This window comes from Magnolia sinica, chromosome 13 (assembly GCF_029962835.1).
Source record: "Magnolia sinica isolate HGM2019 chromosome 13, MsV1, whole genome shotgun sequence".
Taxonomy (NCBI): Eukaryota; Viridiplantae; Streptophyta; class Magnoliopsida; order Magnoliales; family Magnoliaceae; genus Magnolia; species Magnolia sinica.
The window spans coordinates 12,042,603-12,093,260 of NC_080585.1; the positions used below are offsets into that span (position 1 = coordinate 12,042,603).

Below are 50,658 nucleotides of genomic sequence, written 5' to 3' on the forward strand. Positions count from 1 at the left end.
CCTCGACCTCCAACTTAGGAAGTGTAGCAATAACAGAGTCACTTCTAATCATTAGATAGTTATGAACGAAAAAAGAATACACACAATGCAAACATTACAAGCCAACCATTTCTTGTCCCATGGTTCAAAATTGAATGTCAGTAACATCTTAAATGAACCACACCTTAAGAAACAGTGGTGACTTACACTTTTAACTTGCACGTGGCTTGCAAACACATTACACGCGTGCCATATATCATGAAACATCCATCAGGCATGGATAATATACAGATGTATGCATGACACTTAGGAAGTATAGCAGTAACAGAGTCACTTCTAATCAATAAACAGCTAAGAAATACTAAAATACAATGAATCATTCTGAGCCAACCATTTCTTAAATGGATGCAGAATGAAAGACATGGAGTTGAGCAATCACTATTTGCAAGGGCTAATGTAGATAACTAATTGAACACGAATTATATTTGACAAGAGACCTGATCCACCAGGTCCTGTTATGTCCTCGATTATCTTCTTTTTTCTTCATTTCCTTTCTTTTATCTTTTTATCTTTTTTTTTAAATCTTTTTTTTTTTTTTTGTCCTGGGAAATTAACACTTTTTAGAATTAGTTATTTAGGAAGAGCAACAACTAATAGGTATGTAAAAGCACGATGAGAAGACTAATACAAATCATTTTAAAGATTAGAATTCCTGGAAAGATTGAATAACGGTTATTTATAATGTTATTATTAATTCCAATTGCTTAAAAAATATATATATTTTCTTTTGTATTGTTTTCGCCAATCATTAGTGGTCACAATCGATATGCTCATTTGGATGCCTGTAAATGGTTTAAGTGGTCATTTGCAGCCTATCCTGTTTGGTTGTAAGCTATAAATGATTTACAGGTAAAGGACTCTCTAGGTTTGGATGGCCTTTAAATTGTTTGAAGTCTTGTAAATGGAGAGTCAATCTTTCCATTTATAGCCGTTAGGTTGTAAATGGAGAACCTGAAAATCAAATGGGGCTTAAAACCTGTATACGACATTTTTCAGCATCCAAAAACAAAATGTAAACCATATACTTGTAAATCATAACCCCATTTATAGGCATCCAAACGATCCCTAATCAAGATTTTTCTCTTCCCATCATTTAATGATGAATTTAAGAACTTCTCTACAACAATTTCATCAGTAGCCAGAATTTAAAAATAAAAAATCAAAATCAAAAGTCATAGAGAATAAAACAGAGACAGAGAAATTGAGGGAAACAGAGTGCTTGCTTGCTTGCCTACCTGCAGTTATCTACGAAAAGGCAGGAGAATGTGCTTCTGATTTTCAATTCAAGGTCAAAACTGAAAGTCATTGAAATCTTAAAAGGACCACACCATAAGAAACAGTGGTAACTTACTGATTTAACAGACATATGAGGACCAAAAACAATTCAGTATGTAATGTATGTTTTGCCCACCTTAGTCATGGATATAATATATACTTTACACAACAATTAGGAAGTGTAGCGGTAATAGAGTCACTCCTAAAAAAATGAAAACTGTACAAAAGTAAAAAATGACAATAAGAAACATTCCAAACTAGCATTATGATGGCTAGACCCATTTCACAAAAAAGGCATCACAGCTCACATAGCCAAGGACATGAGCATGAAGGAGATGAACTAATCTTTGTATGTTTGGAAACAATCTCTGACCTGCTAAATATATGTGAGAAGTGACATTTCATTATAACATGGAAACAGACATACTTTACAGCAGAATACATCACCAATACCTCATGGATAAAAAATGTACATCAAGAAACCGTAGCCTGTTGCTTTGCCTAAAATGAGGGCAATGTCATTGCTGGCATGAGTTTCTTGTAACATTCATGAAGGCAAAACCATTCCAAGCCAACTAGTTCCCGTCTTAAGAAGAGTGAAAGACATGGAGTTGGGAATGAACCATTTTGATTGGGCTAATATACAGAACATACCGTAACCTATTGCTTTGCCCTAAATGAGGGTAATGCCATTACTGGCATGGGCAAAATGTAGCATTCGTGAAGGCAATGTCATTCCAAGCCAACCATTACATGTCCCAGGATGAATGAAGGACATGTAGCTAGAAATGTACCCTTTATAGGGGTGACTTACTGATGTAAACTACATATGGGCCACAAATACATCACCGATAGCATAAGGAAACGTAACCACTCCAAATACATCACCAATAGCATAAGAAACAGTGGTAAATTACTGATGTAAACTACATATGGGCCATAAGTACATCACCAATAGCATAAGGAAACGTAACAACTCCAAATACAATACTAATAGCATAAGAAATGTGTGGTGAATTACTAATGTAAACTACATATGGGCCACAAATACATTACCAATAGCATAAGGAAACGTAACCACTCCAAATACATCACTGATAGCAAAAAAAACAGTGGTAAATCACTAGGGTAAACTACATATGTGCCACAAGAAAACAAAATTGAAATAGGAAAAGCAGTACGCAATATATGTTCTTCCTCATCGAGACCGCCCACTAATATCTCAAACTCCCAACACATAGGAACTGTAACAGTAACTGAGACACATCCATGGTCTGAAAAGGAAAAATCCACCTAAAAAAACATCCATTCGACATTGAAATCAAAGGAACAACGCATCACAGCATGCAGGAAACCATCTTAGGTACCATGTACGGTCCATAGCCCCCACACAAAAAAAAAAAAAAAAAAAGTTATTCAACATTGAAATCAAAGGAACAACGCATCACAGCATGCAGGAAACCAACTCAAGTACCATGCACAATCCGTTGATAGTAAAACCCCAAAAATCCCCCTTAAAAAATTCATTCGACATTCAAATCACAAGGCCTACGAATCAGAACATGCAGGGCCCCATCTCAGGTACCATGCATAGTCCATATACAACAAACCCCCAAAAATCCCCCAATAAAAAACTTCATGCGACATTGTAATGAAAGAAACAAGGAATCACTACATGTAGGAAGAAAAACCTCCAATTTCTATCATAAATCCGTAATCGGACCAACATGCTGGAAGCAAAACCCCCATTAGGAAAGCATCAATAGTGAAATCAAACTACGAAATCGAATCGAAGAAATCAACAGATCAATACAATGATGCTTCAATTTAGACGGAGAGGGAGGCGTACCTCGACTGAAATGGGTCTAAATCAAACGTTCTGCTCACCTAAAATCGATGTCATAGGGACAAAGACGACCACCATCTCACAAATTAACAGGTATTTGTAGACATACCTGTTCGCGCCAAGAATTTTACTCCCGTCCTCCTGAAAATAACCATCCCGTTGTTCTGTACGACTGGATGGGAGAAATGTCATGGGATGGGCTCGAGGATGGCAGCGAGGGATGGCAGCGTATCCAAGAGGGATTTCGCAATCTCTCAACTCAAAGACTACTTCACTCGAAATATCATCCCGTGGGATACATGCATGCCCAAATAGATGAGCGGACTGAGTGGATGGGATATTACGATCCCATCCCTCCTAATCCTGCTCAATCCGCCTGGCCAAAGCGGCCCTAAGTTTTTAACTGTCAATCACCACTATTTCTTATACTATGGTCCATATGGGATTTGTTTTTGGATCATGTCCAAAAGTAAGCTTTCAGTCCGATTGGATGCAATGGATGTAGTCACATACATCACAGTGAGCCCCATAGTCAGGGGTCCCACCCACCTCGGTGGATGCAGGGTCTCACCTAATCCGCTCCCGGTGCAAATTGGGTCAACTTAAAATTATTATTTAAAAAAAAACACTCACACCTTGATCCATTATGCAATACATTTATTTCACATCCAACTATTTTTTTAAACAAAAAAAAAACAACAACAGATTTTATTATTTATTTTTTTATTTTTTTTTTTTTTGTTAGCCTGTTAGTACACCCCACTGTCAGTTCACACTTCACTGTTAGCCACCCCCACTAGGGATCGATACCAAGACCTCAGTGTTCCAAATTGGGTCAACTTCAATCCAATTGTAACTTTTAAGTTGGGCTGCGCTCAGGCCGAAAATCCTCAGCCAAATCCATACTGGGTTGGGACCTTTGGTTAACCTGAACCAAACCTTTCATGTATTACATTACATTACATTACATATGAATTATGACTCAAACCTTTCATGTATTACATTACATTACATATGAATTATGACTAAAACACAACATAAAAATCACCACCTTACCGTAAAATAGGCTATATACTTGGAAATATGCATGCTATGGACTCTATGCTATATAGGGTTTATGATTAGAACCATTCATGCGTGGAATCATGACTCATGGCTGGAACTAACTTGATAAGTGGTCTAATATCTTTTACAATAGGTTTGTTTATTTCTTTTTTTAAATTTATATATGGGTGGTTGGTGTTTGTATATATTACTTTAGATGGTTAGATATTTTATCTAACCCATCCCAAATGGAATTGAATTGGAGTTGGGAGGATTTTGTACCTTGGGTTGGGGAACTCAGCTTGGGTCTTAAGGTTGGTTTGAGACCTCAAAGCCAATTCCTACTGAAGTTGGGTTGGGTTTGGGCTGACCTTAAACCCAACTTAACCAAGGATACAAATTAATCCCATCATTCTGTGCCCCCACCAGGTGATCCAGCCGTTCATTTGGCAGCAGGCCAGATGGTGGAGGCTAGTGTTGATAAAACCCCACTGATTGGAGATCCTCATTGTTCATGCACTGAAAACTGGACCAGCATTTCTAACTCTTTACCTTGTCCAGCAAAGGTCCTCCCCACAATGGGACATTGTAGACAATCAGCCCTACAAGATGCAAAAACAAACAACCTTCTTTTGATTGACCCAACAAAATTTCAAGTGCGACACGCTTCCGCCTGACTCATGCCATTTATCTGATGAGTCCCATGGCTGGATGTGCACGTGGGGTACACTTCGTAGGCATCGGTAGTAAAGAATACATCTTATTCTCATTCTTGTTAAACATGCATTTTGGACCCCTTTCTCGAATTCCCTCTACAATGCCGTTTCACACTATCGATGAATTTTGCTTATGCAAATCAATATTATATATGTTACAACACCCTGCAAGCTTCCACAGGTGTCTCGATCTTTCGACTCCATTAACACTATAGCATGACAAGGCTCCTTGAGACATGCATACAGCTGGAATGGCCCGCTGATTTGATAATGGACCCTATTTGGTGTTGAGGGGGCCTGCACGGCGTAACTGTGTTGAAGTAAGCTGAGCATTGGCCATTGTAGAACTTACGCCATTACTGTAAGCATTGGCATGAACCTCAAACGCATCCTTGATCAGTCATAGCTTGAGCCAGATTTAGGAAGGCACAGATATTGGCCCCATGTGTCAAAGCCCTGCAAACAAAGGCAGAAAGGAAAAGAAAATAACAGATCTTTCAGGTGTGATGCCCACATTTGAATACCTGATATGTGAAAGAATCCAAATTTACTGATACAGCCCCCGGCTAAGGATATTCTACAAAAAGGAGAGAATCCTCTCCAGGTCATGCAAGCAAGATCTGACCCGTTCATATGGTGGGCCCCACTGCATTCATGCCAGACCCGCAAGATCAGGTAGGGCCATTGATCACACATATGGATGGTCAAAATAAAATGACCAGCAGTCCTAGTTGAACATGTTATTTGGCCCACGTGTTGAGCGACAGCGTAATTCTTGGTCCATGACACATTCACAGTGGAGCCAGCCTAATGAACAGCCTGCATCCCACACACGTGCCATGCACAAATGTGTGCCTTGAAGTTGAGGCATATTTTGACATCCTCAGCCACTTTACGGAGCAAATGCCGGAAGTACATATATGCGTTTATCAGGAGCATGGTACAAATTGCATACTCGGGGTTCTCTTTTAGAAACCCATATTCACTTGCTGCCTTGATGGATTTTTGAAATGTCTGCTTCATTGTTTCCTGCAAGGTGAAAGGAAAAGGGAAAAGGAAAAGAGACAAGTTTTAAATGATTTGGTATAGACTATGTAAAGGCCATTTCTAAAGGAAATCAGAAGTTCAAATGCAGTTAAATCTGCACTTTTGATGAATCAGAAGTGTGGTAGAAATATTTCCAACCGAGTTATTATAAAGTCCTGCTTATCGGAAAATGCATGGAATCCTGTAGTGATTCCCTACAAGTGCAACCATGATTCGGTGATGAAATAATTCTTCTTAGGGCCCCCCCACTGTATGGGGTATGTACTGAAAACCTTCCATATTCAAATATTCTAGCCCTTTGATCAATGGCTTACAAATAGATGGTTACAGAGGAAGTACAGCAACGGTCCATATTTATTGGAACATAGTCCAAAGATGAAGGATTAGGATCTTTAAAGCATAGAAGTTTTTGGCAATCCTTCATCCAAGGTGGGGCCCATCAGATCAATGGTTTGCACCAAACTACAGTGCCAAATGTACAGAATCCATGCATCGGCAAACTATAAGCTCATAGTTCCTATTTCCTATCAATTAGGTGCATGGCAAAGGGCAAGCAGATAACTCAAGCTTACCTGTAGTTTAGTTTCAAAGTCCTCGGGAGACCAATGCATCAAATTGTACTCATGATTTAGTTCTAGTTCTCCAACTGCAACCTGCAATCCAATTGGTCACTCTTTTTTCTCTTTTTCTTTTTCGAATGGTGATCAAAATTTTATAAAAAGCATGAAGAAAAACATAAGCAGGAAAATACATTCGTTACAATTTTGGAATGTGAGTAACAAAATCCAGTGATTTACACCCGTCGGGTTTCATGGACCATATTCTTGTAGGGACATCCACTTATGAAGGTAAACAACATATACACCTGTGTTTTTTTTTTTTTTTCCATACATGCACACTTCTGTTCACTTTCTATGTTAGAATTGTACCAAAAGTGTATCTTAATACCAAAATATTTGTGTGTGTGTGTGTGGGGGGGGGAGAGATGGATATATACCAATAAGAGGGTAAATATCAGCCCCTTTATGAATAAGCACTAGATTCATATGGTATTTTTTTTATAGTAAATATCAGTTTTCAGTGCACCACATATAACTGCAGCTCGGCTTTGGGACTTAACGTGGGTATCGCTTTAATGCGAGGTTTCAATGCAATTTGCTTTGTTGAGGGGCTCTTCATTTTCTTGTTTCTTTGAAACATTCAGTACAGCCGCATTATTATGGAGGACAACAAACGTGATGAATTGGTCATCATGGACCATCATAGCACCGCCATCATGACATTGACGAAGGGATGAGAATGGCCAAGCATCACCTGCCATCATAAAACCGGTCTCAGTTGGCATGCATCTTCCCATCTCCCTAAACAATATAGGCAGCAATTGACTTTCATGTTCTATATGAAGTCCTCTAGGAGGCATTCCAAAAAGACTGTCATGCTTGTTGGCGGTTGGAAGAAAGGAGTGAGATATGGTGCAGAAGGTTTGAAAGAACCACCTTGATAACCTCTACTCAACCTACAAGAAGAAAGAGATGTACCTTCCACAGAATCAGATTCCTTTGGAACCTCTCAGCCACCGGTACCCACAGAGAATTATAGTGTGCAAGTAAAATGGGGAAGGCATTCTGCTGGTAGGTTTTACTGATAAAACTTTCCTATATCGGAAGGCATTGTGTTTGACTGTGTAGGTAAAATTTGACTTTAAACTAAGCTATTTGACAACTCATGAAGAGTCAGGTTCTTCCAGATGCTTTCATAAATGAAAAGGCTTACAGCTAGATAGAACTACCACAATCATCTTGGAATTCTGCAAAGATCCCAACGCAATATAGATTTCCTGGCATTGCTCAGCAAACAGGTGAAACATGACAATTCATCACAAAACCATTATTACCTTGAGTGTTTGAAGCTACGATTTACTTTGTCATTGCCTAGCCTTAATCAGTGCATATCGCGACACATGCAAAAAAATTGTATTTAATCTGAATGCCATTTTTTTTCCATATTCTGAAAAGACATCATGTGTATGTGTTTTATAATTAAAATCGTACATGTGTCAGAGCAAGCTAATGGTTATTCATACCCCTCCGGCGCTGGCAGCCTTTGCTGGAGCAATCAGAACTTTAGCCTTCCTCAGAACATCAATCGCTTGCGGCGTACAGGGCATATTTGAACCTGGCACCCAGACAAGTATGTATTATTGGCAGAAAAGACAACTTAAAACACACGCACACACTTCATCAAATCAGGACTTCTACCTTCAATCAATATACGACAGCCTGAACTAACCAAGGCGAGGGCATCGGATTGATCGATCTCATTCTGTGATGCACAAGGAAATGCAATATCACACCGTTCATTCCAAGGTTTCGCATCCTCAAAATACTTGGCTCGAGCATAAGACTTCACATAGTCTCTGTCAAATGCCGATAATATGGATCAGCTAAAGCTTGTGAAGTCGTGATTCTTAAGGATGGCAAAGTAGGCAAAAAAGAGATGTACTACTGGTTGGAATGCGTAATCGCACCTCAAACTTCTCTGTTGAACCTTGATGTCCCTCAGAAGTGTTAATTTTGCATAGTCGAATCCATCTTCATCCAGTAAATAGCCCTTGGAATCTGCTCAAGTACAAAATTAAGTATGATATGAACATGTCTTTTATGGAAATTATATGTGCAATGGCTTGCATGCGATCTATATGTACCTGCCTGCACTTATATGGTGAGTATGTCTAAAAGGCATTAATATACTTATTGTGATGATCGGTAAATCATGAAGTACCCACACAAAACATCTTCTTCTTCTTTTTCTTTTTGAATGAATGGATTATTTGATTAAGGGCCTGTTTGGATTCATGGAAAGCATAGGAAAGGAAATAGTGTTCCGTGGGAAAGGAAACATTGCTTTCCTTGTTTTTCAGTAAGATTTTTCTAGAAATTATGGATCTATTTTCAAATTTATTGTTTGGCAAAAAAAAAAAATCTTGAGAAAAAATTCTAGCAGTCACTAGCATATGTGCCAGATTACAATATGTGACACGTGGGATGCTTAAAGATGGATAGTGGCACATATGGCATACATGGCATATGAGGGCACTTGAAGCTGAATTATGACACACATGGTACATACGAGGTGCTTGAAGCTAAACAGTGGCACATATGGCATACATGGCATATGAGGGCACTTGAAGCTGAATTATGACACACGTGGTACATATGAGGTGCTTGAAGCTGAACAGTGGCACAAGGCACGCATTGGCACATTTGACATGTGAGCACTTGAAGCTAGATGGCATCACTTGTGTATATTGGCACTATTGGCACATGGTGCACATTTGGAGTGATTGAGGATGGACAATGGCACATATGGCATATTGGCACATGTGGAGCGCAAGAGAATATGAATGGTGGCACATTAGCATGTGGACCACAAGAAAGGATGGATGGTGTTAAATGTGGCAAATTAGCATGTGTAGGATGCTTTAAACGTGGGACGCAAGAGAAGATGTGATGCAGACACAAGCACATTCAAGGTGTACCAACGAAGAAAGCGTCAACCACAAGTGTCATCCTTGTGGATAGGCGACTATTGAGGAGCTGAAGACCTTTCACATGTGATTGGACATATAGAAGACCCCACTCAGGGAAGACACATATGAAGGAAGATTGGAGAAAGAAGACTGAGCGCCAAAACTTTCCCGTACTTATGTTATTTGCGCGTTTTTGACTTAGTTAGGGTCTTTTAGTAATTTTATGTCTTTATTTGCTTATCCTAGGGGTATTTTAGTAATTTTATGTCTTTATTTGCTTATTTAAGTGGGTTAAAGCCCTAAATTCGAATTTTAACTATTGATTAATGAAAAGCAAACCTTTGGTTGCCTCCTTCCTCTCTTCTCTCTAACGGTGCTTCTTCTCTTCCCTTGATCTTCTTCTCCTAATTTCTTCTTGTGCCCCTCCAACTTCTTCAAGGTAATAATTTTCTTCCTTCTATTTTCCAGTTTTGGCTAATCCTTCTTCGATCAAAATCTTGAGAACCGATCTAAACCCTAAACCCCCAAATTCTCAAATCCCTAATCCGAGAAACTTCTTTGTTCTTCGGACTAGTGATCTTCGTTGATCGATTGGGTGTGACCATGCAAGATCGGGAGATCTCATCCCTCGCCGGATCCAACCCAAGTAGTAATTGAATTCCATAATTCATGGTTGTGGTGATGGCCCGCTCCATTGCATGTTTCCTTTATGATTTTCTCAGTTATGATGATTACTGTTAGAATTTTAGATCATTTATTCCTTTTATTTCCGCTGTTTAATTGTGTCCACGAGCATGCATCATAATTAGGGCTGTCCTGCGTCAAATTTGGCATCAAAGCCTAAGCTTGCATGGTTTTTGTCTAGATCGAGTTATCAAATTAGGGTTTTGATTTTTAGGTTTAACTTAGGAAAGTTTCAAGTTTAGAAAATTTTCAATTTTAGAAACTTTCCAATTTTAGAAAGTTCCTAATCTGGAAAAATTTCCAGATTTGAGTTGTTTCCTGTTTCAACTTAATTGTGTCAGTTCATAGTAGTTTTGCATTCATCACATTCATCTTGAGAGTCATAACACCTAGTAGTCTAGTTAGGTAGAGTTTGGTTCAAGTCTTCATTGTATGCCCACGAGAAGAGGTAGAGGTTTCGAACTTCAACCTACCATGAATAACGAGCAGTTATCTGAGCAACTTGTTCAATTGATACAAAAGATAACCGCCCTAGAAGCGGGTCAAAGGCGTGAATTTGCCCGCCTTGAGAACCAAATTACCACTACCATGACTAAGGTGGAGCAACTAGAGGCATCCTAAAAGGAAAACCCCGCTATAGGGGAAGATGCGCACTCCCAAGTGGAAGGAATCATTGAAGAACGCGCTGCCACACGTGGTGGTAGTGAGGATAGAGATCGTGGTAACGGTCGTGGTGTGGTGCGAGAGGCACAAGCCACATGTGGTCATCAAGACCGCTATGATCCAGATGAGCGTGCGATGAAGAGTGTGAGAGTTGAGGCCCCGAGTTTTGATGGACGCTTAGATCCCAAGGCGTTCCTTGACTGGGTTGCTGACATGGACCACTACTTTGAGTGGTATGGCATGTCGGAAAACCGTCAAATGCAGTTTGCTAAGATGAAGCTTGTGGGTCAAGCCAAGCTCTTCTGGACCAACACCGAGCCTAGGATAGAGAGAGTTGGTAGAGCCCCTATCACACATTGCTATGAGATGAAAGAGAAGTTGAAGGAGAAGTACCTTTCTCTCTCATACCGTCAGAAGCTCTTTAACCAATGGCAATCCTTATGCCAAGGGTCAATGCCTGTCGCTGACTACATCGCTAAATTTGAAGAGTATGTGATGCGATGTGATATCCGAGAAGACCCTCTAGTAACGCTCTCGCGTTTCAAGACGGGCCTTTGGGCGGATCTTCAGCGCGAGCTTATTACTCGGCCCTTAACGGACTTAGATGAAGCATATCAAGTTGTGCAGGAGTTAGAACAATATCTGAAGGCTCCTGTCGTTCGTCGTTTTGAGTTCCGAGACTCCAGTGCTAGATCTAGTTCCCAAGGAACTAGACCTAATATTGGTAGTCAACCTAGGGCACAGGCGATCATTCCGCCTAGGCCTAGGGAGGACAAGGGCAAAGGGATTCTTGGTGCCGGTCCTAGTAACATGAGCCAAGTGAGGTGCTATGAGTGTGGCAACTTTGGTCACATGTCTAATCAGTGTCCTACGAAGAGCCGTGAGAGAGCCTTAGTTATAGGCGAGTCCCACGAGGGTGGAGATAACCAGGGTGATTATGAAGTTGAAAAGTATCACCCTGAAGGAGGACTTACTGATGAAGAAGAAGTGGATGGAGAAGCAACGCTTGCAGTAGTCAGGCGTGTGTTAGCTCAGTCTAGAAGTAGTGCTGACTGGCGTCGAAGCACTATCTTCTACACTATTGCCAAGTGTGGTGAAAAGAATTGTAAGGTGATAGTGGACAATGGAAGTTGTCAGAATGTGATTTCCACTAGCACTTTAGATCTCTTAAAACTGAAATCCACACCTCATCCAGACCCGTATAAAGTTTCTTGGGTTGACAAGACATCCTTACCTGTCACCCAACAATGTCTAGTCCCCATCGAGTTTGGGTCATACAAAGAGTCCCTGTGGTGTGATGTTTTACCTATGGATGTGGGACATGTTATCCTAGGTAGACCGTGGCTATTCGATAATGATGTCACGATCTTTGGCCGTTCGAATGCGTGTACTTTTATGTATAATGGTAAAAAGATCAAACTTAATCCCATGCCACCTGAGAATACACTAGGGAAGAAGAAGGATGAGAAGGCAAGTGAGCCTAGAGAAATGGGGAAATCCAAACCTAAGTCTTTACATATAATCAGCGCAAGAGAGTTTGAAAAAGAGGCTAAGGAGGATTCTATGGTGTATGCCCTTGTGGCTAGAGAAATTACACCTGAGGTTCCATAAGAGTTACCCTGTGAGGTAACCTCGGTCCTGAAGGAATACAGTGATGTATTTTCTGAAGACTTACCGAATGAGTTGCAACCTATGAGGGACATACAGCATGCCATTGATCTTGTCCCAGGGTCTACTCTACCGAACCTTCCTCATTACAGGATGAACCCTGCAACGCATGCAGAGTTGAAGAAGCAAGTTGATGAGCTTCTGCAAAAGGGTTTCATCCAAGAGAGTATGAGCCCGTGTGCTGTGCCTGCATTGTTGACGCCAAAGAAAGACGGCACGTGACGCATGTGTGTGGACAGCCGTGCCATAAACAAAATTACTGTCAATTATAGGTTCCCTATACCTAGACTTGATGATATGCTTGACATGATGGCCAAGTCCACTATATTCTTTAAGATAGACCTCAAGAGTGGATATCACCAAATCCGTATACGCCCAGGAGATGAGTGGAAGGCGGCGTTTAAGACGAAAGATGGGCTGTATGAGTGGTTGGTCATGCCTTTCAGCTTGACTAACGCACCCAGTACTTTCATGCGGGTGATGACACAAACTTTGAGGCCGTTCATGGAAAAATTCCTAGTGGTGTACTTTGACAATATTCTTATTTATAATACCACTAAGGAATCACACCTTGAACATTTAAAGAAGGTCTGTAGTGTCCTTAGGAAGGAAAAGTTGTACGCTAATCTTAAGAAATGTGCATTCATGTCTAGCCAAGTTGTGTTCTTAGGATTTATAGTGCCATCTGAAGGGATGCGCGCAGACCCTGAAAAAGTTAGGGCCATAGTTGAGTGGCCAGAACCAAGGAACATTCATGAGGTGCGAAGTTTTCACGGCCTAACAACTTTTTATCGTCGGTTCATTAGGGGTTTTAGCACGATCATGGCTCCCATTACCGAGTGCATGAAAAAGGGAGAGTTCGTGTGGTCCAAAGCCGCCGTCAAGGCTTTTAAAGAAATTAAGGGCAAGATGGTGGAAGCTCCTGTCATGCGTCTACCTGACTTTTCTAAAGTCTTTGTAGTAGCGTGCGATGCGTCTGGTGTCGGTATAGGTGGAATGTTGAGTCAAGAAGGACACCCAGTGGCCTATTTCGGTGAGAAACTGAATGAGGCAAAATAAAAATATTCCACTTACGACAAAGAATTTTATGCGGTAGTGCAATCCCTGAGACATTGGCGACACTACCTCCTGCCGCAAGAATTCGTTTTGTTTTCTGACCATGAGGCTTTGAGATATTTGCATTCTCAGAAGAAACTCAACCCAAGGCATGCCAAGTGGTTAGGGTTTCTTCAGGAATATTCGTTTGTTTTGAAACACAATGCCGGGGTTGAAAACAAACCAGCGGATGCCCTTGGTAGGAGAGTGGCGTTGCTCAACTCCTTGAGTGTAGAGGTAGTCAGATTTGAGCAACTGAAAGATGAATACCCCATATGTCTTGATTTTGGGGGTACTTACGCGTCGCTCTCTAGTGACCAGCATATTATGGGTGAATATGTTCTTAAAGATGGCTTTCTTTTCAAGAGAGACAGACTTTGTATTCCCCGTATGTCCCTTCGTGAATTCCTCATCTGGGAGCTTCATTCAGGAGGGATAGCTGGCCATTTTGGTCGTGATAAGATCATTGCCCTCGTGGAAGATCGTTTCTATTGGCCAAGCCTCAAGCGAGGCATAGCCAAAGTTTTAGGGCAGTGTCGAACATGTCAGCTGGCAAAGCAAAGAAAGCAAAATACCGGGCTGTACACGCCATTGCCAGTGCCACATGCTCCGTGGCAGGACATTAGTATGGACTCCGTGCTCGGGCTTCCCAAGACTATAAAAAAGCACGATTCCGTTTTTGTCATTGTGGACCGTTTTTCTAAAATGGCGCATTTCCTCCCATGTTCGAAGACGTCAGATGCGTCTCATGTTGCTCGTCTTTTTTTTGATGGTGTGGTGCATTTCCATGGGTTACCTAAAACCATAGTGTCTGATCGTGATGTTCGATTTACTAGCTATTTTTGGAAGACACTGTGGCACATTATGGGAACTCGTTTGCAATTTTCTACTGCTTACCACCCACAAACAGATGGTCAAACTGAAGTGGTAAACCGTAGCCTTGGAAATCTTTTACGTTGTCTAGTGGGTGAACATGTTAAGACTTGGGACCTAATTTTACCAACTGCTGAACTTTCTTATAATGGGTCAATTAATAGATCTACAGGGTTGAGTCCTTTTGAAATTGTAAGTGGTTATAAACCTAGAATGCCCATAGATCTCTTACCTATGTCTGTTACCCAAAGGTCTTCTGAGTCGGCCGATGCATTCGCACGCCATATTCATGATTTGCATACACATATTAGACAGTGGTTAAATAAGAGCAATAATGATTATAAAGTTTCAACTGATTCTCATCGTAGAGTGCAAGAATTTCAAGAAGGAGACTGTAATGGTGCGAATAAGGCCAGAGTGATTCTCTCAAGGATCTGCAAAGAAATTACAAGCGCGTAGTGCTGGACCATTCAAAATATTACAAAAGGTTGGGTCCAACGCATATCGAGTTGACCTTCCACCTGAAATGAGCACTAATCCAACTTTTAATGTGGAAGATCTAGTCCGTGCCTATACTCTCATTGTTGATACATCGTCCCTTTCATGGCCTTTTTCTGAGTTTGCTACCCAACCCCTTCCACCCCCTCTTCCACCCATTACCCATAAAGAAGCAATTGAGAAAATCTTGGATGACGAGATAGTATCCACGAGAGATGGGGGTTTCCAAAGGTATCTTGTCAAGTGGAAGAACAAACCATCGTCTGAATCTACGTGGCTGTCGGGCGACGCATTGCAGGATATTGATCCAGATCTACTCGAGCGCTACAAAAGTTTCAACTCGTCGGAGTCGAGTTTTTCTCACCCGAGGGGAATTGATACGGACACAAGCACATTCAAGGTGTACCAACGAAGAAAGCGCCAACCACAAATGCCGTCCTTGTGGATAGGTGACTATTGAGGAGCTGAAGACCTTTCACATGTGATTGGACATATAGAAGACCCCACCCATGTGAAGGAAGATTAGAGAAAGAAGACTGAGCGCCCAAACTTTCCCGTACTTATGTTATTTGCGCATTTTTGACTTAGGGTCTTTTAGTAATTTTATGTCTTTATTTGCTTATCCTAGGGGTATTTTAGTAATTTTATGTCTTTATTTGCTTATTTAAGTGGGCTAAAGCCCTAAACTCGAATTTTAACTATTGATTAATGAAAAGCAAACCTTCGGTTGCCTCCTTCCTCTCTTCTCTCTAATGGTGTTTCTTCTCTTCCCTTGATCTTCTTCTCCTAATTTCTTCTTGTGCCCCTCCAACTTCTTCAAGGTAATAATTTTCTTCCTTCTATCTTCCAGTTTTGGCTAATCCTTCTTCGATCAAAATCTTGACAACCGATCTAAACCCTAAACCCCCAAATTCTCAAATCCCTAATCTGAGAAACTTCTTTGTTCTTCGAACTAATGATCTTCGTTGATCGATTGGGTGTGACCATGCAAGATCGGGAGGTCTCATCCCTCGCCGGATCCAACCAAAGTAGTAATTGAATTCCATAATCCATAATTGTGGTGATGGCCCGCTCCATTGCATGTTTCCTTTACGATTTTCTCAGTTATGATGATTACTGTTAGAATTTTAGATCATTTATGTGTCCATGAGCATGCATCATAATTAGGGTTGTCCTGCGTCAAGATGGATGGTAACACATGGCACATTGGCACATGGGGCGTAGTGGCATGTGTAGGGCATAACCAAAGATGGACAATGGCTCATTCGGTGCATTGACACACATGTCACATGTGAGGTGATCAAAGATGGATGGTGGCACATTTGGGCTTAACCCATTAGAAATCCCCACTATGGAAAAATGCCTTTCTTAGGGGTGGAGGTGAGAAAATAAGCTCGTTTATGTTCTAACAAAGAAACTAGGAAATGATTTTTCCTACAAATTCCCACAAAGAAAGGCTTGGCAAACAATGGAAAGTTAGTCTTGTAGGAAATAATGTCTCCTTTCTTTTCCTTTTTCTTTCCTTGAATCCAAACAGGCCCTAAGAAGAAAAACAGAGAAAACGAAGGAAACGAATACAACCTAGCTAAACGGGCACTGGCGAAAACAGCCTAACAATGCCAGAAACATAGCCCTGAACCCCAACTGCAATCACTGAAACTAGGGAACTGAAACAACCGAGCTTCCTCTGCAAACGCTGCCCTGGCACATGGGAGAAGGATATAGGCAATTTCACAGATGTCTAGCACTTCCTCAATGAGACTAGCCGGAGAGTAGGGGAACCGACCTTTCCTCATCCAGGAAGTTGTGTTCTTCAAAACACCTTCCACAATAATGTACAACCAGTGTTCGAGTTGTCCGTATCGCTACGAGTTTCGCTGGCCGAAGATAAAGATGTAATATCATTATTGCCGATACTATCGCCGATAATCGGAAATGCAAGGAAAAAGGGGGAAACATGGAGAAAATGTTGGAATTTTTCAGTGAAACTTCAGGACATGCCTAAATACACATATTTACATATTCAGGAATGAAAAAATTGCAAAAAGAATACATTAAATAATAAGTTTCCATTTAATGAGGGTCAAAAGGCATGCGTTTTCATAAGAAATCACTCAAATAGTAACTAAAATGAGTTTATATAATAGAAATGCAAGCTTACAACAATTAGGACATGCAAAAGTAAATGAATTAAAAAAAATTACACAATTCTGGCCATATTTCATCCCCACATAGAGCGACCAAGTAGCTCGTAATCATTGTCCGGATCCCGTGGCAGTTGAGAGTAATACTGTTGCCCATCATGTTGGCAGTACTGTTCCCAGGTCATCATCTGCTCGTACAATTGAGGAACTCTCTTATGTACCTCTGATAGTCATCCTCCCCAAACTGTACGAGTACGCCTAGACGTGGGTATTGCGTGACATACATCAACGACATTTGCTAAGTAGGGTACTGAGGGAACAGATCAAGTCCAACCCCGACTCCTTGATAGTATTGTTGTCAGTCATACGGGTACCTCGAATATCCTCCTGTTAAAGGGTCATGACTCGAAGAACTATCTTCCAGTTGCCTGTACCCATGGGTAGATGAAGGTGACTGAATGCCAGAGTAGTCATGGTCATACCCGTGATATCCCCCATGAGCATAAGGTGAGACAGAGGTGGAGCTCCCCTGATATGAACTTATGTCCATAGATGACAAGCTGCGTGTGAGACCATCAGTCGCAATGCGTCTGACTTTCTTCTTTGAACGATGCTCGAACATATATGTGGGCTCTGATGCTCTCACCCTAGATGGTGGACGAGATCCATGGTCCTCATCCTAAGTGGCATGGTCAAAGCTCTGCTCCTCAGTGAACTGGCCAACGAATCGTTAGCTCTGAGCCATCGTGTACCCCCCCACCACTGCCACCCCCACCCCCACTCGTACCACCTATACTAGTGTCGCTGCCTCCGTCCCCTCCCTCATCGTCATCGTCATCGTCCCCAGGACTAGTGTCGAGTGGGGGTTGTCTCATCATCATCATCACTCACTACGACTTGATGATGGGGAGAGGGCCATGAAGATGCTTCATCACCCTCATTGGAACGTGCCGAACTCCTCACCAAAGGATCAAAGAAGTCTGTATCTGCCTTCTGTTGGATTACTACCTGATTGATATCGATACCCAGAGACGCTGCTCCCTCGGCTACCCGTGAAGCAGGGCCTCCCTCCGCATCATCTAAATTAGCTGATTTGACCCACTCATAAAGTGGGTCCTCATCATCATCAGTTATCTGTGCCATGGTACCTATAGACAACAGGTCCAGCGGGTCCAGATTTTCCTCCATGTCTCGGTCTACCCGCAACTGCCTCTCTTAACTTCATATTGTAGTGGCATTAAACAAGCTTCTGCAACTTCTCATATGACAGCCTGTTCCTCTTGCTGGTTTGTATGAGTGACCATGTGCTCCACTCCAATTCCTCTCACACGGTGAAAAGGATACAGTCTGTGCGAGAACACGGACTGCCAATAACTGCAGTGCGGGCATGTCAACTCCGTACATCACCCACCACTCACCTATATATCCATGAGGAGTTGTTTTAATTTGAAGTTTAAACGGAAAATGTAATTACCTAATTATGTTACCATACTCACACGGCATCATCGTTTCAGTCGATGCTTTTGCTAGTGTGGATTGGAACGTACCCCTCGCATCCCTAAACTGCAACAACTGTAAACACGGATTCACAGGTCATTATTTTTAATCACCCATATTTCTAGATGCTATAATGAAGAAATTTTATTGCATTACCTAGTTACCGAAATCTGCTTGCGCTATCGATTTTGGGAACAATCGTTCGAACACCTCGTGGACGGCCATCATCAAATCACTATTCTCATAGAGCCGACGTTTATAATGAAATTTGGGATTTAAGTAGTATGCTGAAACCCAAATATTAGTTACTCGGATATATTAACATGCAAACAGAAGTGATGCTTAAAGTGCAAGTGCATGTGATAAAAAAAGATAGGTAAACGTAACAAACTTACCAGCTTCGTGGAGTGGATGCTCGAGAGTCCCGGTCCATCGATGATCGATGATATTAATCACCCACTGATACGAACTGGGGATTGCAGTCATTATCCCCTCTCATAATTCTCATAAGCTCATACATTGACCCCATCGAAGGCCACATCTCATTATCTACGGCTCGTAGGACCTTGTAGATCGGATGCAGGAAGGAAACGACGTTGTGAACTTTATCCCAGAAGGAATTGGAGAGCACTATCTTCGAAACATTCTTTGCACCCTCAGTCTTCCTCTGATTCCACTCGAAGTATCTCTCGGATCTGAACAAATTTTTGAGACCCACGCGGTGCCTGTATAAGCTGTTGAGTGCAATGAAGTTCGTGGCGAACCATGTCGCACCTAGTCTAACGATGTCCCCTCCACAACACTCACGCATTGCAGCCAATAACCATGAGTGATTGTATATAAAGTTTGTCACTCTTCTCGTATCCTGGATGGTCCTCCTGACAAAATCCCTCTGGCCTATCTCCTCGAGCATTAAATTAATGCAGTGTATCGCATACAGGGTCCAATAAAGAGTATACTTCCTCATCAATTTCTTCCCGACCTTAATGAACGCACTGCCACTGTTCGTCACAACTTGGACAACATTCTGGGACCCAACATCTCTAATCACTCCTTTTAGGAGATCATATATGTATTCGTGATCTTTTATTTTGGCTGATGCATCAATGGATTTGAGGAAAACGAGCTGCCCTCTACAGTATACCATGAAATTGATAATGGACAATTTCGTGGGTCCCGTCTACCCATCACACATGATTGTCACCCCGTATTGTTTCCAGTTCGGCTTGAGTTCACGTACCCAAGCTTGCATCTCCTCGTGCTCCCGATCGAGGTAGACACCAAGAATCTCCTGTGGCGTGGGAGGCTTCACGCCAGGCCCGACACGTTGCACCTCCTCAATCATATTTTTAAAGTGAGGACTGGTTGCTGCATTTGCTGGTACATGGCTCGAGATGAACCACCTAGATATAGCGCCCCCACTTTCTCCCTGAGTCCCTTGCTCCACATATTTTTTAATCTTTTTTTATTAACGCATACGATGGGTGCATCTGGGACACGAGCGCTTTGTGTGCGTTGTAGGCCATGCCCGCTACCTCCCTCAAATCGTCTGCTGCTCCCACCAACCTCATGTTGGGACGTCCCAAACGATGGCCTACTCTCATCAAATCGGCTTTTTTGCTCTCCCTCCCACTTTGAAGCCTGAGACTCATGAATCGCTTGTCTAAAATCTCTCCTTTCTCGAGCCGTAACACATTCATCGGGATACGCGATCCCCTCATCGTTGTCGTCATCTTGCTCGTCGATAACACTTAGGCCCCGTCCAGTGCCTCGTAGCTCTTCCCTCAGATCCCTCTCCCAATCCTTCTGCTGCAGCTTGTATGACTTTGCTTCAGTCAACACTCTTCCATCTCCTCTCTCACTGACCTTGTTACACTTGGGCAATCTTTCACATTCTTGTATCCCCCTGCCAAATGTTCCTTTAGCCTAGACACTCCACCACTCCATATCACTGAGTTACTCAGTACGCAATAGGCTTCCTTTGCTGCACCGGGATGCTACACGTGGTGCTATGTGGACCCCAATATGATGTATGTGTCTCATCCATGCCGTCTAATCCATTTTTCCAGATAATTTTTGGTATCAACTCAAAACTGAGTTAAATCAAAATCTCAAGTGGGCCACACACTGTTGATTGAACTCTCACCGTTAAAAACTTCTTGGGGCTACAAAAGTTTTGGATCAAGCTGATATTTGGCTTGATATTTGTTTTTTGACTTCATCTAGGACTGTATGACTTAATCTACAAGTTAGATGTCAAATAAACATTACAGTGGGCCCTAGCCCCGAGGAGGTTTTTAATGGTAGAAATTCAATCACTACTGTTTTCCCATGGTGTGGTCCACCTGAGATTTTGATCAACCTATTTTATTAGATTTAATATTAAAATGATGTGTAAAAATGGATGGACGGTATGGATTAAAGACATGGATCATAATGGGCCCACAAAGCATCGGTCAACGTCACTAGCTAAACTGCGTCCCTGCGTACGCATTGAGATGGGCTGGTAGGAAGGGAAGCGGATTGGCTAGTGTACCACACACTAGCTATATAGCTGTTGTAGGTACATGTCGTGCGAAGAAGAGCACTGACACTCCTCGAGCTACGAGTTGTATGAACGGTTCAAAGTAGATCAGAGTTACATGGGCCCTACAGTGATGTATTTATTATACCTATACCGTTCATCTATTTTTATAGATCATTTTAAAGCATTATCCAAAAAAATGAATCATATCCAAAGATCATCTGGACCACACCACAAATAGCAGCGAAGATAATGATTTTCACCGTTAAACAATTCGTAGGGCCCGCCATAATGTTTATTTTCCATCCAATCTGTTCATAAGGTCACAAAGGCCAGAATGAAGAGGAAAAACAAATTTCATATTGATCCAAAACTTTTGTGACCCCAAAAAGGGTTTCAATGGTAGACGTTCAATCTCCCACTGCTTTTTTTTATTTTAGTGTGGTCTACTTGATAGTTAGATCTATCTTATTTTTCGTCTCAAGCCTTAAGACGAGCATGCCAAATGGGTAGACGGTTTGGATATAACCCATACCTCATGATCGGACCCACAGAACTTGCTGATGTCAATACACCAACTATATAGCTGGTGTGAGGTACACCAGCCAATCCAGTTCCGGTAGGAAGCGGATTGCGTACTGAGTTACTCAATACCCTTAGCGCACTAAGTAAACATTGTGGGGTCCACCGTTATTTATTTATTTCATCCACTCCGTTATTCTATTTTAACACATAATTTTATGGCTTTACCACAAAACGGAAGAACATAAAAAACTCAAGTGGACCACACCATAGGAAACAGTGTGATTGAACCTCTAACATTGAAAAATTCGTGGAGCCACAGAAGCTTTTCATCAAACTGATATTCGTGTTTTCGCTTCATCGAGGTCCGTTCGACCTTATGAACAGGTTGGATGACAAATAAACATTACAGTGGGCCCTAGGAGGTTTTAAATGGTGGACATTTAATCACTACTGTTTTCCCGTGGTGTGGTCCACCTGAGTTTTAGATCTACCTCATTTTTTGGATTAAGCTCTAAAATGATATTTAAAAATGAATGGACGGTATGGATACAACAGATGCATCATGGTGGGGCCCACGGAGCACCGACCTGCACCGTCAAAGCCAAACCCCCCTTAAAATTGAAATCCGATCCCCAATTTTTGTATAAACCTCGAAAATCCTCTCCTTCCCACCAAAATCTCCGGATTTTCAACCCGAAAATCCCTCTCCCTCATCCCAAATTTTTAAAAAAAAAAAAAAAAAACCTCTATTTTCCAACAAGATCTCAAGATTTTCATAGCCCGCAAGCCGATTCTATTCTGGAGAAGTTGCCAGAGGATTTTTTGACAGAAAAACCGATTTTTTTGGGGTTGAATCTTACCGGAAAGGTTGTCGATCTACACTCAACAGCCATGAAGCTCTTGAAATTCGCGTCTTCAAACAGATCCTGGCGAAAAACAGGTATCTTCTTGTGTTTTTTGTTTTTGATTTCGACAATTTTATCACCGAAAACATCTCCCTTTTATCGATAAAGGTGGGTTGTTGGCTATAGTTCCCACTCGTGGTTGGTGGGAACAGTGAAATATCGGCAATATTTCGAAAATATCGACAAACCGATATTATCGGCGACATTATCGACGATATCTGGCAGCGATTCGAACAAAAGGGTTTTCGGTATCGTTGAGCCAACGATACCGATATTATCGGCAACAATTCAACATTGTCGCCGATAATTTAAACACAATGTACAACTCCTCTAACCTACTCACGAGTCCCACTAGAAAAAAACCTATTTCAAACTCTCTTAGATCCCTTCTAATTTCTAAAACCAAATTAATCAAAACAACTTAGTAGGAAACCTACCCAACTACAACTCCAATTCTTTACCCCTTTGCAACTCTTCTTCCTAATTAGCAACACAGAGTTCTGATGCATGCCAAAAATCAATCTCCAGATACAGGCCCAAAATATAACCATATCCTTATCCTGCTCTAAACCTAAAACCTACCTGGAATCTCCTACAAAACTCAAACATGGATATCCAAGCATCCGAGAATAATACCTAACACCAACAGAACTCAAAAATGATCTGAACAGTAGATTTCATGGTCCAGCAGATAACATCCTTGGGTAAATTGTTTAGGTATTGACATGCATCCTTTCTGTTACACGGACCATCCCAGGAATATTAACAGAGAGCAAACAACAACAAAAGAAAAAAATTTATATGTTCGTACCTCCCAAAAACAGAATCGAAAGCACACAAGAAAGAAAAACCAAGGTTTGCCCAATTCATTAAAAGCAACGGTTCCAAACTTCAAGGCAACAGATAATAGTGAAAGATACACATCAAACTGCAGGATCTCAGAAGTTAATGATACCGGATGGCACCTATTCCATCAATCAATAAATGAAGAATGCTTCGTCCGAAACATCTTAATTTGGCATGGTTTCTTTTCATGTATCTAGAACATTCACCCAAGCACTCGAAAGGATACCTGAGATTGTGACAGGAACAGCACCATAGGAATGAAGCTTCTCTAGTACATGCATTGCTATTTTTCCAGCACCACTAACTACACACCTGCAGATAAAAAGAAAAAAGAAAAAAATAATAAAAATTATTTGAAATAAATTAGGATTACAACCTCTTCACAAATATCCAAGCTCAATCATGAAATGCCAGCACTTCATTAATTCAAATACTAGCAAGCGTACAAATTATTCAAGCCAGTGAATCTGAGTTTGATGACCAGAGACTAGAGGAACCATGTCCCAAGCATGGTTTGTTGTCCTTCAGATAAAATCAGATTACTTCAATAGTGTAAGCCATGTCCAAAGCATGCTTTTTCTATTCGGGCTATTATGTGATTAAAAAATTTGCAAAACACTTGGAGTCAATGAGTAGAAGAAATAGAAGGCAAGGAATCAGTAAAAATGAAAACATCATCATCATCTAGCCTTATCCCACCCAATTGGCGTCGCCTAGTAAATATGAAAACAGTAAAAAAATTTCTAATCTAATAACTTTTGTTAGGGTGTGTTTGGTTGCACCAAATTTCATGAAATTATATCATCATCTAAGCCTTATCCCAATTAATTGGGGTCAACACCAAATTTCATAAAATATCATGAAATTTTGCCCCAACTTATACTGATTGATCATGAAATGTCATGCAATTTCATAATATTTGATGCAACCAAGTGCACCCTTAACAATAAATAAAAATATAATAAAACAGTGATAGCCTTGTGTTTTTAAGCTAGCATAACCATGTAGTACTACATCTATCTCATTTTGCATAAGCTCTTGAGATTAAGTTGGAAACCTTAATCCTTTGATTTCCCTATTTGTTTCTCCAAGTATAAGATGAGCAAAGAAAACCTGCAGAAAAGGCACATGCATTCGTGAGATTGCAAGTCACATTTAAAGAAGAAAACGTTGGTCTAGAAACTATTGATGCTGAGGCATAAACAGAAACACGGCAAGTGAACAATGGCAGTGAATCTTTCACATGTGAAAAACATTAGCAGGCATCAGAATTCAAGGGAAGTACCAGTCCATAGCCAGTGGCTTCAGTCCGGAGACTAGAACCAGACCAAAAGATCTTAGGTCCTGTAAAACTGCCCTGCATAAGTAAAGCATACCGATGAAATTCTAAAGACAAGATGGCAATACTCACTCTATATGAAAAGTAAAGCAGGCCTACATAAGCAAATGCTAATACTAAACAACGTTGTATACTGGAGGCATTTCATAGTACCATTATTGTGAAAACCCATCTAATGCAGGGGCATTTTCACACCGGGCTCGAGTGGGGTGGCCTGTGGGATGCAGGGGCACACTCGGGGTGGGTGGCCCACAAAACCCATGGATTTGGGGGTCGTGTGAGGCGGAACCCATGGATTTGGGGCCCACGAGGAGGGTTCGGCTGAGGACCTAACCCATGGATTTGGGGCCTAGCTATGAGATAAAGGGATTAATTCACCATGCTCTATCAGTTCGAGCTTTTAGAGCAAGTGGTTAATTGTCCTGCATCACCATCATCATTACAAGATGACAATATCCATTATGCATGAGCATTTGTATTTTCTTCAATAAAGAAGTTCAAAGGAACCAGCAGCAAAGCAACAACACTAGCCCTCAACAAAATACATTCATACTTCTTGACAAAGCCAAGAGAACCCGCATGATTTATGTTTAACACTTGCCTTTTTTAAATATGCAGATCAAAGCATGAATAATTGCCTCAAAGAAAAATATGAGGCAATGTCGGAAAAGGTATTCTAAGAAACACTATCAGCACATCTTATTGTAAAACACAAGATGCAAACTTGGATGGATGAGGAAGTTTTCATGGGTAGATTCACAGTTCTGGCTCTGTATCATTTTCTTGTTGATTCTAGTAATGATGGTAAAACAAATTCTATAACTGGCTCATATCCAGTTTGGAATGCAAAAAATTGACCATGAGGCACTATTTGAACAGCACCGTCTTCCACTTTCAAATAGTCTTTTGCTTGGAAAGTAGGAAACCCCCATTCCAAAGCCTAATCAATGGAGGAAATCTGTCAATCAGATCTGAAATGATGAGCTAATTAAGCTCACAGCTGAATTTTACACAATCGCCGTTGCACTTACTGGCCCTTGCGCTCAATGCAAATATAGTAACTTCCCACCGCTTAACCAACAAGGGGATAGATCGGGATGGTTTCTTTGCCTTCACCAAAGCCCCTTTGCTTTCTGTCCGCTTCTGTCTTTTTAGTGAATTGTGTGAAGACAAATCTAAAGGGGAGTAAAGGTCTTCATTTTGTATATGTTATAATAGCTGGACAACATAACTACACTTCCCTTGGTAGCTTACTGTATATTGATTTTTGCAAATATATTGATAACATAAAATAGCAGAAATACAAGTTCTCCAACGAGATTATGCATTGATTCAGATTGTTTCTACCAGCTATTGTGTTATAAATACCTGAAAATGACCAGCAAGTCGCCTGTATTGTCCAAAAAGGTAGCCCATTTCCCTAGGACCAACACCCATGTCTTCTGCTGGAAGATCCTACAAGGGAAATTACATTAACATGACATTGTAGAGTCAGATGCATATTCTACAGGTTTGTCATCTAAAATACAGAGCAGAAATGCCAAAGACAAATGAGCATCAGCGACCTTTTTTATGTTACCTGATCAGGACCTAGATAACGATACAGCTCATCCATAAAGCTTTGGCAAAACCGCATTATCTGACAACATGAATGACGGATGTAATTATGAATCCAGTTGGGAATCCTAGGCAAGGTTTAAATCCTGGAAATCTTACTACAGAATGTAGTAGACCAATCCCACCAAAAAAAAAAAAAAAAACATCAAAGGAAGCAGCAAATACCTCATTCTCACTTTTGCCTTTGGGATCAAAATCACTTCCTCCCCCGGCACCGCCTAGTTTGTACGGTGATAAAGCATTTTTTAGAGTCTACAAAATGAGCAAGATGGAGCATAGGAAAGTGATTATAAGAGTGAAGTCAGATGTCACCTTGGTATACGTCATCCTAGAGAAGAACCAGTTCCCAGATAAATGCTGCCTGCTGTCACACAACTGCAGCCATCTAACACAACCGCCCAACAGATGCCAACACAGCTCATATGCAAGTTTTGGAATCTGGCGTGTCAACCAAGTGGTCCCACAGTTACTATGCCATGGCCCAAAAAAATGGGCCACCCCACTCACATTGTGGCCCATGCTTTTAAGACAGTTCATTTATTCCGAACATGGCTGGCCTAATGAGCTGACCAGACTCATTTTTGGGCCAGGGCACATTCCCTTAACGAACAGCCCAGATATCACATGTGTGTGCCATGTTGGCAAGCGTGGAGCAACTGGGGCACCTGGAAATGTGCAACTATAAGTAGAATTCCTCCATGAGAAGGAAATACAACAACCGCCAAGAGCGAAGGAGTGCAAAAGGTTAATTGCTGAATTTTCCTTCATGAAAGTCAAGATTTCTCTAGATTGAACGGTTTGCCTGACGCAACAAAAAAATAAAGAGCATGCCAAGCATAAACTGGGCCAAGAGAACAAGGAAGACATGAAATGGAAGGGGACAAATTAATGCAGGACAATTAACCACTTGCTCTAAAAGCTCGAACTGTTAGAGCATGGCGAATTAATCCTTTTATCTCATAGCTCAGGCCCCACATCTCATGGGTTAGGACCTCGGCCGAACCCCCCTCGTGGGCCCCAAATCACATGGGTACTGCCTCACACGGGCCGCCCACCCTGAGTGTGTCTCCGCATCCCACGGGCTACCCCACTCGAGCCTGATGTGAAATGCGCATTAATCACCCCCAGTGAGAAGTCTCAAACACGAGACCTCCCCCGTGGGCCCCACCCACCCTGAGTGTGCCCCTGCATCCCACAGGCGACCTCACTCAAGCCTGGTGTGAAAATGCCCCTGCATTACCAATGATGATCAATTTGAACATTTTCTGATTTTTAATACACTAAAAGTCAAATAATCAAATAATGGAGATTAACATGTCTCACACGCATGCTAGGTTAGAACATGCAGCTACATGAAGAGGTGTGTATGGAGAGGCATATGAGCCTTAGCAAAACTCTACATGTGAAAAGGGTGAAATTCATGAGCAGCAAATAAGAGTTTCAACACGAGGTCATGGGTTTGAGTACCCATTGTGGTGAAATCCCACTATGGTGTGAGTGTGTGGGGGGATGTGAGTGCATGTTAAAAATAATAATAATAATAAGCATATACAATACCTGCTCGAAGCCAAGAAACTTGGCAATGCTTAAGTTCATGGCTGGATGAAAACGAAGGCTGCCCCTACATGGACCTAACACCTGACTGAATTGTACACGGAAACCTCGATTCACATGCGTCTCTCCCTTATCATCAACCCACGGCACTCGGAAGATAATCATCCGTTCAGGTTCTAGCAAGCGCTCCAAAATGTGGATGTACCTGATATATAAAAGCTACCTGTTTTAACCTTTAACCTCCAATATATGAAGGCCTGCTTCATATGTGACAACATATAAGAACCCCGCTAAAAGGAAAAAAGGTGATGTCAAGTGGGCAGCCGATTGTCAAACTTTTGCCAAGCAAACATAAGAATCAAGAATCGGTTCCAAATCTTGATATTTGGCAAAACAGGTCCATAAAGCCGACCCCAAATAGCTGGAACAACTACGATGACGATGATGAATCCTGCTAAAGATACTTGCAGGAGTGGGATTTCTTCATGCGAGATCTGGTCCATACATCAGGTGGGCACAACAGTAAATCCCAGAAATCAAGTTGGTCCACTCATCAGGTGGGTACACCTGCACATCAAATGTGGGCCACTAGTGAGTTCTTGCTTACCGTCCATCTGTTCATACCAACGTGGCCCACTAGATAATCAGACCCAGCATGATTTTTTGGGCAACAGCACAGGCATGGCAAGGCCCACCTGATAAACGGCCCAGACCTTGTATGCCATGGTATCAAGTGCAGGGAGAGTACGATTCTAATCCTACTCTGGCTAGTAGCTGTCACATTTCTCCAAAATTAATAAAAACGCGGTGCCTAGAGAAAAGAGAGGTCCAATATAATTATTGATAAATATCCAATATAACGCACTTCAAGGAAATAACTCACTGATGATTCTTCGCTAACACCGGCTCTAAGGAATGAACCACTTCTTGCATGCATTGTATAAACTCAAGCTCATGAGGATCCCTTCTTAACAGAGCTTCGACAATTGATCCAGCAGTCTTAGACATAAGAGCTTTGAAGTTCCAATTTCAGAAAACATGTCACATTAAGAACAAAAAAAGAACTTTAGTAACAAAATGGCAGATGCTAAACTCAAAAATAGTGCTTGATTTTGATACAACCATTACAGTTCACAATACTTGCATCCAAATTCTAAAATGAAGGAGAACAAAATCGTGAGACGTAAATCTACATAATCTGATAGCACCCCATCAATATAGAGAAAAGGAGCAGCTTGAAAGTTCACAACTCAATAGTCAAAACTAAAGCCACTAAAAAAGACTACATTTGATTTATATTTGTAGCATATCCAGCAGGAGGTAACGATCTATTGACAAACTACACTTGACACACAAACCTCATACGAAAATTATATAAAGTTAAGACTTTTGGCTTTTCAAATTGAGGGCATCCAGTTTAATCAAGAGGAAATGACAATTAACAAATAATAATGATGTTTCTGAAATTTGTATGAAGTTAATACTTTTGGCTCCGCCTTCAAATTGAGGGCATCCAGTTTAATCAAGAGAAAATGACAAACAATAATAATGTTTCCTGGAATTCATAATTGCAAGTTGGAGAGTCTAACCTTCCGGTGTATTACATGTCGCTATTTAAATGCCCAAAATAGGTGATTAATAGATTGGAAAAGCCAAGGAAAGACTTTTATGGCATGGGGCAGAAGACAAACACAAATTTCATCTAATGAAGTGGAAGAAAGTATGCAAGCCATGGGGTCAAAGGGAACGGGTCTTGGAAGTCTGGAGATTATGAATTTGGCCTTATTAGCTAAATGGGTGTGGAGATTTGGGAATGAGGTGGGTTCATTGTGGAGGGAGGTGATAGGAAGGAAATATGGGGTAGATTTTAGAGGAAGGTGGACTAGAGCGTCTTCTTTATATAGGGCATCAAACCTCTGGAGAATGGTGGCATCGTTCGAAAGAAAAGTATGGGAAGGGGTGGGGTTCTGTACTTCTATTTGGGAGATGGGAAGGGCATAAGTTTTTCGAAGGATATTTGAGTGGGGAATCAAAAGCTAATGGATAGATTTCCGTGTTTAGTGGGTATTGCGCTGGATAGAGGAATGCTCGTCAATAAATGTTTCTCGATTCATGGGGAGAACGTTACTTGGGCTCCGCCGTGTAGGAGGCATTTGGATGATGAAGAGTTTGTCGAGCTCTCTAGTTTGCTCCAAATGTTATCGAAAGTCCTTCCGTCTTCCTCAAAAAAGGATTCATTGAAATGGATGCATGACAAGTCTGGAAGATTCATAGTCAAGTCATTTTATAAGTTCTTGAGTGGTGGCATCTTCACAAAAGAGATAAGTCTGACAATGCATATATGGCATTATGGCGCTCCTCCAAAGGTGTTGGCGTTTGCATGGCTAGCAAGCTACAAGAAGGTTCTAACATTGGATAATCTTCAAAAAAGAAAGATGGTTCTCCCAAATGTGCTATCAAAATGTGGGATCAATGGATCAACTTTTCCTTCATTGCTCTTTTGCAAGTAAGGTGTTAGGGGTTTTTCAATCTCTTTGGAGTTGATTGGGTGATCCCAAGCTCAATCGATAGCTTCTTCAATGCGAGGCACGGTGGGGGTAAAGGAAAGGTAGGGATATGTATGGCGCAAGCCATTGCTTGCGGGTATTTGGTGCATATGGTTAGAAAGAAACGATCGTTGTTTCGGAAATTAGCGAAGGAAGGTTCTAGCAATCTTTCAAAAAGCAAAATCTCTAATCAAGGAGTGGGTGTATGCTTCAAAGTTAGTCGAGCAGTTCCCTAAGAGTTTGGTTGAGTTGCAATTTTCTTTTAGAATTGTATTTTCTTTTTTGTTGCTGTTTAGGGTCAAATATTGCATATTAGACCCCAGTTATCACATGGTTTTACATACATGATAATGTTTAACACCCTATTTTAATCATGTTTGTGTTGCAAGGTAAATTTAGGAGCTTGGATTGAAAAAGGATGCTAAAAGCATGAATTTGATGCTCAAGAATCACCAAGGCAAGGGACGGATCCTAGGAGACCGAGATCGAAGAATTTACACGCCAAAGATCCGAGAAAATCAAGTAATTAATGATAAAGAGGCCTGAAAATCGTCCCGAATGCAAGATTACAGGGTTCCCACCATCCATTTGGCTCGAAACTTTATATTTTGCCTGAGGATCATAAATTAACCATACACGTCGAAATTCAACTATTGGATCTTTGTGGAAGTGGCCCAACAGACAGATCAGCCCATAAATCACTGATTTGGGGCCCACCTGATATCTGGATATGCTTCAATTTTGGTCTCAACCCCTCAAATTAGATGACAAAACGGATGGAAGGAGCGGATTTCGCATGAACATCACATTGGACCCCATGTACACTGGTGAGTGTGCATAGATGGTGCACACCCGCACCGTACCGAATCAGAGATCCAGTCAAAGGGTCATTGACCCGATCCTTATCCCGTTTACGCATAGGCAGCGAACGACAGTCCACTAGGACGCGTAGTGAGCCACCACCATTGTCCCGATGGACGATCGGGACCGTCCATTCGATCCGAGGAGGCACCGACCGTACCCATGGTGGCCTTTTGGTCCCATGCACGTGTACACACGCAGATCGTTGTCAAACGCAGGATGAACGGCGGGGTGATTTGATTCAGTGGGCTGCACCAAAACTCGACCAAAACCACCCCTTTCCGACCGAAATCTCGCCAGGAATCCAATGGACTCCAAAAACAACATTGTGGGGCCCACCGAGCATCTCAACGCAAGAACTTTCGCATGTAATGCACATCCGGGAAAAAGGGACTTCCAGGCAGTTGTACGACCATGATCGCAATCGGATCGACGATCCGAACCGTCCAAAAGCTTGGAAAGGGGGTCTTTACCCCAACCATGGAGCCAAATCAAATCATGGAACGATCTTCTGGCCGAAAATTCCATCCAAATGCAAATTGTTTTGCGTTTTCCTGCAAACACGGTTTGCTGCGTAAAAGCTCCCTCCACTGACTCCAGCAGCCATCGCCTCACATGGTTATAAAAGAGAGAGAGGCAGAGACGTGGAAACGCATCCTGGGACGTGAGCAAGGAGGAGAGAAGAGAGAGAGAGAGAGAGAGAGAGAGAGAGCGTGGCCAGCTGGGAGTTTCTTCCTTCTGCTTCGGTTTTTCTTTCCTTTTTATGTCATTTTTCTGAGATTTAGAACATCATGTCTATGATGAACTAAACCTCTTAGCTAGGGCTAAGAGGTGAAGCTTGTAGCGTGATGGGATGTTTTCTACGGCTTTGATTCATATTCATTGAACTCTCTTTGATTATGGTTTGATTAGATGGAATATTCATAGTTTTTAATGGTTGGTTGTGACTTAAATTACAATGGATTTGCGATAGCTTTGAGTATATTTTGTGCATGTATAGAGGTTGTGAGCGTAGGACTCCTGTTGTTCACCATTGTCTCATGGACATGGTTGGATGATGGAACCCTTCCTAACGTTCATAACTCTCTTAGATTGGTTGTGGATTGGTTAAATTCTGTTGTTTGCTTTGTCTCATGGGTATGGTTTTGTGATGGAATCAATTCTAGTTCTCATACCTATCTTCTATTGAAAACTAGATCAAAGGAAGTTCAGATTTGGATTTTAATGAATTATCTTCCAATTGGATGAAGATGGGACTCTGATTCCAGTTGTGTTCTTAAATCAAGCATAGATCTCCTTAATCTCTTCAAGTGGATCCTTGGAAACCCTAGTTTCCCACCTTTGAATTTTACAAGTTTTAGTTTGATAATTCACAATTATTCTCTTAAATTTTCCTGATTTAGATTACATCTTCTTCTAGTTCTAGTTCTGGTTACTTTCAGATTACGTACAAGGTTCAGTCCCTGTGGATTCGACCTTGGTCTTACCAAGATTATTACTACATCACAACCCTATACTTGGGGTGGTGAACAGATGCAGCCTTTTTAATAAAATCATCATCATTAAATTATTATTATTTTTTAAAAGACTAAACCTCAGTATGAACAGCAAATAATTACAATTTCATTATTTCCATTTTTTTTTCAAAGATGAAGTACTCTTATTAGGGCCAAAGGCCAACAGAAAAAACAAAAACAAAACTACAAACAAAACAGAAAACAAAGAAAAACCAAACTATACATTAGACCCCAATGGAGCAACCCCGGAGAATAGAACTGAGGTTGCCCAATCCGCTATATACAAACCCCTCCACCAGCGTGCCATGATCTAAATAGGCAATCACTCGAACTTAGCATCACCCAGAAGATGCTTAAACTCGGTATGTACCAAACCAAAACAGTCTGGAAAATGAGCAATGAATGAAGAGCATATCGATGAATTCCTTATCGCTCATGCAAAGGAGGCCCACATTAGGAAAAACCATCAATCTTTTCTGGAGATTGTCAGTTGTGAGGATCCTATTCCTCCTAGCTAGCCAAGTAAAAGTTGTGATTTTTGGAGGAGCCCCATACATTCAAACAAACGAGTGTGATAGTGATCCGTCCCTAGCTCAGGCCAAGAAAGATGAAAGTATAGTGAGCAAGCCGAAAATCTTCCAAAACTTCCAAGGTGCCAAACTAGAGAATCTTCTGCTCTCAGAGAAAGCGAAATCCCCTGCAAACGAGAAAGTAGGCATAGCAAGTCATTGAATTCAATGTCATTTAAATCCCTCCGACAACAGGGGACCCAAACATCCTAGAGTCTAAAGAGGGGAAACAACTAGCAACAAAAATATTTGCCAGAGGATAGAGACTAGCCAACGTCGAGAAAACCAATCTCAGCGATGAGTCACCACACCAAATATTGTCCCAAAATCTCACCCTAGTTCCTTCCCCCACATAAAAGTTATAGCCTTCGAACACCTTAGGGGCCATTGGCGCCACAACCTTCCACAAAAAGGAGGTTCAATAAAGGGATGATTCTTTTATCCACCAGCCTATGGGGGAAGAGCCATACTTAGCCGCAACAACTTTCCTCCACAAACTAGAGACGCCAAACCTAAAATGTTAAACCCACTTTCCCAACAAGGCCATATTGACAACCTAAAAGCTCTCCCACACACCCCCCCCCCCCCCCCCCCGCGGGTTGGCAAACCTCTTTCCAATTAAAGAGATCAAATTTTCCTTTAGAAACACCTCCCTAGAAGAGAAAATTTCTCCTCAGCTAATCAATCTACTCGATGATTGCCTTAGGGCACCGAAATAAAGACATAAAATAGAGGAGGTGGGAAAGAGATAACTTGATCAAGGTATGCTCACCCTCGAGGGAGAGCAGCTTGCTCTTCTAAGGGCTAAGCTTTCTCTCCAGTCTCTCCACCACCTTATCCCAAAGGTGAGAATCTGGTTTACCCAGACATAAAGGGAGGTCAAGATAAGAAGAAGGCAAGGACCCTACTCGACACCAGAAATTCTCAACAAGGCGAGAGACCTCCTCCACAAGAACATTACTTGAAATTCACTCTTGGAAAGATTAATTACTTAAACCCGAAACAACGTCAAACCATTTGATCGAAGTCTTCAGATTGGACACCATCGAGTCATAGTGTCATCTGCAAACTGGAGATGACTAATCAAATGGGGGAAACTTTGGACTTTGAAACACCTAAAACAACCCATTGCCCCCTAGATAACATTTTGTTAAGGGCTTTTGCTACAATCACAAAGAAGAAATGAGATAAAGGGTCCCCCTACTTAAGGCCCCAGGAAGATTTAGAAAACCAAAAGGGAATTTGTTAATAAGAACTAAGAAAGTAGCTGATGACACACACAACAAATCCAATGCCTCCGTTTATCCCCTAAACCCATCCACTCCATCAAATGATCTAGAAAGGACTAACTAACATGATTATACGCTTTTCCGAGCTCCAATCTACAAATCACTCCCTGATTACCCATTTTATGGCAAGAATCCACACATTCATGGGCAATTATAGTGCTATCGATGATCAGCCTTTCGGAGATAAAAGCACTCTAGAACAATGAAATGAGTTTGGGGAGCATGGTTCTAATCCGTTGACTAAGAACTTCAACAATAATTTTGTACAGACCACCGAGGAAACAAATGGGCCTAAAATTCCTCAAGCAATCCAGACCTACGAACTTAGGAATGAGGGCTAGAAAGGTACAACCTGACTCTTTTGGAAGATAGGCCGGTTCAAAAAAAAAAAATCCTCCAGAATATTCCATTTAATTAATTCCCAAAAAGACTGGGAGAAAGCCAACGGGAAACCATTAGACCCCAGGGCTTTGTCCCTTCATAAATCCCACATAGCCTCCTCCAATTCTTCTAAACAAATGGGCACCTCCAAATTGAGGGCCTCCTCCAAAAAAAAGAGAATTGAAATCTAGATTATCAAGAAAAGGTCTTTCCCAACCCTCATCCGAAAGCAAACCTAACTAAAACTGAATAACAATGCCACAAATAGAACCTTTGTCGAAATATTATTACCGTTAACCATGAGAGAGGAGATGCAATTAGCCAGGGCCTGGGCACCGGCAATCCCATTGAAAATTTTGGAATTTTTATCTCCCTCTTTTAGCCAGATAGCCCACGACCTCTGACGCCATTTAATTTTCTACTCTAATACCCTAGAGCACTAATCAGAAGACAACTTATCTTTGAGAGCTTTATCTTCAGTAGATAGCAGATTGTTTTCCTCCTTGATATCCATATCCTAGATCTCGTTAAGCAAAGAATCCATCTCATGCTGCCTTTTGGTAAAGACCTCCCACTTCCAAGAAGATAATTTTGCCATCAATAGCTTCAACCTTTTTAGTAAGGAAAAGCCCACACAACCCACAACATCAAAGGAGGACCACCACTCAACAAAAGATCTCGAAATCCCTCAGCTTCAAACCAAGCCAACTCAAACCTGAAGAGTTTAGGGCCCCAATTAATCTCCTCAACTTCGAACAAAATAGGACAATGATCAGACACAGGCTTAGGGAGACTCCTTTGGTGAGACAATAGATACTTCTGAACCCACTTCGGAAAAACCCAAAACCTATTAAGGAGGGACATAGCAAGAATAGCCTAGCCATTTGACCAAGAGAACTTAACACCCCCATCAGGGGATGTCCACCAGCTCATGCTTTAAAACTCAATCAGAGAAACCATGTGTGCTGCTAGACACCCTTATACCATGCGACTTCTCATGAAGAAAACAAACGACATTCAAGTCGCCCCTAATACACCAAGGGAGATGCCATTTGTTGAAAACCAACAACAGCACCTCCCAAAAAGAAAGACGGAGGCCGGTAAGGACCGTAAACACCCAGGAACGGCCATTTAAACCCAGGAAGATACCTTCCAGAAGACAACATTGACTGAGAAAAGACCGATCCAACTATCCTCCTTACACCAGAGGGCTGGATTCCACATTAATAAAATACCACCCACCGACCCAATGGAATCAAGGGCCTCCAAAGCCACCATATCAGCCCAATAACTGAAATTCAATTTGCATGCTTCAAAGTAAATACTAATAATAGTAGCAGTAGCAGTAGTAGTAGTAGTAGTAATAACAGAAATTTCAGTTCAACTGAAAAGTGCATACAAATGCAACCGTATAGTCCATATTGTCATTTTTATCCAACCAAACTGATAAGGAAAATACAGCATTTCACAAAAGTTGATGTACAACGAATAATCAACGAATCACCAAAGTTCTAGAGACATGGGTAATTAATATAGACCATAGTTACCAAAAGTATAAGCAAATGTTGGAGCAGGAGGAGAAAAGTATAGAAATAAGCCATTTTATTATTCAAAGCATCTAATAACCACAAGATACAGATGCGGGCACAGCACGCCAGCTCCCTAAGTAGAAGATTCACGCAATTATGATATAGACAGTGATAAGTATTAACATAGACGCCCGCATGCGAAATGGTTATCAATTTTTTATCAGCAACTATAAAAATAAAATAAAAAATCTCCCAAAAGGGAAGGACAATAGAATATCCATCAAGGCAATGGCCAAGAGATACCTATCCAAAGGGAAGATCTATGGACCCCTGACCAGAGAATCAGCAATACAATTACCTTCTCTAGGAATCTTCTTATAACCTATTTCTGTTGAACAAGAATGCATTCTTAATTCATTGGAAATGAAAGCAACTTCCAAGACCGGTGAGAGAGAGAGAGAGAGAGAGACAGAGAGAGCAACTTCCAAGGAGACGGACATTTTGTGGAGGCCCAAGCAATTGCATTATGAGAACACCTCCACAATCAAAGAACCCACCCACTCGTCTTGTAAATAGCTCTACACCAGTTTTGACGGCCAAAGGTTCTGCTCAATTGGAGGCTCCTACCCCAACCAGGCACAAGAATGTGAACAAGATGGAATGGAGCTCATCCCTAGGACTGAGGTTCCCATCCCCACCGAGCATGAGAATGTGAAGAAGCTTGAATTGGCCCCTATACTGGATGAGACAAGGTTGCCAACCAACCTATCATCAATACCAAAGTTTTCACCGGTCCATAGAGGGCACACGTTATTACAAGGCTGATGGCAGCCTTCAATAACTTTCTTCCAATTGTGGAGAAGACTGGAAACGGAAGTGCTATAGAACTCACTTGAGGAGCAACCCCGAGTTGCGAAGGATCTTTTAACTGAGGCGAGGATCTTAAGATGGGAATATGGATTACCTTCGAAGATTTGTCTGTTCTCCATAAAACCCAGAATGATCACCATCAAGAGCATCCTCCAAAGGATCTTGCCTCCGGACCTAAAAGGACAACAACGTTCCACCATTCATGAGCTCCCCTATCAATCCCAGCAAAATCCAATCAATTTCAGAAAGTTCGAAGAAGCCAAATCAGATCATCCCAGCCATATTGCACCAAATAAAGAGATGGTCTGCCAGACCGCTACTTACACTTCTACTTCAAACACATGACACAAATATTGGCTAGGAATCAAATCCTTTTTTTTCTATAGACTAATCTTGATGCCGTAGCGTAGACACCCCACCTGATGCAACCGTTTGGGCTAATTAACCCAACCACCTTTATAAAGGGTCTTGCTTGCATTGATCCCAATCCTCATCTTGCAGAATTTAGCTAAGTACCAATTATACAAGCCCTAGCCCAATTTTAGCCCCAAAACCTCACCAAAAAATCCCTTTAAACCCAAGGTATCGAACCCGAGTCAATCTGGGATGTGTTGGGCCAAGCTTGGCCCAAGTTTGGAAGCCCATGCCCCATAATTTTTTAGAAGTATACCCTGTATGCAAAGAAACTCTCTGCACTTTATGAAGTTTTCAATGAAAAATGTGTCCCTGTTTGCAGAGAAACTTTCCCCGCACCTAGGGTCAATAGACTCAACACCCAAGTTTCACAAGCTCCAACTTCAAGCTCTAATTCCTTGGACTTCCCATATCCGATCCCCTTCATTTATCGGTCCATTTTGAAGCCCATTGACGCAGGACGTGAATTTAAATATGATATGCAAGATTTCAGGCTTAGATCACACCAATTCAGAAACAATCACACAAATTCCACATCCCACATGAAAATCCAAACATTCAATTAAAGGGGAATCTATGCGGGTCCAAGCCGACACAGACTAGGACTGGACCAATAAAATTATAAGCCAAACGATGTCAAAGGGAAATAAAATCAACTACTCATGCATAAAAATCAGTCCTTAATCCAAGGGATTCCCTAATTTCAATTCAAGGAACCCTAAGGTAATAAAAAGGGGCAAATCAATTAGGGATCATGTAATATAGGGTTACGATTCATGAAAAAACGGCTATGAGAGGATAAAAGAGGATAAAAACCTGAGCCAAAAGATGATCCCGTGCGTAAAGAGCAACAATGGCCCAGACGGACGTACGTGTGATCCCGGCCGCACGTGTGTGGGGCCCACTATTCAAAAAAAAGGCCACCTTGGCCTTGGTCAGCCAGGGATGGACTCCAAAACCCTCAAATCTCAGCTCGATCCGATGTACGGTTTGTGCGTGGTGCTCCGCCGAAGTTTCAGCTCGCCTGCGGGCCGAAATCTGGAAACCTACTGCAACGAAGAAATCTGATGCAACAAAAGGACAAATTCGAAGTACGGATGGCGAGGGAAGATGGAAAAAAAAGATGATGGAAGACGGGGGTGAATTGGGATCGATGTGACTTCGCACCACGGTAGTTAGCCCTTCGAAAAGGGAGGGCTTCGCACCCACTTTTGAATTCTTCCACAACTCACGAAGAGAGCAGAAAAATAAAGCAGGAATTTTTTTATTAACTTCAATGACTGAAAAGAACTACAAGGGGTGCCTATTTATAGGGAAAACCCTATACCCAAAAACTCGCACCATGTGCGACACCTATTACTTGGCGATGAAGTAAACTAAAATAAAAACCAAACAAGAAAATCTAAAGCGTTCACGATGTTCTAAATAATAACAATAAGCAAAACCTAAAATATAAAACCAATCCGACAAGTGGGCCACGATCATGAGATCCCATGGTGGGCTTTTCTTGACTATCGGGCCACTTTTCTGAACCAAAACTTGTCTTCTAGCTAGGAGGCCCTCCCTGGACGTCATCATCGAGCCAGATCGATGGTGGGGTCCTCCTTCTGCGTACGTACGTGCGTAGGGGTGGTGGTGTGCAGGCGTGCGTGTGCACGATGTCCTCATCACCCATCAAATCAGCTTTCTAAGGAGCCTAACTAAGGCTCAATCTGATATCAAGATCAGATCAAAAAAGTGAAAGTTCACGGAAATCAATTGATTGTTGTAGAGCATAAAGTTGACTCGACTTGCTGACCCCATCTCTCTAACCCCAAATCTTTCCAACATAGATCACCCAGATCCAATGCCTAGGTGCTGAGATCTAATCGAAAAATCAGCAGGTAAGCAGGCTGATTTACATGCAGGAAACAATGTGGAAAATGACCAATATGTCCTTGCATGGAAATTAAAATTAAACTTTTTTTTTAAAAAAAAAAAAACTATTTTTATTTGACCCTTTGACTCATTTTTTTTTTTTTACCAAAAACCCTTAGGAACCTTAGTTTGACCCTAATCTATCATATTTTTACAGAACTAACCGCTAACTTCCTTGGATGGTGAAATCCCAATTTTACACCTCTCAAAATCTATGATCTTTCCAAGTGGCTAAATCCCATCCATTCAATCCCAAATCCTCTAAAAAGCCTCCTAGAACTTCCCTTAAGCCCAATTGCACCTCAATGCTCTACACTTTACTCCAAACCACCTAATCAAAACTCCATATAATACCACTTATCAATCATCTACGAATTGTACTACTCTCTAGAAAACACATCGCTTTGTCCCTAATTGCAGCCTTACCCCCTTACATCCTCTATAAATAGAGGCCCCTTTCTCCATGAGAGGGGTCTTGCCGAATGAGAATTCAAGTCATACAACCCTATAGCCATACTTCAACAAGATTCTGCAACAATTCAAGGAAGAAAGAACTTGGAACAACAGAGAAAAGGGGGAATTATGGGCTACAAGGAAGGAAGTTTCCGAAATCTTCCCTTTAGAGGCCAAGGTGCACAGCTCTACTCCTTGGAGCCATGAGTTATGGGCTTCTATAACCTCTTAGGGCCAGTTTGGGTAGCTGGCTTAATCGGTATTACGGTGGATGGAATTCTCTAATCCCTGATGTGACGGATGGAGTGGTGTTTGGATGGCGTCTGTCTCTCGGCGTATTAAGAGGGATTGGCACGTGCGATGGAGTCGGTGGGATTTTGAAATCCCACCGAGATACGCGGCTTATCGATTTAAGATGTTTTTTCCTGTACTGGGGCCCACAGCGAATGTATGGGGCTTATCCACGCCGTCCATCTGTTTTTCCAGCTAATTTGAGGCATTGAGTCGAAACTTGAAGCATATCAAAAGCTCTACTGGACCATACCATAGGAAAGAGTGGGAATAATGATTCCCATCCTTGAATTCTTCCTAGGACCCACGGTGCGATTTATTTGTCATCCAAAGTGTTCATAAGATCTCAAAGACATAAAAGAAGGGAAAATTAAATAAATATCAGATAGATCAAAACCTTCTGTATCCCGAAAAAAAAAATTCAATGGGAGAAGTTCAATTCATACTGTTTCCTGTGGTGTGGTCCACTTGAACTTTGGGTGTGCTTTAATTTTGGGCTGAACACATAAAATTATCTAATAAAATGGATGGACAGAGCGGATAAAAGATATAAATCACAGTGGGTCCCACATAGTTATTCGTACAATGGGTGAAGTTGCAAGGAGTGATGCCGTTTCCGATATCCCACGTAACCCAAACAGTTCACCGGCGGCACATGGGATAGAGGTGTACACCATATGCAACCGACAATCCACTGCAAGTCATAAATGATGGGATGGCCGTAATTCCATCCCATGTAATCCACCGTAATTCACGCGGCCAAACAAGCCCTTAGGGGTGAAGTATTCGCAAGTTCTTCCTCCTCCCAATTCCCTAAAAGAGATTGAACAAGACGACCCTCCTTGGCAAACCCCGTGCTTTTCATCAAGGAGATCAAGTTCAAGTTCAAGCATACTTCAATTTGAAGAGCAAGACAATAATCAGAGGACAATGAGGATCACTGTTGTGCCACATCCCTCCCTTTCTCCATATTCCTTCTATCCCGTTCTCACTTTTTTTTCTTTTTTCTTTTAAGCCAAATCAATTGCTTATTGAAATTCCAGTTTTTTTTTATCTAAATTGATGCAGACACAAGCGCATTCAAGGTGTACCAACGAAGAAAGCGCCAACCACAAGTGCCGTCCTTGTGGATAGGCGACTATTGAGGAGCTGAAGACCTTTCACATGTGATTGGACATATAGAAGACCCCACTTAGGGAAGACACATGTGAAGGAAGATTGGAGAAAGAAGACCGAGCGCCCAAACTTTCCCATACTAATGTTATTTGCGCGTTTTTGACTTAGTTAGGGGTCTTTTAGTAATTTTATATCTTTATTTGCTTATCCTAAGGGTATTTTAGTAATTTTATATCTTTATTTGCTTATTTAAGTGGGCTAAAGCCCTAAACTCGAATTTTTAAAACTATTGATTAATGAAAAGCAAACCCTTTGCTTGCCTCCTTCCTCTCTTCTCTCTAATGGTGCTTCTTCTCTTCCCTTGATCTTCTTCTTCTAATTTCTTCTTGTGCCCCTCCAACTTCTTCAAGGTAATAATTTTCTTCCTTCTATTTTCTCAATTATAATGATTACTGTTAGAATTTTAGATCATTAATTCCTTTTATTTCCGCTGTTTAATTGTGTCCATGAGCATGCATCATAATTAGGGTTGTCCTGCGTCAAATTTGGTATCAAAGCCTAGGCTTGCATGGTTTTTGTCTAGATCGAGTTATCAAATTAGGGTTTTGATTTTTAGGTTTAACTTGGGAAAGTTCCAGGTTTAGAAAGTTTTCAATTTTAGAAACTTTCCAATTTTAGAAAGTTCCTAATCTAGAAAATTTTCATATTTGAGTTGTTTCCTGTTTCAACTTAATTGTGTCAGCTCATAGTAGTTTTGCATTCATCGCATTCATCTTGAAAGTCATAACACCTAGTAGTCTAGTTAGGTAGAGTTTGGTTCAAGTCTTCATTGTATGCCCACGAGAAGAGGTAGAGGTTTCGAACTTCAACCTACCATGAATAACGAGCAGTTATCTGAGCAACTTGCTCAATTGATGCAAAAGATAACCGCCCCAGAAGCGGGTCAAAGGCGTGAGTTTGCCCGCCTTGAGAACCAAATTACCACTACCATGACTAAGGTGGAGCAACTAGAGGCGTCCCAAAAGGAAAATCTCGATGTAGGGGAAGATGCGCACTCCCAAGTGGAAGGAATCATTGAAGAACGCGCTGCCACATATGGTGGTAGTGAGGATAGAGATCGTGATAACGGTCGTGGTGTGGTGCGAGAGGCACGAGCCATATGTGGTCATCAAGACCGCTATGATCCAGATGAGCGTGCGATGAAGAGTGTGAGAGTTGAGGCCCCGAGTTTTGATGGGCGCTTGGATCCCAAGGCGTTCCTTAACTGGGTTGCTGACATGGACCAATACTTTGAGTGGTATAGCATGTCGGAAAACCGTCAAATGCGGTTTGCTAAGATGAAGCTTGTGGGTCAAGCCAAGCTCTTCTGGACCAACACCGAGCGTAGGATAGAGAGAGTTGGTAGAGCCCCTATCACACATTGGTATGAGATGAAAGAAAAGTTGAAGGAGAAGTACCTTCCTCTCTCATACCGTCAGAAGCTCCTTGACTAATGGCAATCCTTATGCCAAGGGTCAATGTCTGCCGCTGACTACATCGCTAAATTTGAAGAGTATGTGATGCGATGTGATATCCGAGAAGACCCTCTAGTAACGCTCTCGAGTTTCAAGACAGGCCTTTGTGCGGATCTTCAGCGCGAGCTTATTACTCGACCCTTAACGGACTTAGATGAAGCATATCAAGTCGTGCAGGAGTTAGAGCAATATCTGAAGGCTCCTGTCATTCGTCGTTTTGAGTCCCGAGACTCCAGTACTAGATCTAGTTCCCAAGGAACTAAACCTAATATTAGTAGTCAACCTAGGGCACAGGCGACCATTCCGCCTAGGCCTAGGGAGGACAAGGGTAAAGGGTTCTTGGTGCCGGTCCTAGTAACATGAGCCAAGTGAGGTGCTATAAGTGTAGCAACCTTGGCCACATGTCTAATCAGTGTCCTACGAAGAGCCGTGGGAGAGCCTTAGTTATAAGCGAGTCCCACGAGGGTGGACATGAACAGGGTGATTATGAAGTTGAAGAGTATCACCCTGAAGGAGGACTTACTGATGAAGAAAAAGTGGATGGAGAAGCAACGCTTGCAGTAGTCAGGCATGTGTTAGCTCAGTCTAGAAGTAGTGCTGACTGGCGTCGAAGCACTATCTTCTACACTATTGCCAAGTGTGGTGAAAAGAATTGTAAGGTGATAGTGGACAGTGGAAGTTGTCAGAATGTGATTTCCACTAGCACCTTAGATCGCTTAAAACTGAAATCCACACCTCATCCAGACCCGTATAAAGTTTCTTGGGTTGACAAGACATCCCTACCTGTCACCCAGCAATGTCTAGTCCCCATCGAGTTTGGGTCATACAAAGAGTCTCTGTGGTGTGATGTTTTACCTATGGACATGGGACATGTTATCCTAGGTAGACCGTGGCTATTCGATAATAATGTCACGATCTTTGGCCGTTCGAATGCGTGTACTTTTATGTATAATGGTAAAAAGATCAAACTTAATCCCATGCCACCTAAGAATACACTAGGGAAGAAGAAGGATGAGAAGGCAAGTGAGCCTAGAGAAGTGGGGAAATCCAAACCTAAGTCTTTACATATAATCAGCGCAAGAGAGTTTGAAAAAGAGGCTAAGGAGGATTTTATGGTGTATGCCCTTGTGGCTAGAGAAATTACACCTGAGGTTCCATCAGAGTTGCCCCGTGAGGTGACCTCAGTCCTGAAGGAATACAGTGATGTATTTCCTGAAGACTTACCAAATGAGTTGCCACCTATGAGGGACATACAGCATGCCATTGATCTTGTCCCAGGGTCTACTCTACCGAACCTTCCTCACTACAGGATGAACCCTGCAACGCATGCAGAGTTGAGGAAGCAAGTTGATGAGCTTCTGCAAAAGGATTTCATCCAAGAGAGTATGAGCCCGTGTGTCGTGCCTGCATTGTTGACGCAAAGAGAGACGGCACGTGGCGCATGTGTGTGGACAGCCGTGTCATAAACAAAATTACTGTCAAGTATAGGTTCCCTATACCTAGACTTGATGATATGCTTGACATGATGGCCAGGTCCACTATATTCTCTAAGATAGACTTCAAGAGTGGATATCACCGAATCCGTATACGCCCAGGAGATGAGTGGAAGACGGCGTTTAAAACGAAAGATGGGCTGTATGAGTGGTTGGTCATGCCCTTCGGCTTGACTAACGCACCCAGTACTTTCATGCGGGTGATGACACAAGCTTTGAGGCCGTTCATGGAAAAATTCCTAGTGGTGTACTTTGACGATATTCTTATTTATAGTACCACTAAGGAATCACACCTTGAACATTTAAAGAAAGTCTGTAGTGTCCTTAGGAAGGAAAAGTTGTACGCTAATCTTAAGAAACGTGCATTCATGTCTAGCTAAGTTGTGTTCTTAGGATTTATAGTGTCATCTGAAGGGATGCGCGCAGACCCTGAAAAAGTCAGGGCCATAGTTGAGTGGCCAGAACCAAGGAACATTCATGAGATGCGAAGTTTTCACGGCCTAGCAACTTTTTATCGTCGGTTCATTAGGGGTTTTAGCACGATCATGGCTCCCATTACCGAGTGCATGAAAAAGGGAGAGTTCGTGTGGTCTAAAGCCACCGTCAAGGCTTTTAAAGAAATTAAGGGCAAGATGGTGGAAGCTCCTGTCATGCGTCTACCTGACTTTTCTAAAGTCTTTGTAGTAGCGTGCGATGCGTCTGGTGTCGGTATAGGTGGAGTGTTGAGTCAAGAAGGACACCCAGTGGCCTATTTCAGTGAGAAACTGAATGAGGCAAAACAAAAATACTCCACTTACGACAAAGAATTTTATGCGGTAGTGCAATCCCTGAGACATTGGCAACACTACCTCCTACCGCAAGAATTCGTTTTGTTTTCTGACCATGAGGCTTTGAGATATTTGCATTCTCAGAAGAAACTCAACCCAAGGCATGCCAAGTGGGTAGCGTTTCTTCAGGAATATTCGTTTGTTTTGAAACACAAAGCCGGGGTTGAAAACAAACCAGCGGATGCCCTTAGTAGGAGAGTGGCGTTGCTCAACTCCTTGAGTGTAGAGGTAGTCGGATTTGAGCAACTGAAAGATGAATACCCCATATGTCCTGATTTTGGGGGTACTTACGCGTCGCTCTCTAGTGACTAGCATATTATGGGTGAATATGTTCTTAAAGATGGCTTTATTTTCAAGGGAGACGGACTTTGTATTCCCCGTATGTCCCTTCGTGAATTCCTCATCTGGGAGCTTCATTCAGGAGGGATAGCTGGCCATTTTGGTCGTGATAAGACCATTGCCCTCGTGGAAGATCATTTCTATTGGAAGATCATTTCTATTGGCCAAGCCTCAAGCGAAACGTAGCTAAAGTTTTAGGGCAGTGTCGAACATGTCAGCTGGGAAAGCAAAGAAAGCAAAATACCAGGCTGTACACGCCATTGCCAGTGCCACATGCTCCGTGGCAGGACATTAGTATGGACTTCGTGCTCGGGCTTCCCAAGACTATAAAAAAGCACGATTCCATTTTTGTCATTGTGGACCGTTTTTCTAAAATGGCGCATTTCCTCCCATGTTCGAAAACGTCAGATGCGTCTCATGTTGCTCATCTCTTTTTTGATGGTGTGGTGCGTCTCCATGGGTTACCTAAAACCATAGTGTCTGATCGTGATGTTCGATTTACTAGCTATTTTTGGAAGACACTGTGGCACATTATGGGAACTCGTTTGCAATTTTCTACTGCTTACCACCCACAAACATATGGTCAAATTGAAGTGGTAAACCGTAGCCTTGGAAATCTTCTACGTTGTCTAGTGGGTGAACATGTTAAGACTTGGGACCTAATTTTACCAACTGCTGAACTTGCTTATAATGGGTCAGTTAATAGATCTACAGGGTTGAGTCCTTTTGAAATTGTAAGTGGTTATAAACCTAAAATGCCCATAGATCTCTTACCTACGTCTGTTACCCAAAGGTCTTATGAGTCAGCCGATGCATTCGCACGCCATATTCATGATTTACATACACATATTAGACAACGGTTAAATAAGAGCAATAATGATTATAAAGTTTCAGCTGATTCTCATCGTAGAGTGCAAGAATTTCAAGAAGGAGACTATGTAATGGTGCGAATAAGGCCAGAGCGATTCTCTCAAGAATCTGCAAAGAAATTACAAGCGTATAGTGCTGGACCATTTAAGATATTACAAAAGGTTGGGTCCAACGCGTATCGGGTTGACCTTCCACCTGAAATGAGCATTAATCCAACTTTTAATGTGGAAGATCTAGTCCGTGCCCATACTCCCATTGTTGATACATCGTCCCTTTCATGGCCTTTTTCTGAGTTTACTACCCAACCCCTTCCACTCCTTCCTCCACCCATTACCCATAAAGAAGCAATTAAAGAAATCTTGGATGACGAGATAGTATCCACGAGAGATAGGGGTTTCCAAAGGTATCTTGTCAAGTGGAAGAACAAACCATCGTCTGAATCTACATGGCTGTCGGGCGACGCATTGCAGGGTATTGATCCAGATCTACTCGAGCGCTACAAAAGTTTCAACTCGTCGGAGTCGAGTTTTTCTCGCCCGAGGGGAATTGATGCGGACACAAGCGCATTCAAGGTGTACCAACGAAGAAAGCGCCAACCACAAGTGTCGTCCTTGTGGATAGGCGACTATTGAGGAGCTAAAGACCTTTCACATGTGATTGGACATATAGAAGACCCAACTTAGGGAAGACACATGTAAAGGAAGATTGGTGAAAGCAGACCGAGCGCCCAAACTTTCCCATACTTATGTTATTTGCGCGTTTTTGACTTAGTTAGGGGTCTTTTAGTAATTTTATATCTTTATTTGCTTCTTCTTCAAGGTAATAATTTTCTTCCTTCTATTTTCCAGTTTTGGCTAATCCTTCTTCGATCAAAATCTTGAGAACCGATCAAAACCCTAAACTCCTAAATTCTCAAATCCCTAATCCGAGAAACTTCTTGGTTCTTCGGACTAGTGATCTTCGTTGATCGATTGGGTGTGACCATGCAAGATCGGGAGGTCTCATCCCTCGCCGGATCCAACCTAAGTAGTAATTGAATTCCATAATCCATGGTTGTGGTGATGGCCCGCTCCATTGCATGTTTCCTTTATGATGATTACTGTTAAAATTTTAGATCATTTATTCCTTTTATTTCCACTATTTAATTGTGTCCATGAGCATGCATCATAATTAGGGTTGTCCTGCGTCATAAATCCTCCAAGAATAGAGACCGCATTCACATGGTTGGAGAAGGGTGCCTAACCCCTTCTCCATGATAGAGCTTCTTACTCACAGCCTTCGTGTGAAGACCTTAACAGAGTCAATTCGAGAGTTAAGGGGGTCATTCCTCTGGACTTTGGATAACGCAACAAGGATTCTAGCTATCCTAGAATTGGATAACACAATTTTAATTGGCTAGTGGTGACACAAAAAATCAGGACTCGTTCCATCAACACTTGGTACACAAAAAAATGGGCATCGAAAGTTGTAACTAAAAACCATATTAAATGCTCTGTGACTAGATTAGTTGTAAACTTTCTTCAATTGTGACGAGCAGCATTCTTGCTTAAAAGGCATTCCAATTTTACAACCAATGAATGAGTTCTCTACCAATGACTCTTTCCTGCTTCATAGTTTAGGTATTTTAGTTAATCCATTCCCTAAGGCAAAAATATGTGAGGTATGCATCTAAGAAGTTAAGACTCTACCCAGCAGCAACCCAAAAGGAATCAAGCACACAATCCAGGCCACCAGAATAGACTAGGATACAACAAACCAATGACAGGTGAAGCATAGGATAGATGCTTATGATTGCTAAAAGAATTTCACACACACATTTACAACTGCATAAAAGAAGATTGCAAAAGGGCATAAGCATATCATACTCGCTGTTGAGTCGCAATTTGCAAAGAAAGAAACTGCACCGAACACAGGACCTGCATATTAGAACATGGTACTAACCTTTTACATAAATGGGCCTATCCACCGTGGATAAAATTTTGTCCTTCGAGGCCATTTGGAGCCGAAGAGCCTCTTTGTGTAGCAGACTGTTGTTATGTTCTTCCAGCGCGCTCATCTGCATATTCCTACTGCCTTCATTCCCATAAGGATTTCTCCTGTGCTTCCGGCCGTAGTCCTTGCAAACTGAGCAGAAGATCCTCGTTGTCCCATCAGCAACGTGCTCAACAAAGGCCCATTTGTAGGTATCGGCCCACTCCTCCCTCCATTTTTTCACCACTTTCTTCTTCCTTTTCGTTTGTTGAAGCTTCGTCAGCTCTTGCTCTTCGTTCGGGTGGTGAGAATCCAAAAGCATCTGCTTATGCTCTTCCTGTTCTTCGGCATTGGTTTCTTGGGGGGCACCCACGAGCGGTGTGTTGGCGAATGAGGGGTCATCATCTCCATGCCCAATCTCCAAATCGATTTCTTCACCGATTTCCCGCACCACCAGGTGATGCCGCTGAGCCTGCCGAATCAGATTGATGTCGTCCATTGCAGAATTCATCTCTGACGGCCTGCCTGATATCATCATTCAGTCCAATCTCACCCAAACCTTAAATTTCCCGATTTTCTCCACCTATTCTCACCTGACATATTTCTCTAAATCTCAAACTCTTCTGATTCCGATCAAAATTTACAAATCAAAACAATAGCAATAATGATAGAACAAAAATTACCCAACTCAATCCCTCCCCGATATCAAAATTCAGCCTCTTGAACTCACCCACACCTCAAATCTCTCCCTTTCATAGTCTAAACTTGAAAAGGCAATTGACAGCCGGGCCAACCACTCCACACAATCCAAATAACAAAAGTCCAGAAATTTCAACTCAAAATCAAAAAATAACAAAAACCCACTTCAACAACAATCTTACGAACAAAACCAAACTGCCCGACCACCAAAATTAAGACCGAAAACAACCTCCCAAAATTCACCAAACCTTCATCTAACCATGCAAACCTCCATTTCTAAACCCACCCATTTTGCTCAACCAATTGTCACTTCAAAGTTGTACTCTTTCCTGTTCTGTCCAAACCATCATCAGATTACATAAACCAAATCCACCCAAAAAATCAAGCCCAACTTTCTTCGAGCTAAGAAAATAACCAGAAATCAGAGAATTGAACCGAAGGAAAAATCAGGATTTTCGAGAAAACCCATCAAAAAAAACATCAAAAGAATCATCACTGAAATCAAGAACAATAACAAAATCATACCTTCGAATTGTGGAGAAATGAGAGAAAAGGCCCGGGTTCAAGTTACAGTTGTTCATGTAGTCTGTAAAACGTCCCTCTCTTTTAAAATTCTCATTTATTTCTTCTGATGGGTCTTCTTTTCTATGCATGAAACATGACTGAGATTTTGCAGAAAGGGTTTTGTAGAAGAATCAAAGCTCTCTCTCTGAAAAAACAGGTCGAGTAGATAAAAAGGGGAGCGTTTGGTGTGATAAATCCTACCAAATCGCATTTATTTGGGTTCGAAAAGACTCAATGATGAAAATTTAAGAAAGGGGTGTGGAATTGGGAAAAGAATATATGAGAAAGAAAGACCAAAATCATGGGGCTACGATCTTGTGTTGATCCAATGATGCCCCTTTGTTACCACTTAAATTACGAAAATACCCATTTACTGGGAGAAGTAGACGAGGGCATTTTGGACATTAGCACCGTTTGGTTTTTACCTCTGCGGAAATGGGGTTAGCGGAGCCCACGGTTCGATGATCCAAACGGATGATGTCGTCAGCCTCGTTGCCGATGTCCCGTGCATCAAGAAAACCCCTATGAAGGTGGCCAACGAATAGATAGTTGAGAGTGAAAATAAAGCAACGGTTCACATCCAACCAAAGAAAAGTGAAATATTGCGTAGATATGATATCTTGATCTAGCCTATTTTATGGTGCGGGAGTGCCAACGGTTTGGATCATGTAACAGTGGCCCTCGAAGCTAAAACCCGAAC

The 50,658-nt window shown here is 41.8% G+C and overlaps 1 protein-coding gene across 5 annotated transcripts; it reads right to left on the minus strand.

Annotated features, from left to right (window-relative positions):
• Positions 1-4,944: 4,944 nt before the first annotated feature.
• Positions 4,945-50,316, minus strand: LOC131222827 (uncharacterized). 5 transcript variants are annotated; one of them, XM_058218031.1, is made up of 16 exons: positions 49,920-50,316; positions 48,666-49,723; positions 28,812-28,941; positions 27,932-28,133; positions 26,540-26,626; positions 26,337-26,396; positions 26,126-26,212; positions 24,704-24,775; positions 24,476-24,531; positions 23,645-23,730; positions 8,495-8,585; positions 8,226-8,383; positions 8,051-8,142; positions 6,540-6,620; positions 5,876-5,949; positions 4,945-5,376 (listed from the first exon to the last, which is right to left on the minus strand). In XM_058218031.1, the coding sequence occupies exons 2-16, from the start codon at positions 49,231-49,233 to the stop codon at positions 5,301-5,303; spliced, it is 1,920 nt and encodes a 639-aa protein (XP_058074014.1). In that variant the 5' UTR covers positions 49,234-49,723; positions 49,920-50,316; the 3' UTR covers positions 4,945-5,300. The 5 variants fall into 5 exon arrangements, 4 of the variants coding, with proteins under 4 accessions (XP_058074014.1, XP_058074015.1, XP_058074013.1 ...); XM_058218032.1 differs by having other exon boundaries at positions 48,666-49,728; XM_058218030.1 differs by having other exon boundaries at positions 48,666-49,796.
• Positions 50,317-50,658: the final 342 nt, after the last annotated feature.

What these genes read in the sequence shown, in the direction of transcription:
- LOC131222827 (XM_058218031.1), bottom strand. Translation starts at nt 49,233, where the DNA reads ATGATGATATCAGGCAGGCCGTCAGAGATGAATTCTGCAATGGACGAC. An exon ending in GACTTGCTGGTCATTTTCAG is followed by an intron (nt 24,776 to 26,125) that starts GTATTTATAACA and finishes TTACTTATGCAG; the next exon opens with GGCAGTTTTACAGGACCTAA. An exon ending in GTTCAACAGAGAAGTTTGAG is followed by an intron (nt 8,384 to 8,494) that starts GTGCGATTACGC and finishes GGCATTTGACAG; the next exon opens with AGACTATGTGAAGTCTTATG.